Source organism: Ziziphus jujuba, chromosome 9, assembly GCF_031755915.1.
Source record: "Ziziphus jujuba cultivar Dongzao chromosome 9, ASM3175591v1".
Taxonomy (NCBI): domain Eukaryota; kingdom Viridiplantae; phylum Streptophyta; class Magnoliopsida; order Rosales; family Rhamnaceae; genus Ziziphus; species Ziziphus jujuba.
The window spans coordinates 9961678-10033766 of NC_083387.1; the positions used below are offsets into that span (position 1 = coordinate 9961678).

The following is a 72089-nucleotide window of genomic DNA, read 5'->3' on the forward strand; positions in this document are numbered from 1 at the left end:
TTACTTTCCTTTTCATAAAATATTAATCAATCTGATTTTTTTTCTTTAAAAACCAGTGAAAATATTTAAGAAAAATAACAAAGCTAGATTTTTATTTTTTTTTATCCCCACATTATTGATATTAGATGACGCATAATCAACACTATGCGTCACCTATTAACTTATTATTTTTTTTTGGATTTTTTGTCAATATTAATCAGTTGATTTTCTTTCAATTTTAAATAAAAAGAACAAATATTTAAGTAGCATCACAGAGCTTGTTTTAGTTTTTAATTTCAAAAATATGTATCAGGCGATGCATAGGCATATTTTGGGTCGCCTGATGCCCTTATATTTATTTATTTTTTTCATAAAATATTAATTAATCTGATTTTCTTTCAATTTTAAAAACCAGTAAAAATATTTAAGAAAAATAACAGAGTTGGATTTTTATTTTTTTGGTCCCTACATTATTGATATCAGGCGATGCATAATCAATACTATGCGTCGCCTGTTAACTTATTAGTTTTTTTTTTTTTGGTTTTTTGTAAATATTAATCAGTTGATTTTCTTTCAATTTTAAATAAAAAGAGAAAATATTTAAGCAGCACCATAAAGCTTGTTTTAGTTTTTTATTTCAAAAATATTTGTATCAGGCGACGCATATATATATTGTACATCGCCTGTTCACTTTCAATTTATTTATTTTTCTTTTTTATAAAATATTAATCAATCTGATTTTCTTTCAACTTTAAAAACAAGTAAAAATATCTAAGAAAAATAATAGAGCTGGATTTTTATTTTTTTGGAACCCACATTATTGATATCAGGCGATGCATAATCAACATTATGTGTTGCCTGTTAACTTATTAATTTTTTTTTTTGGTTTTTTGTAAATATTAATCAATTGATTTTCTTTCAACTTTAAATAACAAATGAAAATATTTAAGCAGTATCACAGAATTTTTTTTTTCAAAAAATATTTGTATCAGGCAACGCATAAGCATATTGTGCGTCGCCTAATGCCCTTATATCTTTTTATTTTTATTTTTCATAAAATATTAATCAATCTGATTTTCTTTCAACTTTAAAAACTAGTGAAAATATTTAAGAAAAATAACAGAGCTGGATTTTTATTTTTTTGGTCTGCATCGGGCGACGCATAATTAGCCCTATGCATCGCCTGTTAACTTATTAATTTGGTTTTTTTGGTTTTTTGTAAATATTAATCAGTTGATTTTCTTTCAACTTTAAATAAAAAGAGAAAATATTTAAGCAGCATAACAGAGCTTTTTTTGTTTTTTATTTCAAAAATATTTGTATCAGGCGACCTATATGCATATTGTGCATCGCCTGTTCACCTTCAATTTATTTATTTTCCTTTTTCATAAAATTTTAATCAATCTAATTTTCTTTCAACTTTCAAAACCAATGAAAATATTTAAGAAAAATAACAAAGCTGGATTGTTATTTTTTTGGTCCCCACATTATTGATATCAGAAGACGCATAACCAACTCTATGAGTCGCCTGTTAACAGCTTAAAGTTCATGCAAAACAAATATTACCTTATGAGCAATTTCTACAAATTGGTCTACGATATTTTATAAGTACAAACAAAAACTATTAACAAAAGCTAGCTATTTCACTACCATGCATAGATATTCATTGGTTTGAGATATTGTGATCATCGTTGTTGCCCATTCATCTCTAAATTTGTTGACATTTTCAGCTTGTAACCAAGTGACACCTTCATACTGAATATGAGAAACTTATGTTAATACATATACAAATAATCATAAATATTTATTATTACATAATAGAAATATGATGAAATCATTAAATTAATAATAATTTACTATTCCTCTTAAGTCCCAGGGAGGAACTTTGCGCCTAATGATATCTCGCCTAATGATATCTCGCATTATCATTATCATCTAAATTTACAAATAGTAAATTATGTATAATATTAGATACGAATATATACAAGTATTTAAATTAACTAACAACTAATAATGCTCGGTTTATATATGATAATTACCTTAGTATTTTGCCACCGAAGTTTCTTTTCAGATGTCTTCCCTTGGTTCCATGCAACGAAGGAACTATATAGAAATATAAATATTGTATAATATTATATTGTAGCTTCAAAAGTACATATCCAATATAAGAACAATTAATTAAAAAAATTAGAGTTATTAACGCACTTGTCGATCAAAGTTTTTAGATCCTTATCAATTATATTCTTATGAGTCTTCAAAGAATAAAAAAACCATGCTACTGCTTTGTATACATCAACAACACATAGCATCCAATAATTCCAAAAAACACCAATAAATATTTGAGTTAATATGATGTTTTTTGAAATTAATATTTTCACAACATAATTCAATTAAAACTAACACAGTATTACCTTGCACAGTAGGGAAAGAACCATAGTTGATTATTTCTTGCATCTTGCCATCTACTCAATATATTTATCATCTGTTCATGAGAGTTTGGATGACCAACCGAAGTAATAATATCCGGATGAACAAAGCAATAATTTCCTTTGAAGGAGCCCATCAATCCCTCACATAAATGCCTACATAATCCAATTACAAGTAATTATAGTGGTTATAATTAATTAAATTGAAGAATTAGTTATAAACACATCCAAATTTAGGTTACCTTATGTAGAAAAAGATGCATTCAGAAGATAATTCTTGCATGCAACAAAAATCGTTTATATCGTTCCTCGCTATGCCCAACTGTTGGTCTTCCCCAAAAATCTCTTTTTTCATATTAAAAAACCACAAATGATTGCTATCGACGTTTTTAATCCGATGTAGCAACTCTCGGATCATTGGGGCAATGACTAAGGGATCAACATTATCATCTTGATCATTCTCAACATTTGACCTGTTCGAGCCTCCCTACAAATATCAACAAACAACATTTAAAGTAGAACAAAAATGAAATTATTTTAAACTTCATTATTATATACAAAAATGAAATTATTTTAAACTTCATTATTATATATAGCTGCATCGAACAATACCTCCTTAGATGGAAAGATAACAAGATCTTTTGGCCATGCAACAAATGCACCTTCAGCATCACCGACACGTATGATGTCAAATGACGAAATAGGCAAAGGTGCAAATCCATCAATAACGTCATCAACAGTGACCTTATAATTTGCTGCACCTAGCTTCACACCATGGCACATATCCATTTGCAGCGAAAGTACCAAAGTGCCACGTGTTACTATATGGCCAACATTTCCTTGTGCAAGATTGCATTTTACACCCTGCAAAGTTTAAAAAAAAAATTTAATATATATTCACATGACAATATTCCTTCAACTTAAAGACTCGATCCCATGACCTCATGGCGGTAGGTAGGGCTTTTTAACCATGGGAGCTATATAGATAATAATAACCCACTTAAACATATATATATATATATATATATATAATGAAATAATTACATCTGAACATCTCATCGGTGATGGATAGATCGGAGGAGCACCAACCCTATATGTAGATTAGGTCCCATGAGTAGTAACATCATCGACTTGGGTCATAGGAGCATCAACATCATCGGTTGGGGGGGTCCCTTGAGCAACAACATCATCGACTTGGGTCCCAGGAGCAACAACATCATCGGCTGGATGAGTGAGTGATGGAATGTCAATAGCACATGCCGATATGAGCGCATCAACTGTGGCAGCACTGCTGCTGCTTGAATTTTTTATGATCGCCACCAGACCTTCGAGCAGCATCTCATAGACTGCATTGTTTCCACTTCCCTCCAACTTAGTCTTTTTTTGTGAACTCAGCTTAGGAGTATGGAAAAAGTTAGTCACCGTGTATCCTTTGCCTCGACCCCTAAACCTACCTCCATACTCCTCTTTTCCCAAAGCTTGTGTGAGGATATCCGCCGGAGGTGAAGGCCGAATTTCTCTTTCTATTGCCTTCTTCTTTATATTTTTTAAATGAGTAAATATATCAGTTTATATAGTAATGAACTAAATAATAATATATGCAACAAATATTCAAAAAAAATACAATACTCACAATTTTTTCCGCTACATGTTCAGTTTTTTCATTTGCATATTTTCCATCCTTCCTCATACGTGCTCGTATCCATAGGTCATCTCAGTCTACATAATCTTTAGTGCCTCTTTCAAGTTGCTTCAAAAGTTAAAAATAAATTAATTTTAATAATGCAAGTGAGTAACAATAACAAAATTAATATGGTTAAATGTAAATAAAAATAAATTGCCTACAATGGCTCTTTGTAATCTCGCTTAGCCCATTGCACCCATCCTATGCGGATACTTGTTTAATTGCCGTTTTTCCAAATATTTGTGACTTAATGCCTACAAAAGTTATAAACATACATATTAGAAAACCCAAATAATTTAAGTCACCATAACAAATTTTAATTTTTATATAAATAATGACAGCGCAATTTAATACAACATTAACGTGCATTAAATAAAACTATACCTAGAATTTATCCGACAACCTTTGTTGTACAAAATCATCCCACACCTCTTGGCTTATGAATTCATACATTGAGGGTCGATGCTTCAACTTTTCGGGTGTGTCAATATATGGTCGAACAAAATATCTATATAAGTAATTCTTGAATTTTCTCCATTTGTCACAATAATCTTTTAAAGTTACCTTCCTAAAACTATCATCTTTACCCGTATATTGCTGCAAAATTAAAATATATATATATATATATATATATATATATATTTAGTAACATTGATTGACAAGTAAATGCGGTAAGTTAGAAATGCGAGTAAAATGCATACAAGCTACAAATGCAAAAAAGGAATTATAAAATCTTCATCAATTAAATATGATTCATAATAAACAATATTTAACAATAATGCACTCCGTATCTTTATTGATGCCCATAGGTTATCCTTTAACCTATCTGACACATCTCTCCAATTAGGTATATTTAAAGACACAGAAAAAAGAAAAAAATAAAATACAAAAGAAAAAAAAAAGAAATTAGAACGGGCGACTCATAAAGAAGAAACTACGTCGCCTATCAAAAAATAAAAAGCATATAAATTTTAAGTGTTTTGAAAGTTTAAATAGAAAATAAAGTATACTTGAAAGAAAATCGGATTGATTAAAAAATAAAAAAATAGAAAACTCGTTTATGTTGTTTAAATATTTTCACTGGTGATTTGATGCTGAAAGAAAATCAAATTGTTTGGAAACAAAACACAAAAAAAAAAAATTGCTAACAGGCGATGCGGAAATATGATTATGTGTCGCCTATTAAAAATATGTAAAAAAATAATAATAATAATAATTTTTGTTGTTTAAATATTTTCACTGGTGATTTGATGCTGAAAGAAAATCAGATTGATTAATCAAAAAGAGCACCAAAAAAAAAATTTAATAAATTGCTAACAAGCGACGCGAAACTATGATTATGCGTTGCCTGTTACCATGCTTTTGTAAAAAACAAAAAAAAAAGTTCAGTTAATAAGTTGCTTAAATATTTTCATTGGATATTTGATGTTGAAAAGAAAATTAGATTGATTTAAAAAAAACCAAAAAAAAACATATTTGCTAACAGGCGATGCGGAAACATTATTATGCATCGGCTATTACCAATAATTTAAAAAAAAAAACACTCATTTATGTTGTTTAAATATTTTTACTGGTGATTTGATGCTGAAAGAAAATCAGATTGATTAAACAAAAAGAGCACAAAAAAAAAAAATGATAACGAGCGATGCGTAGCTATGGTTATGCGTCGCCTGTTACCATGCTTTTGTACCCAAAAAAAAAAAAGTTCAGTTAATAAATTGCTTAAATATTTTCACTGGATATTTGATGTTGAATAGAAAATCAGATTGATTTTTTAAAAAAAACCCAAAAAAAAAAATTTGCTAACAGGTGACGCGGAAATATGATTATGCGTTGCCTAGTAAAAATATGTAAAAAAATAAAAATAAAAATAAAAATTTTTGTTGTTTAAATATTTTCATTGGTGATTTGATCCTGAAAGAAAATTAGATTGATTAAAAAAATAGAGCACCCAAAAAAAAAAGTTTTGCTAACAAGCGATGCATAACCATAGTTATGCTTTTGTAAAAAAAAAAAAAAAAATGTTCAATTAATAATTGCTTAAAAATTTTCACTGGATATTTGATGTTGAAAGAATATCAGATTGATTAAAAAAAAAAAAACAAAAAAAAAAATATTTGCTAGCAGGCGACGCAGAAATATTATTATACATCGCCTATTACAAATAATTTAAAAAAAAAAAACACTCATTTATGTTGTTTAAATATTTTCCCTCGTGATTTGATCCTAAAAGAAAATCAGATTGATTAAACAAAAAGAGCACCCACAAAAAAAAAAAAAAAGATTTGCTAACAAGCGACACATAACCATAGTTATGCGTAGCCTGTTACCATGCTTTTGTAAAAAAAAAAAAAAAAAAGAAGAAATGTTTAGTTAATAAGTTGCTTAAATATTTTTACTGGATATTTGATGTTCAAAGAAAATCAGATTGATTGAAAAAAAAAACCAAAAAAAAATATTTGCTAACAGACGATGCGAAAATATTATTATACGTCGCCTATTACCAATAATTTTAAACACTCATTTATATTGTTTAAATATTTTCACTGGTGATTTGATGCTGAAAGAAAATCAGATTGATTAAAAAAAAAAAGAGCACCCAAAAAAAAAAGATTTACGAACAAGCGATGTGTAATTGTGGTTATGCATGGTAACCTGTTACCATGCTTTTGTGCCCCAAAAAAAAAGTTCAATTAATAAGTTGCTTAAATATTTTCATTAGTGATTTGATGCTGAAAGAAATCAGATTGATTGAAAAAAACAAACCAAAAAACATGAATAAATATCTAACAGGCGACTCTTAATTATGCTTATGTGTCGCCTATTACCAAAATTTTTTACAAATAAAAAAAGAAGAAAGACCATATCATTTATTTTGCTTTAATATGTTCACTGGTGGTTTAATGTTTAAAGAAAATTAGATTGATAAAAAAAATTAGGAAAACAAAAAAATTAATGCTTAACAGTCGACGCGTAATAATATTTATGCGTCGCCTATTGTCCTTTCGAAAGGGTCGCCTTAAATTATCTGGCGACCCATGTATCATTTAATGCGTCAATTGTTATTTCAAAAGAAGAAACAAATGTAATCTATTATTTTATTTGAGTTCAAATAAACTATCATTGATAGCCAAAAACATGAAAGTTCAACTTGTTGAACATGCTTACGTCGAGCAATTGGACTATGGGTCCTTGCTTTAGATCAATTTACAATTGTTATATCCTATCTCAAATTATGTCATGAGATGTGTTTTTGTGTTTGTGTATATACATATATGTGAATAATTGAAAAGAGCATTAATATAACTATTTTTTATTTTTAGATCAATTGAATTGATGTTCATTGGAATGCTACGTGAAAATATTTGTAGATGAAATTTTAAAAAAAAGTAACTAACATTAAAAAATAAATTTTAAATACTATTGGATAAGGCGATCTTTTATATGTAACTACGTTGCCTATTTATTTCAATGAGTCTCTAGTTCATCTAGTTTTTTAAACGAAAAATTACAATTTTAGAGTTATTGCCAAAAGTTTAAGAAGGAAATAAATAGTACTTAGAGAAAATTTTTTTTAAAAGAATTAAAAAAAAGGGCATCTATGAAACTGTTTATCCTTTAGCGACACAGTTTATTTCAATATGTCACCTATTTATCCACTTTCTTAAAATTTTTGGCTCGTTTTAAAATTTTACGCGGGATTTTGAATACTATTTTTTTTCACAAAATATATGTTAGTACACTTCATAATAGGTGTTAGAATTGGAAGCAATCTAAAAGAGACTTGAAGAGTGGGATATTTCATGTTTAAGTTTCCATTTGCCTGCGTTGCTATCTGGAAGTTGGATTTCTCTGTGTTGCCCTCGTGGTTAGCTTGGCTTCTTCTTTCCTTGTCTCCATGGTTTCGGTGAGTTTCTTTTCTCTTTATGATTGGTGGTGACATGTGGTGGGTTGGGTTATTTTTTATTTATTTATCATTTCATTATAACCGAAGGTTAGGTTCGCTGGGTTTTCTTAATCTTGCTTTTGTCTAGGTCTGCTGGGTTTTCTTAATCTTGCTTTTGTCGATAATTTGTTTACGATGGGTTTTCTTAATCTTGCTTTTGTCAATAATTTTTTTTGTGATATTGTTTGATATTGTTCTGCTTAGACTGGTAGGGAAATGGATAAATTGTGAATAACAAAGGATTGAACCTCAAGCGATTTTGCTAAGGGGGTCAATGAATTCTTGAAATTTAGCATCGAGAATGCCAATGATTGTAATGCCATACGGTGTCCTTGCATGCAATGTGGGAATATGAAAATCCATACTATTAGGGATATTAAAGGCCATATATATTGGAATGAGTTTGATATCAACTATCAACAATGGATTTGGCATGGTGAGTCATGTGCTGATGGCATTGGACCATCTTCTCATTTTGGGAATATTAATGTAGAATATAATGAAAATGATAATGGTAGTAAGGAAGACGTGGCTTTCAATAGCTTAGAAATGACCGGTGCTGCATTAGAAACTTTTGATAATGATCCTAATGAATTTGCTACCTTATTGGAGGATGCGGAGAAACCCTTGTACCCAGGTTGTGCCAAATTTACCAAGTTGTCGGCCTTGGTTAAATTGTACAACTTAAAGGTAAGATATGGATATTCTGATAAGAGCTTTGATGTACTGTTGCAATTGTTATCCGAGATGTTGCCAAATGACAATGTGTTGCCAACATCCATGTACAATGTTAAGAAGACTTTGAGTGCTTTAGGAATGGAGTACACCAAGATTCATGCATGTCCTAGAAGTTGTATTTTGTTTAGGAAGGAATATGTGGACCTTAATGAATGTCTTAAATGTGGATATGCTAGATGGAAAATTGATAAGAATGGAGTTATTAGCAATATTCCAAATAAAGTTTTATGGTACTTTCCTATTATTCCTCGTTTTAAACGAATGTTTCGTAGTGTTGAAACGGCTAAGAATTTGACATGGCATGCCAATGGGAGAAAGGTTAAGACAAGGGAAATGCAACACCCTGCGGATTGTCCATCTTGGAAGTTGGTTGATCGTTTATGGCCAAACTTTGCATTTAAAGATAGGAATTTAAGACTTGGGACTGCAGCCAACGGAGTTAATCCACATAATATGTTGAGTAGAAGGTATAGTTGTTAGACTGTGATGATGATTGTGTATAATCTTCCTCCTTGGTTGTGTATGAAGCGGAAATTTATGATGTTAAGCCTTCTAATTTCTGGACTGAAGCAATCCGAAAATCAAATTGATGTATCCATGGAGCCGTTAGTTGAAGACTTGCAGCGGTTGTAGAATGAGGGTGTTACGATCTTTGATGCTTACCGTCAATAGAAATTCACTTTGAAGGCAGTGTTGCTATGGACAATAAATGATTTCCTAGCTTATGGTAACTTGTCTGGTCATGCGATGAAGGGATATTATGCTTGTCCAATTTGTAGTGAAAATACTTTTGCTACAAGTTTAGCATGGAAAAAAAAAAGAGTTTTACCGGGCATAGAAGATTTCTTCCTCCAAATCATCACTATAGAAGGCAAAAGAAGGCTTTCAATGGATTTCAAGAATTTGGAGTGCCTCAAAAACCGTTGACTAGAGAAGAAATCTTAGATAAGCTTAATGCAATGAGTTTTGATAACTCAAACAAGAGGAAAAGGATTGTTGATTCTAAAGAATGTTGGAAGAGGAAGTCCATTTTTTTTTAATTGGAATATTGAAAATTTCTCCATGTACGACATAATTTAGATGCCATGCATATTGAGAAAAATGTTTGTTAGAGCATATATGGTACATTACTCAATATTCCTAGTAAGATGAAGGACAGAGTTAATGCTCGGTTAGATTTACAAGAAATGGGTTTACGAAAAGACTTAGCCCCTAAGCCGTAAGGAAATCAAACTTTCCTACCACCGGCATGCTATACATTATCAAAGCATGAGAAGAAATGGTTTTGTAAGTGTTTCGCGGACTTAAAGGTTCCAGATGGTTATTCTTCAAACTTTAGGAATCTTGTTTGAATGGAGGACTTAAAGATGGTAGGATTGAAATCTCATGATTATCATGCATTGATGCAATAACTCTTGCCTCTTGCAATTCGTGCAAATCCTTCCTAAACATGTGAGACATGCAATTGCAAGATTTTGTTTTTTCTTCAATGCAATTTGCAAGAAGTCTATCATTGTTGCTGAATTGGACAAAATTCAAAATGATCCTTTTACAACTTTATGCTTTCTAGAGAAATTCTTTCCACCATCGTTTTTTGATGTAATGGTTCATCTAACTGTATATTTGGTTCGAGAGGTAAGATTGTGTGGACCAATACATTTTAGGTGGATGTACCCATTTGAGAGGTGCATGAAAGTATTGAAAAGTTATGTTTGAAATAAAAATCGGCCAGAAGGTTGTATTGCCGAGGGTTACATATGTGAAGAAGTGATTCAGTTTTGGAGTGAATTTCAGAGAGGGTTAGATGCAGTTGGAAATCCAATTGGTAGATATCAAAAGTTAAATGATAAGGATGATGTTGGTGCCCCCATTAAAGGTGGAAAAAATCAATCAATTGATCAATAACTTTGGGAGCAAGTCCATAGATACGTACTTTCGAATACACCAGAAGTGGAACCATATGTCAGGTCTGTATATACATGTTAATGTATAAATTAGTTGATATTTCTAATATATATATATATATATCAACATGTATAATTTAGTTGATATTTTGAATATATTAATATGCATCAATAAGTTGATATGTTGGATATTTTTATTAATTACAACAACGTTTATTTGTTTTAGTATTCATTTTGAAGTCTTGAAGTCAAGCAAAAAAAATCGAGGAAAAAAAAACAAAATGGTTTCAAGACGAACACAAATGTACATTTATGTACTGGTTACGTGATAAGGTATGGGAAAGTTATATATTCAATATATAATATCATTGTTTTAGCTTTAATTTTTCATATTTTTTTCAATTGACTAGATTGCAGAGGACCGAAGTCAACCTAATCACACAGTTTCTGAAACATTAAGATGGTTAGCCCATAGTCCGTAATGGGTGGTAACGAAACATGAAGGATATGTCAGTAGGGGGGTTAGATTCAACACTTTAAATATAAATAATAAGAGGGTCACCCAGAATAGTGGTGTCAAAGTTATTGCCAAAAATGAGTATTTTGCTAGTGCTAAGGATAATAACCCAATTTTAGCTAAGATGGCATACTATAGGATCATAAGAGAGATTTGGGACGTCGATTACACTATTTTTCGAATTCCAATGTTCAAGTGTGATTGGTTTGACAGCGGTGGTGTGAAAGTTAATGAGATAGGATTTACATGTGTTAACTTTAGTAAAATTGGATATAAATCTGACCCATTCATCATGGCTTCACAAGTTCAAAAAATATTTTATGTTGAAGATCAACTTGATTCGAGATGGTCTGTTGTTTTAACTCCACCACGGCATTGTACTTTTGTTGAAAAAGAATTGGTTGAAGAAGATGTTTTTGGCGATACTACGATGGCTTACAATCCATTTGTCATACAATTGCCAAGTGTTGATGAAAATGATCATGAGGATGAATGTGAGAGTGGCTATGTTCGTAATGACTGTGAGGGGATATGGATAAACAATATTTTCTAAATAAGTTGGTACGTATATTTATTAACTTATGTTTTAAGTAATATTTATTTATTCATTAATTATTTTTTTCTTATGTGTTTTCCACTTCTAATTAGGAGAAATGTGCGACGCCAAATCTTAAGAATGTAATATTCATTAAATTTTCATTTACCAAATTACAAATTTATTAATTATTAAGTTTTTATTAATTTATTTTGCATAAGTGTTAGTAAATTTTTTTATTTTTCCATATGCAGTATGAGGGTGTAATATCGTTAACACGAGGACGTCAACTTCCATCTCAATGAGTATGCATATGTAAAAATATGTCAATAAGATGATATTTAATTATATTGATAATTGTTTTGTTATAAACAAGTATTTATTTTAAAGTTTTCTATTCTAATTATTTTGGACGAAGTTAGTTTGGATTTTTTTATATTTTAATTACTTTTATATTTTAAATATTTTAATAAATTTTTAAAAATTTTAAAAAAACTAAATTTTTTAAAAAAAGAAAACAAATGGCGACGCATTAAAATATTAAAAAGTCGCCTAAAATATATAACGATATATAATAAGATAATTTTAGCGACTCATAAATTTCATTGGCAAAGGTTTTTCCCAATTTTTTTTTTTTAAATTTTGCAACTTTTTGTGGTTCCGGCAAAGGTGAATACTATTCCCCCTTCCTCTAATAAACTGCGACAACATAAATACTTCATATCAAACACACTGGTAAGATATGAAAATTAACTTGAAAGACAAAACACCAAAGTTTGCAAAAAAGAGTAAGAATTCTACACAAAGATATGGGATTTATCAACTGTTGGACTAGTAGGTATAGTTTCTATTACAAGTGAAGACTCACATCAAACATCCAGTAGAGACATAGTATCCAAGAAATCTAGTAATGAATAGGCATGCTCCTATTTCCATCAAAGAAGTTACCATGTGTTTTGGGTTGCTGTGAAGGGCACAACTTTCTCCAAGTATACCATGTGCAGCTGCCATTCCAGCCAGCAAATGAAACCTTACTCTCAAACTATAAATTCTTGAAGAGACCTGAGAACTATATAGGCTTGAATTTCAAAACTACCTCATTGAAATAAGTTTTTTTAGACTATTGAGAAAAGGAAAGTAAACAATAAATTGACCATTTTTTTATACCTATTGACATTACATTAATCTTTAAGTTATAAAAATAGACAACCTCTAGTAAACTACCTTCAATCCATCCTCATGGAAGCCATAACCTGACAGAAAACATTCAATAATACTCAAGAGTTAGAAAATTTAAAGTCAATGTGAACAGTTAAAGAATTGGAGACCTATAACACTACTTATTCTGATTTTAATATTTTTAATAAGTTATTCCAAGATAGAGCTATGACTTAGCTAGGAAACATTTTGGTCTTATTTTTAGGATTTTAATGTTTGCTATCTTTAAGGAGCAGGAAAGCTCACCCTGATATGCTCCACAAAACCAAATTCCTCTCTTTCCTTGAATATGATGAAGTTCAAGTGAAGCTTTTGATGCAGCAACAGATGGAACGGGGTGGCCAGTAGACCACTTAAGCAAGGTTTGTTTTGGTTTATCTTTGGCTAGTAGATTGTAGGCTTTGGTCCTTCAATTTTTTAAAATTTTTTATTATTTTCTTTTTTTTTAATTCCTTTGCAATTTTTTTTTTTTATCTTTTTGTAAGCATCATTCAAAATAATAAAATTCAAACTTAACAAAAAAATTTGAGGACCAATTCAAAATTATAAAATTGAAAAAATAACAAAAATAAAATTGGGGGACCAAAGCCAATACTTTTAGGATGTCAAAGCTGTCAGGACCCGTCCAGAATTCCTTCCCCGGAACCCTAGACAACCCTGATCCCAGGGAAACCCTACCGAACCTTCCAACGGAAAATCCGGCAGAGCCTCCCCTAAGGGATTTACTTACCACAAAATTCCCTGCACTGAAAACACACTTCTAAAATTATCCCCTTATTCCTCCCACAGTACTACAAATCGATTCCACAAATTGCAGCACTTAAAAAAATAAATACAGTAATCCAGTGCAAAATAAATACAACAAGAGTGAAAGAAATATTACAACTGCAATAAAAGAATAACAGGGTACTGCCGAACTAAAACAGCGAGGAAGATCAAGTCCGCTCCGAGTGAACACCGACAACCTGGTACCTAGAGGAACGGAATTTAAGAGTGTGAGATGCTAATCATCTCAGTGAGCGACCCTACTACTATACCATATAATATCACAGTAATAAGTATAAATAATAATTATTTGGAAATAATATTTTCTCTCAAAACCCTTACAATTCTCTCAGTTGGAAAGGTTCCCCTTTTAAAACAATTTCACAAAACCCTTTATCCATATTCCCTGAAAACCAAGACATCAATTAAATACCAGAAGCGGTAACAATTATATTTTTAATTCCAATTCAGTTTCCAAACATTTTATTTTTAAAACACAGTTCTGAAAATCATTTGATGCACCCACTATATACCAGTGGCGCCAGAGTACCCAGCGTCCCGAGGTACTGCCAGACAGGAGGTTATAGAGAGAAACCGGCATACGGTCGCGTGGCGTCCCACTGCGCCGCTGCTAACCTGGTGTCCCGGCCAAAGGGGGGTGGCCGCCCTCTCCGATGGCATCCACAGGACACCCTCATAATATCAACCGCGCGCTACTCACACCCACCTGCGCGCTAATCACAACCGTGTGCACACTAACCATATCACATATACCATATCACATAATCAGAACACCAGTACGTGCACGGTGCATCTAAAAATTATAAAATCCATAAATTTAAATCATAAAACAAATTTCACATTTTTCATAAGCATAGCGGGCATAATCCATCCGCTTGAACCGGGAAATTCTCCACAATTTCCTTATAATTAATACCATAAATCCCATGATTTTCAAATCCACCAACTCCCAAATCCATCAATTCAAATATCCACATTTTTTCCAAGCATAAATAATTTCTCGAAATATCATAATCAAATCCCATAATATTTTATGGGCATATTTCATAAAAATTGAAATCACCAACATAACCAAATATTTTCCTTGAAATATTTGAAAATCAAATCGTGCCCAATTTACCATTAAAACCACACCAATTTCAAAATCCTCAAAACCATAAAATAATTCCACACGGCATAAATTTGTAGAATTCGCATTTTCTTAAATCCAATAAATTCATAAATAATTATATAATAAATCCAATAAATATTTGGCACATAGAAATTAAATTCCAAATATTTAATTCACACATAATATATTCATCAATTAAATTCCCCAAAATTAATTTGAAGGTGGGTCACTCACCTGGAGCACGCAATTAACCCATGATCCACTACGGGATCAATTCTACGACTCACCGGTGCTCCTAGAACAAAATTCACAGACAGTCAAATAAATTAATATTTTATTCGGGTAAATAATATCCGGTACCCGGGGGGGTCAAAACACAAACGATATCTAGAATTTACGAGTTATATACCGAATCGAAGCTCGAGTGATGCTAATCACAGATCCGGTCTTAATTTTCGATGATCGTACCCGACGGGGTTTGAATTTCGTCGGGAAGCTTTCCGGGTTTCGGCTCCGCAATTCTCCTAAACCGTCGCGAATTGGCGGAAACGGAAGTCGGATTTGGGTTTAGGAGGTCGAACACTGCGGACTGGAGCTGGCCGGAATTTTCGGGTACTCGCCGGAACAGTATTTTCCGGCGGGCCGCCACGGTCACCGGAACAGTATTTTCCGGCGGTGGCCGTTGGCTGTGAAATTTTGCAGATTTGTAGATCGTGAGGAGAGTAATCCAACGGGACCGACGGTGAGCAAAATGGAGGTCGGACGGCGGAGAAATCACCGTTTGAAGATTTCCGACCCCTCGCCGGAAAACGCTCCGATCCCGGCGCGTCAGTGGTCCGATGGCCGTGATTTTTGGTGGGTAGGCCGGACTTGAGGAGAGGATGATGGGTGTATGGCGCGTGTACTGTATATCAGCCGGAATAGTGCCGATTCGCAGTGGCCGGCGGTGGAGGGGGAAAAATCGCCGCCAAACTTCGGACGTCCGATCCGGGCGCGTCCGGTGGCCGTTCGCCGTGAAATTTGGAGGTTTTGCCGGAAATGAGGTGGGCAATCTGGCTGGCTGGCGCGTGTACAGTAACTAGGCCGGAAAACGTGAAAATGGCCGGCGGCCGGTGACTCTCTCTCTCTCTCTCCTCTCTCTTTCTCTCTCCTCTCTCTCTTCTCTCTCTTTCTCTCTCTTCCCCGAGTGTTTTAACAAATAAAAACCCTGCATGATACTGTTCATGCCACGTGGACCAATCAGAAGCTGACACGTGGCATTTCACTGTTCACCGACCCAAAAACATTAAAATAATATGGTATCCGGTAAACTTCAAACGTCCATAACTTTTTAACCGGATGTCCGTTTTGAGCGTGCCGCTAGTCTGTGAACTCGTATCGACGAGCACTTCACAACCATGCATGAGTCAAAGCTCAATTCCCCATAAACCAAAAGTCAACTCCGGCACCCCTTGGACAGTTTGGACCGCAACTTGTTTCGTCCATAACTTTCAAACCGTAGCTCCATTTTTGACGTGCTACCAGTCTACGAACTCGTGGCATCATGCACTTCGCCACGGTACCCTAGTCAACTCAAAATTCTCATCGAGTCAAAAAGTCAACTTTTGACCCCCTTCGGTCAACGGTCAACGGTCAACCTCGGTCAACGTGCACGGATTCCGGTGCGATTTGGGACGGGGTGTTACAAAAGCATTGGCTTTGGTCTCTAATTTTTTTAATTTTTTATTATTTTCTTTCTTGTAATTTTTTTGATGAAAATATGATAATGAATCCAAAAAAAAAAGGGAGGTTTTGTTTAAAATTGGACAAAAAAAAGAGGAAAAAAACTTTTGATGAAAATATGATAATGAAAAAAAAAAAAAAAAAAGAGGATATGTCTTCAAAATTGGACCCAAAAAAAGAGGAAAGTTTTTTTGATGAAAATATGATGATGAAAAAAAAAAGAGGGTTTGTGTTTAAAATTGGACTAGAAAAGAAGAAAAAATGGGAAGAAAAAAAAACTGTCACAAAAAGGAGCAAAGCCGATGCTATTTTCTTAACAAGTATAGGCTTTGTACAGGATTTAGCGACGTTATTTTAAAATTGTGATAAAACTAAGTATATACTTGGTTTTTAAAATTTATATACACAGTTTTTAGCGGCATAATTTTAAAATAGCGTTGCGAAAGCTTGTACAAAACCGACGTTTGTTAAGAAAATAGCGTTGGCTTTACTCCCTTTTATGACAGTTTTTTTTCTCTTCTCATTTTTTCTTCATTTCTAGTCTAATTTTAAACATAAACCCTCTTTTTTTTTTTTTTTCATTATCATATTTTTATCAAAAAAAGATTTCCTCTTTTTTTAGTCCAATTTTGAAGAGAAGCCATCTTTTTTTTTTTTGCCCTCTTTTTTTTTTTTCTTTTTTTGTTCATTAACCTATTTTCATCAAAAGTTTTTTCCTCTTTTTTTGGTCCAATTTTCATCAAAGGAAGTAAAAAAAGAAATAATAAAAAAATTTTAAAAATTGGTGGACCAAAGTTAAGGCTTTTAGGATGTAAAAGCGTTGGCTTTGGTTCCTATTTTTTTTTTTGGGTTATCTTTTCAATTTTGTAATTTTTAATTGATCCTCAATTTTTTTTTGTTAAATTTGAATTTTATTATTTTAAATAATACTTGTAAAAAATATAAAAAAAAATTACAAAGGAATTAAAAAGAATAAAAAAGAAAATAATAAAACCATTTAAAAAATTGGGGATCAAAGCCAACACTGCTGGGATGTTATAGCGTTGGCTTTGGTCCCCCAATTTTTTTTATTATCTTTTCAATTTTAGAATTTTCAATTGGTCTTCAATTTTTTTTGTTAAATTTGAATATTATTATTTTTAATGATATTTGCAAAAATATAAAAAAATTACAAAGAAATTAAAAAAATAAAAATAAAAAAGAAAATAGTAAAAATTTAGGGGACCAAAGCCAATACTGCTGGGATGTAATAGCATTGGCTTTGGTCCCCCAATTTTATTATTATCTTTTCAATTTTGTAATTTTCAATTAGTCTTCAATATTTATTGTTAAGTTTAAATTTTATTATTTGAATGATGCTTACAGAAATATAAAAAAAAAATTATAAAAGAATTAAAAAAATAATAAAAAAATTTAAAAATTGAGGGACCAAAGCCAACGCTGCTAGAATGTAATAACGCTGGCTTCGGTCCCCCAATTTTTTTTATTATCTTTTCAATTTGTCCTCAATTTTTTTTGTTAAGTTTGAATTTTATTATTTTGAATGATACTTACAAAAATATAAAAAAAATTATAAAGGAATTAAAAAATAAAAATGAAAGTAAAAAAAAATTTAAAAATTGAGGGACCAAAGCCAACACTGCTAGAATGTAATAGTGTTAGCTTTAGTCCTCCAATTTTTTTTATTATCTTTTCAATTTAGTAATTTTCAATTAGTTCTCAATTTTTTTTGGTTAAGTTTTAATTTTATTATTTTGAATGATACTTGCAAAAATATAAAAAAATTACAAAGGAATTAAAAAAAAAAATTCCAGAACTTTGCATCCTCAAACCTCCTTCTTTCCAATATTCAATTCAACCCACAACACCACCATTTCAATTCTTGTTCTCTGAAACCCCACCATTCTAACTCCTTTATGATCGCCTGCTCATCCTCACAGCTCAATCGAAACTCTCAAAGTAGGAACTCCTTAATCTCATATATGATCAAGATCGGGGCCTCAAAACTCAAAAGAACCCAACCAAACGAGACTCGATTATCAAGGCCGTGTCCTTTCTGCTCTGGGATGCGATACAGTCAGCACCGGGACTTCGCTCTCGACCACGTCAAGACTACTCTAGACCACCAAAAAAGAGCAGCCCTTAATCTAGAGGAAAATGACCACTTATTTGGTACCTAAGCTAGTGACGTTTTACAGGTCATCGATGTCATTGTTTTTTTTTTTTTTTTTTTACTTCTTGTTCACACTTAGAAAACAAAAAAAAAAAGGCTTAAAAAAAAATAATGGCTCACAAATATTAACCTTTAACCGAAGCTCTAAATGGATTTAAAATTGTCGAGAAGAAGGCCCAAGCGGTGGAAGCAATAAAAAAATATATGGGACTGGAGTAGTGGATTTTATTTGGGAATTTTGAAACGGTGATAGATGGAGAATTTTATTTGGGAGTTTTGAAATGATGAGAGATGGAGGATTTTATTTGGAAATTTTGAAATTGTAAAGTTTGTGTGAAACAGTGGTGCTAACGGGAAAGAAAATGATATTTTGAAGCGGAAAGGTTTGAAAGAAATTTTTTTGAAGCTGCAATCTTTTCACGTGTGATAAGAAAATATCTGAATTGTTCACTGGATAAATTGAAATCTAATGATTGATTATTTTTTCATGTTTTTGGACCACACCATTTTCATCAGATCGGTCCTGACCATAAAAAAACTCTATATATATATATATATATACACACACACATATATTATAAGGCATTTGGAAAATAAAAAAAAAAAATCCAATGGAATTGTCTCCATTATGAATCCTTATATAGAAGTGGTCCTTATTCATCCAAAAAAAAAAAAAAAAAAAAAAAAAGCTATACAGGATTCCCTTTTTCGTTTTTTAGGTGGAAGTCTGTGAGAGTTCCCATAATACTATGTGAGGGTTCCATAATATTATGTTTCAAACATTATTTTAAATACCAATATATTCTAATTTTAAATGGAACGGTCGCGACGGCTGGAGTATTATTTTATCTTCTTGGATAAATAAATGTGCTTAATTATTTTACTATCACCAATAATTTTCCCTCAATCACTGCAACACAAAAATAATCCTGTTGTTTTCTTTTAACTGCTATTTATTGGATGTCGACATTTCCCAATTTTTGTATAATAAATCAAAAACTTCCAAAATTGCAACTAATAATAAAAAATAAAAATAAAAACAAGACTCGACCCCTCCATATGTACATATAAGGTAAATTTTCTTTTGTCGTGTTTATAAATTGATAAATATATATTAGTTTTAACTTTATTAAACAACTTATAATATTATTTTAAAAATCTAATATATTATCTCTTTCATTTTCTTTTTTTGGGAAATAAAAGTTATATGGAAAAATTAAAATAATTGCAAGAATCAAGAGATAAATATCACATTATCTCTCTTATATGGTTTATACAATAATGCAGTAAACTTTTTCTTTTCTAATAAAGAGGCAACTAACTTGGTGGAAGTATTAGTGGTCTCTACTCACATTGCGCCTACAGTGACTGGGGCATCCTAAAGGACTACTTTGCCATGTGTAGTAACCACCGACAGTTTAAAATCTTACAAAATTTGGATAGGAGATAATTTTGGCAGAATAAACTATTTAACCATTATATTTGTGGATTTTAAAGTTATTATAAAATGATTTTTAATATTAATATATGGAATACTATTTATGATTATTAATTAGTTATATATATATATTAAAACTTAAATTTTGAAGGAAGTTTTATAGTGTTTGAAATGTTTATTTTTTCCTCACCACATCAGTTTGATAGTTGTTTATTTTTTCGATGTTGTAAAAAAAAAATTAATAAATAGAATTATTGAAAATGTTTATATCATAAGACTGGATATGTGATAGATTTTGGTTTTTATACTAACCCTTCTAAAATCTAATATAATCTATTATTTTATAAAATTCTTTTAAATCAATGATTTTTCATATACTTTTAAATTTTGATAAATTATTAAAAAATTCTAATTGAACACTTATAAAATTTATATAATCTAAATTAAATATAGAGTCCTATAGATTATATGTAAATATAAATTGAATATTTTTATATTTTAAAACTCTTTTAAAAATATTAATTAAAATATAAACATTTTTCATATTTTGTAATTAATTAATTATTTAACTGCTTTTAGGCCAAAAATTATTGCGAAAAGATATAGCAAATTATCAATCGGAGGTATGAATTAAAATAACTATATCCATTAACATAATCAAATTGATCCAGTGGTCACGAACGCCCTTTTAAAATTAGAATATATTGGTATTTAAAGTAATATTCCAAACATAATATTATGGAACCCTCGCAGTCCCCCATCTAAAAAAGGGAAAAGGCAATCCTGACAGACAAATAAATAAAAAAACTGACATGGCACTTCTTAACATTTTTCTTTTGGCTTTGACATGATTGAAGTATTATTTTATTTTATCATTATTATTATCTTTTTGAATAAATAAACGCGCCCAATTGTTTGTCACATCAATAATAATTTTCCGTCAATCATTACTACAAGACAAATAATCCTGTTGTTTTCTTTTAACTGCTGTTTTATTGGATGTCTACATTTCCCAATTTTTATATAATCAATCAAAACTTCCAAAATTGGAAAAAAAACAGTCGGCCCCTGCATATGTACGTATAAGGTGGATATCTCTTTTATCGTGATTCTGAATATATAAATATATATTAGTTTTAATAAATCGATATATGATATATTATATTATGATTTATCATATCATTTCTTTTTTTTTTTTTTTTTTTGAGAAATAGAAGTTATAAAAACCGAAAAAATAAAATGGTTGCGAGAATCAAAAGATATATATCGTATTATCTTTCTTTCATCTTTCATACAGTAGCGTAATTAACTTTCTTTCTTTTTTCTTTTTTTCCCTAATAAAGAGCGCAAATAGTTTGGTAAAAATTTTAGAGGACCTCATATGTGAGTGGGGCATCCTATAGGACGATTCCACTAAGTTTTTTTTCATAGTTTAAAATCATACAAAATTTGAATTATAGGTAACCACTAAAAGTGATAACTTGAGAAAAACAAAACACTAAATTATTATATATATGGATTTGAAAATTATGGTTTGAACATTTGACAAGCTCTGTTATTATATTGAATGATTTTGACTACTATATTGCATAATTTTAACCTAATACTTATAATACTATTAGGATGTATCTTTAACATACTAACAAATAATAAAAATAATTGTAGGTAAAATTATAATAATAAATAAATAAAAATAAAACAAATTTATTAATGTTTAACATTGTTTTAAACAATTCTAACAAATCGATATTTTCTTTAAATTTAGCAAATTATCTGTTCGCAAGCAAACTGGCAATGTTAATTAATCTTCAAAATTATTATATATATATATATATATATATATATGGTAAATTTCACTTTAACCCTCTTTGTTTTATATATATATATATATTTCCTGAAATAAATCTCTATTTTAATATATATATATATATATATATATATGTTGTGAAAAACAATTTATTACTGGCTAAATAAATAAAGTTATAACTGTTATTTCTTGTATGTATTATATTGAAAAAAAAAAGTTTTTTTTTTTTTGGTTGATAAAAAAGAGAAGGTTTGAGAAATGTCATCTTGAGTAAAGTGGATAAGCGAACTAATAATTTGACTAAATAGGGTGCTAGAGTGAAACAGAAATAAAATCTAGTGGAGGCTATAGTAAAATTTTTCAAAGTAGGATTCAACATATATATATATATAATTTCTCTCATTGAAACATAATTATTATTATTATTATTATTATATATATACACTAGCAAAGTGCTCAATCATTTGGTAATCTATTTTAATATCTTATAGTATATGGTGTAAATGACCTAAATCAAGTCGAGTTTTTGTATTTTCAAACTCAACTCATATCATTTTAAAAGTGTTTAAGCTCGGCTTGGTTTGAAAAACTCGAGCTTAGATCTACTCAAATTATTATATTATAAAAATTTTAAAACTTGAATATTTATTTTTTTAAAATATTTTAACATTAATAGATATGAATTTCAAATATTCAATTATTCAATTAATTTTATTATAAAATTAATTTAATTTTTAAAAAGTTTACAAATTTAAAATATGAAAAAAATACTATTTATGCATTATAAATACTCAATGTACTTAAATTCATAATATAATTTTTATAAGTTTAAGTTACTCACAAACTTAATTTATTGCTCAAGATTGGCTCACAAGCTTCAATTTTTGTTCGAACTTGGTTTATTTTCTTTACGAATCGAATTCGAGCAAGGTAAAACTGAACCGAGCTCGAGCCGGTCAACAGATGGTTGAGCTTTTTTAGTTAATACTTCAGTAATATATACCATTAATATATATATATATATATATAGATTGAATTTCAAATAACCTTTCACTTTAAATAAATAAATTTAAAAAAGGAAAGAGAGAGAGAGAGAGAGAGAGAGAGAGAGAGAGAGAGAGGGCAAATAATATTTGACAGCAGGCCCTTCTCTAAAAGTCTAATTTTTGTTTTATATCCTCTTTCATATACTCCCTTATCTAAAAAGAAAAACGAGAGAGAAAGTGTGAGGACAGCGAAGAAAATTAGAAAAATGGCAAAGGAAATTGCTTCTTGTATTCTTCTCATCGTGTACCTTTCCCTGTTGATGGTAATAATTTAAATTTCATTTTTATTAATGTTTTTGGTTTGAATATAGTTAGTACATATATGTATCTATATATATATATATATATATATATATATATATATATATCTAATTAATTTACAATATTTTTCCATGTTGAATTAATTCGATTATGCAGTTGTGCAGCACTGGAAATGGTCATCCTCAGCACCACCAGCAGCAGCAGTACGGCGGTGATGATCCTCTGGATATGGCTAGAAGAGTAGGATTCTTCACTGTGGATGATCTCTATGTGGGAAAAGCAGTGGGCATTCAGTTTTACACCAGAGACCCTTCTTCGTTACCTCCGTTTCTGTCCAAAGAAGTTGCGGATCGCATTCCATTTTCAGTGAAAGAACTTCCGCTTCTTCTTCAACTCTTCGGGATGGCTCCAGGATCTCCAGAGGCCCAATTAGCGGAGAGGACTCTGAAAACCTGCGCAGAGGAACCCATAAAGGGGGAGCAAAAGACTTGTGCAACTTCCATAGAATCCTTCATCGAATTCGCGAGCTCTATGTTGGGAGGAGGACAATACGGGGTCGATTTCAGAGCTATAAAAACTACCCATTTGGGAAAACCAGTCAGCGTTTATCAGAACTACACTTTCCTCGACATCAAAGAGGTGCATAGCCCAATAATGGTGGCCTGCCATATTATGGACTACCCTTATATAGTATATATGTGCCACAGCCAAACCAGTAGGGTGTACCAGATCAAGATCGTTGGTCAAGAGGTCGGAGATGCACTTAATGCTATTGCGGTTTGTCACATCGATACATCTCAATGGGCACCCGATCACGTTTCTTTCAAACTCCTCGGCGTCAAGCCTGGAACAGTTTCGATATGCCATTTCTTCGGCCCTCATAACCCTGTTTGGGTTAAAACTTAACGATAATGTGTAGTTTGTTTGTTTGCTTGTTTGAGTATGTGGTTTATGCATGCATGTACCTGGATACTTCTTTTGTTGTAGTGTTTAAAATCGTCCTTAATAATGTTATCTAATTAAGTCCACAGGAAAATTTTAAATAAAAAAAAAAAAAATGGTTGGTCTATGTGCTTTTCTATATTATAAACGCCTACTATAACGAATAATGACACCGGAAGGTTTCGAGTCTGTACGTAGCATGAGGCTATCGACTTGCCAAAGGGCTGATTGTGTGCGTCGTCGACGTCTATCTGTACGAGTAATGTTTAATGTAATGTCCAAATCAATATAATATGCATTATTAATAAGTATTGCAGATTTGTTATGGGGTGTATATGTATATATATATATTTTTTACTATTTATTTATTTATTTATATATAATATGCGATATTAAAAATTAACTTCAATAATTATGCAAGCAAAATTCTTAATTGTTTTGTTATTCTTCTAGTAAAAATTATATTGTTCAAAAAAAAAAAATAATCCCTAAGAAACATTCGAGTAACAATCTCATTGTTTCTACCAAGTACATTACCCTAAGAGAACAACGCTTTTGGCCATCTCGAAGACAACAATAATCATTTAATAATAATAATAAAAAACGTAATGACAAATTCTACTTTTAGTTTAAAGTTTTTTCAAATACATTTTTTGTTAAAAAAATATTGCATATATTCTCTTAAAATTTTCTGTAACATATTTTTTTATTTTTCTCGGTAACTTTAAAATATGGTGATCAATAAGGTTCAATTTTTTATAATGACAAAAACACATTTATTGTAAACTATTAAAGTAAAAATATAAAGGGAGTTTATGTAAATTACCTTGAATTAACATATACAAATAAATAAATATTTAAAATAAACAAATTCAAATATCATTTTCGTCAAAGAGTATCATTTTTCTTTTTTTTAACACAGAAACAGGGACCTGCAAGCCCAGGAGGGCCATGACCTCCGCACCTCAAACTTTTGTTATCATTTATATATTCATAGTTTTTATTAATAATAAAAAATAAGGTATTAGTCACCCCAAAATAACTATTAAATTAATTTCAAATAGAACATATAAAAATTATTTTAACTAATTATAGTTTACAATTCAAAAGTAAATTGAATTTAATTTCCATCTTAATAATCAATTAATATATTTTTTTCATTGGAATAATATTTTATATATTTCTTGTATAAATAATGAATAAAAATTTATTTACCATGATGTGGCAGATATGACAATATTTAATTAATTTATTTATTTAAGTATAACAACTATGCATTTGGGTTTTTTTTTTTTTATAGCCACATATATATATATATATATATATCATCAGAAATTTTATGTTGAGAACGGTACACATGAAGACCATAATATTAGTGATGGTTTTTCATAATATTAATGATAATTTTTTAAAAAATCGTCACTAATACTATAAAAAATCATCATTAATACTGTAATCCGTATGAAAATCGTCCGTATTATAGACAAACTGTATAGAAGGTCTTTTAGCTTAATTTATATTTTAGGGAGTGGGAACTTTGGCTTTTTATGTTTTGTGAGCACTTTATTGAAAATTGAAATTATATTAAATATTCTACTGATGCCATGTTTTTATTGTGTCAGTTTTCTTTTTCTTTTTAAAATTTGGATAACGTCCTTTTCTTTAACGTGTCTTGCTTCGGGATACTTTCTGTTGCTAGTATTCAAGGCTGTCACATCTTGTTAGATGTGGATATATAATTATGTTCTTTTTCGTGAGTGATGTGTAATTATATTTTATCTCGAGATTGAACGTTACCATTACTATTATATTTCCTTTTTTGAAGTATCTTAATTAAGAATTCATACATTTTATCTTGTTATTTCGGTTAGAGAACGGTGGATGTATAAAATTATAAAAAATATTATTTATTATTATTGATAAATAATTATCAATAAAATTTGTATGTAAAATAATTATTTAAATAGTTATCAATAAATCATATACCCTCAGAATTTTTGCTTAATTTATAGATATTTTCTTTCTGCCCACTGTCACCTTTATTCACGGTTGTGTCATTACCAAAATAAAAATTATCCGTGATTGTATCAATTATGCTAATTAGGTACAATAATATTCGTGATTATGATCTTAAAAGAATAATAAACATTAATATCTTTTTATATATAGAACGTCATTTAGCTAGCTGGCATGTAGAGGGACTGGAACAATTTTGTCTCTACCAGGCCCACAAACCCCATTATAATTTTATCCCTCTCCCGAATCGAGCTTTCTTTTTGTCAATTGTACATTTTCCGACGTGAGTTACATCCACCTGCATCATTTTTGTGGTGCATGACTTTTGAATATATATATATATATACACACTTTTGAATATATATGTATCTATACATATATAATAAAGCTCCTATTCAGAATTTTTGAATTTTTTTAAATTTAGAAATTTAATTTTGGCCTTTGGTTTTTTCAAGGGGTGAAGCTGTATTGTGGCCTAAGGGGCAATGGCCAACACCCTTTGCAATTGTTTTGAATATTTTTGTTAATTTCAACTTTTTTTTATTAACTTACCTTATGTGGCCTCCCAAAATGAAATTGATTTCCTTTTTTTTATCCATTTTTTAATGTTAAATTTCCTTTTTTGATATCTATTTTCACTATGCAAAATTCGCTGATTAGCGATGCAATTAAATACGTTAAATGCAATAAACAGAGACGCATTTCACAAAGTCGCCAAATGTCCAGTCACTAAAAACATTATACCAACAACGATGCAGAAATAAAAGTCACCTGATGTGGACTAAACAGCGACACAGTACAAAAAAACGTCGCTAAATGTAAAGAGACTTGCGACACTAAACATAGAGGAATCCGCAACTCTAACTCTCTACGTTGCTAATTTTTACGTCTATATTGCATCGCTGTTTTATGTAAATTCATACATCACTAATATGGAAGAAATAGCGACTTTACATTTTATGTATTGCTAATTGTTAGAAATTTTAGCAAATTATTATAATTCATCGCTGTTTTATGTAAACATATGTGTCGCTAAATTGTAGAATTTTTAGCGACTTGTGCAGTTATACATCGCTGTTTACTTACAACTATGTGTCGCTAATTTCATATATGTTTAACCTTTAGCAACTCGTTGTTTTGCGTCACTATATAATTAAATACAAGCGTCACTAGAAATGGGGATGCAAGTCTAGAGCGTCGCTAAAGGTCGAAAATGGCAACCATGTTGTTATTATGCGTTGCTAAAGGTCGCAAATGGTGACAATGTTGTTATTATGTGTCGCTAAAGGATGAAAATGGCGGCCATGTTTTTCTTATGCGTTGCTACAAGTATTTTTAGCAACAATTTTCTTCTTGTATGTTGCTGTTGCTTTTTTTTTAATTGTTAAAATTTATTAAAAAATAATAAATACAAAACAATTAAAATTAGCTTCATTCAAAATAATTAGAATAAAAAAATTAAAAGTAAACATTTTCATAACAAAATAATTATCAAATAAATTAAATAGTATCTCATGAAATATTTTTACAATTCGGTAAACTATTGTATATGCAAAAGCAAAAGCAATATTAACTAAATCTCCATGAAATGCATATTCATTGAGATGGAAGTTGTCATTCCCTTGTTGATGATATTACACATCCTCCCCCGATAGACTCGAAGCTCTTCATAGTCAGGGGGGGTAGAAAATCTTCTCTCAAAAAGAGACAGACCAGAGATGACAGAGGAAGGTATTCGGTTAAAAAAAAATACGGCAGTCAGAACAGACAGCTTCAGCCCAAAATGGACACCCTCATACTGCATATGAAAAAATTAATAAATTTATAAACACTTAGGCAAAATAAATATATATTAATTATTAAAAAGTAATAATTTAGTAGATGAAAATTTAAAGAACATTATCGTTGTTCTTATGAAAGCGAATAAAAAAATTAATTAGATGGATAATAATAAATGTCATAAATATTACTTAAAACATATAAATAAATCTACGTACCAATTTATTTAGAAGGTATTTGTTATCCATATCCCCTCATAATCGTTACGAACATAGCCGCTCTCACATTCATCCTTATTATGATTTTCATCAACACTTGGCAATTGTATGATAAATGGATTGTGAGCCATTGTAGTATCGCCAAGGACATCTTCTTCAACAAAAGTACGATGTTGTGGTGGAGTTGAAACAACAGACCATCTTGAAGATCTTCAACATAAAATATTTGTTGAACTTAACAAAACAATGTCAAGCAATATCACAAACAAAATATCTACAAAAGCAACATTAAGAGAACCCAACAAACCTAACCTATGGTTAAAATGAAAGAAAAAAAACAAAAAAAACCCAACCCACCACATGTCACTGCAAACCACAAAGAAAAACGAAACTCACCTAAATGATGGAGATGAAGAAACAAGAAACCCAACTAACCACGAGGGTGAAACAGAGAAACCCAGCTTCCCGACGGAAACGTAGGCAAATGAAAAATGAAACCCGAAATATCCCACTCTTCATGTCTCTCTTAGATTGCTTCCAAATATAACATTTATTAGGTAGTGTACTTGATGTAGTTTTATAAAAAAAAAAAAAAGGGATTCAAAGGAGCGCATAAAAAATTTAAAAGACGTCAAATATTTTTAGAACAGACACGTAAAATTTTAAAATCCTTTTTAAGATGTTTTTTTCTTTTTAAAATTAAGAGAACAAGCGACGCATTTACATCCTAAAGCGTCGCATGTTCTATCAATGTCATTATTTTTTTTTTTGTTTTTTAATTAGTTTTTTATTCTTCATCTAAAAATAAATACTGAAAATATTTCTTATATATGTGAAACAAAATTACCAAAGTAGTAGTTTAATTATTTTATTTTCCAAGTACAGTTTATTTACTTTAAAATCTTGTTCTAAGTTTTATTTTTTGCTCCTTCATTTGATGGAACAGTCAATGCATAAAAAGCAAAAAAATTCACCATATGCTTTTTACTTTTATTTTTTGTTTTTTAATAGTTATTAATTTGTTTTTGAAGTATAGTTTATTTGCTTTTAAAAGTTATAAATATAAATTTTTTTTTTTAATTAAGAGAACAAGCAACGCGTTTACAATTAAAAGCGACGCCTTTTCTCTCAATTTTATTTTTTTTCTTTGGTTATTTTTTTATTTTTCATCTACAAATAAACATTGAAAATAGTTAAAGAATAAAAGTATAAAAAAAAAACAGTTAAAGAATAAAAGTCATAAAAAAAAAATGGAACAGGCGACGCATTCGTAAAATATTGCGTCTCCTATTCTTCTTTTTTAAATAACAAAAATACTATTTAAAATACTTGAAAATTTAATAAGAAAATAATCTGTACTTGAAAAGCAAAAAAATTAATATATTTAATTAATATTTTATTATATTTGATTCATATTTTTATTAACTCTCTATTAAAATTTTAAAAATAATTAAATTTATCACAATATTTTTATTTTCTATCTATTAAATATGTATTAACTATTTATGAAATTATTAATTTTAAAATAATAAAATTATTATATGAGTTAATATTTCATTTATTTGAAATATTAGATTCTTATGCCAATATTTATTTGAATTTTATTGTTTATAAATTATTTTGTAGGAATTTATCTATCAAATAATCCTAATTTGACAAAATTAAAAGTAAATTTAAAATTGAAAAAAAAATGTCGCTAAAGGCTGGAATAGGTGATGTTTTTATGAGGTTATAATTTCCAGATTCGTCATTAAATGTAAGAATAAACGATGCATTTTGAAAAAAAAATCGCTAAATACGATAAAAGACGACGCATTGTTAAAAAAAGTCTTTTATTAGTTTTTAAACATAAAAAATGTTTTTTAAATAATTTTGCATTACCTTTTTAACATAAAAAAGCTTTTTAAATAATTTTTGAAGTCTTGAATGACATAATTATTGAGAAAAAATCTCTTAAAAATAATTTTTATTTATAAAATTATTTTTATAAGCATAAATAATTGATATATTATTAATTTATACATTATATTATAGAAGTATAACAAGTAACTGATAATAAAAACACAAATAAATTAAAGGAATTGCTTAATAATTTTGCTCATATTTCTAGCTATTAAAATTTTCAAAATAATTAAATTTATTATATTTTTATTTCCTACCTATTAAATATGTATTAACTATTTATGAAATTATTAATTTTAAAATAATAAAATTATTATATGAGTTAATATTTCATTTATTTGAATTTTATTGTCAAATTAGGATTATTTGATAGATAAAATCATACTGTAGGGGAGGTCCTGCGGAAAAATAGCTCGACGCCAGGATGATAAAAAGCTTAACACCTCTCATTCTTATTACTTTATTTTTTCAATATGAAAAAAAAAGCGATGCTTTTTTGAGATTATAATTTTCAGATCATCGCTAAATATAGGAATAGGCAACGCGTTTTGAAAAAAGAGTTGCTAAATTAGATAAAAGGCGACGCATTGTTAAAAAAAATCTCTTATTAGTTTTTAAACATAAAAAAAGTTTTTTAAATAATTTTTCATTACCTTCTTATCATACAAAAGCTTTTTAAATAATTTTTGAAGTCTTGAATGACATAATTATTGAGAAGAAATCTCTTAAAAATAATTTTTATTTATAAAATTATTTTTATAAGCATTATTAATTTATACATTATGTCGTAGAAGCATAATAAGTAACTTATCATAGAAACACAAATAAATTAAAAGAATTGGTTAATAATTTTGCCTCATATTTCTATCTATTAAAATTTTCAAAATAATTAAATTTATCACATTTTTATTTCCTACCTATTAAATATGTATTAATTATTTATGAAATTATTAATTTTGAAATAATAAAATTATTATATGAGGAAACAAACGACGCAATGAAGGGGAATTGCGTCACCTGTTCCAATTTTTTTTTTTAATTTGTTCCCCTTTTTAAAAAAATACAATTTAAAGAATTGAAAATTTAAATAGAAAATAAACTACAATTGAGAAACAAAATAATTAGAGAATAACACTAAAAATAATCATATCAAGCAATAGGCGACGCAATAAAGGGGAATTGGGTAGCCTGTTCCATTTTTTTTTTTAATTTGTTCCCTTTTTTTAAAAAAAAAAAATTTAACAAATATAAATTTAAACAGAAAATAAAATGTACTTGAGAAACAATATAATTAGGGAACAACAATAAAAATAAGCATAAAAGTCAATAGGCTAAGTAATCAATGGGAATTGCTTCGCCTGTTCCAGTTTTTTGTTAATTTGTTTCCTTTTTTAAAGAAAATAAAAATACAATTTAAAGACTTAGAAATTTACATAGAAAATAAACTTTACTTGGGAAACAAAAAAATTAGAGAGTGATAATAAAAATAATTATAAAAGGGAACATGCGACGCAATCAAGGGGAATTGCATTGCTTGTTCCATTTTTTTAAATTTGTTCCTCCTTTTTTATTAAAAACAAAAATACAATTTAAAGATTTGCAAATTTAAACAGAAAATAAACTGTACTTGAGAAATAAAATAATTAGAGAATTATAATAAAAATAATCATATCAAGCAATAGGCGACGCAATAAGGGGGAATTGCGTCGCCTGTTCCCATTTTTTTTTTTAATTTGTTCCTTTTTTTAAAAAAAACAAAAATATAATTTAAAGACTTGCAAATTTAAACAGAAAATAAACTGTACTTACCAAACAAAATAATTAGAGAACAACAATAAAAATAATCATAAAACACAATAGGTGATGCAATCAATGGGAATTACGTCGCATGTTCCAATTTTTTTTAATTTGTTTCTTTTTAAAAAAAAATACAATTTAAAGACTTGTAAATTTACACAGAAAATAAACTTTACTTAGGAAACAAAAAAAATTAGAGAGCCACAATAAAAATAATTTATAAAAGGGAACAGGCAACGCAATCAGGGGTAATTGCATCACCTGTTTCATTTTTTTTTTTAATTTGTTCCCCTTTTTTTAAAAATAAAAATACAATTTAAAAACTTGCAAATTTAAATAGAAAATAAACTGTACTTGAGAAACAAAATAATTAGAAAATAACAATAAAAATAATCATAAAAGTCAACCGGCGATGCAATCAGGGGTAGTTGCATAGCCTATTCCCATTTTTTTTTTTTTAATTTGTTCCCTTTTTTTGAAAAAACAAAAATAAAATTTAAAGACTTGCAAATTATTTAAGAAAAAATAATATTCCTTCATATATTAAGAAATATTTTCAGTAATTATTTGTAGATAAATTAAATATATAAAATAATTAAATGACAAATGGAAATGATGTAATAGGCGACATTGTTTTGATTAAATGCATCGCTGTTAACAAAAAATGTTTATAAGATTGGCAATGTAAAGTAAAGATATGGCGACTCTTTTTTAGTAAATGCGTCACCTGAAAATCTGGCGACTCTTTATGTATTAATGCGTCGCCTGTTCCCTCAAAATAAAAGAAAAATATACTTTATTTGGATTGCAACTTGCAATATCAAATAAACCATCATTGAAACATAATCAAATAACTAATAAAATAAAATAAAAACAATGGATAAAACAATAAAAGCCGAAGCTATTGAGTCATCTATTCAGCAACGCTGAAAATAAAGGTTGCTGATTTTTATTTTTAGCGACCTTCAATTCATTTTGTTTCTTAGCGTCGCTAATTTTATATCGCCAGATCTCAATTTTCTTGTATTTAGCGACACCGTGGAAAGTGCGTCACTTATTGTCTTATTAAGCGACGTTTTATTGTGCATTTTTTTATTACGTCGCAAACTTGGTGTCGCCAAATCACTATTTTCGCGTAGTGTTTTTAAGTTTTTTGAATATTTGTTATAATGATAATTTATTTTACTAAGGTTATATTAATTTTTTTTTTCTATATGTATATCTCATTTATCTTGTTAATTTAAGATTTTCTTTAAAGGAGTAGTATTCTTTACAAATCTATTAACTTAACATAAACAAATCTTTTAATAATCTAAAACCTAAAATAAGGGCCTGTTTAATAAAGAGGATATAACTTAATTGAGATTTAGAATTAGGTAAATGACTAGGATGGGATGGGATAAGAATTAATACAGTCTTATGTTTGGTGCAATAGAAATAATTTATTTATACAATTAATATTAAAGTGAATATAAATTATCATATAACTTATTGATTTTTGAATTAAACAAAAAGATTTAAATTACATAAGTTCAATATGAATAAATAGATAAGTCCTTTTGTCTAATTATTTTCTGAAAAGTTTATCTAATTAATTTATAATATCATTAAAATTCAAAAAATTGCACATACTAATCTAGACATCCATAGAAATAGGAAAAAAAAAAGGAATAAATAAATAAAGAAACAAAATTGATACAATAAAAAAAAAGAAACAAACAAACGTTAACAAAAAGAAAAAAGAGAACGTTAACAAAAAGTAAAAAAGAACAAAGATTAAAAAAAAAAAAAAGATAAACAAAGATTAGAAGAGAAAAACAAGAAAATTGTTTTCTATCCTTGTTCTTGATCATATGGGTTTCATAATTTTTAAATTAAAAATAGTAGTTTATTTTTTTAATTAAATGCAATTAATCCTTTTGTTGTAGTGTTTAAATAGTCCTTAATAAAGTTTTCTATATAAGTCCATGGAAAAAAAAAATGCATGGTCTATGTGTTCTGTGCGTGTGTGTATATATATATATATATGCCTACTATAATGAAAAACGACACTGGAAGGTTTCGAGTCTAGATGAAGCATGAGGTTGTCGACTTGCCAAAGAATATAGCGTTGATTGTGTGTTGTTGGACGTCCATCTGTACAAGTAATGTTTAATATAATGTGCAAATCAATATAAGATGCATAATTAATATAATAATAATAACAATAATAATTAATAAGTATTCTCGACCACAACAAAAGGGCATTGGCCCAACAAACCGTGAGCAAACAATGCTGCATGCGAAAACAACAGAATCATCGGTGTTCCAATTCAAAAAGATAACGTGAATCCGGGATGATGTGATTCCTGTTAACAATATTTCTTGTTTCTTGATGTCTTTTCATGATAACCTATTTGAATTTCTTTTCCCCTAATAATAATTTTATAAAAATACAATTTTGATATTTTACTATTGAATTAAACTGATAAAAAAGCTGACAAATAAACCTATTTTGTTAGAATTAAAAAATCAAGCGGACATAAATAATGATTTTCAAAAAGTGTGAATCCACTGAATTATAGGAAAATTAAAAACGTATAAATGAAATTTTCTATAATAATATAGGTAGTTACATAAATTCTACTCTTATTTGAAAGTGTTTTTTTTCATATAATATATTTTTATAATTTTAATTTTTTTTTTTACATATTCATTTTCTGTCTGTCAAACTTTGAAACTTAATGATGAATAAGGTTTAAATTTTTATTACCTTTAATGTAAAATATTAAAGTAAAAATATGAGGTTGAGGTTTGTGTAATTAATCCTTAAATTATCATATACAAATAAATATGTTTGTAAAATAAACAAATTTAAATGTTATTTTTGTCAAAGAGGTATTTTTTTTTCTTTCCCTTTGATCATAGATTTTTATTAATAACAAAAAAAAGTATTTGCTCTCCAAAATAAATATGAATTGTAACATCCCATCCCAAATACATCGGAAATTTCTCAAGTTGACCAAAGTTGACCAGGTTTGATCGGATTTGACTATCATTGACCGAGAAATGTCAAACTTTGACTTTTTGACTCGGCAAGAATTCTAAGTTGACCGAGACACCTCGCAAAGTACGTATCGACCCGAGTTCGTAGACTAGTAGCACGATGAAAACGGAGTTACGGTTTGAAAGTTATGGGCAAAATAAATTGAGGTTCAAATTGTCCGAAAGTGCCGAGTTGACTTTTTTATTGTTGTAAAAATGAGCTTTGACTCATGTACGGTTATGAAGTACTCATTAATATGAGTCCATAGACTAGCAGCACGCCTGATTTGGATATTTCGATGAAAAGTTATGGACCTGCAAATGTTTTCAAATACTGTATTATTTTAATATTATTTTTAAATATAAGAACAGTTTGCATCACGTGTAACATTATGAAATATGCCATGCATCATGAAAAGAAAATGCCACATGTCAGCCATGATTCAATACTACTTTATTTTATATTATATTATTATTTTAATATTATTTTCTATATATTTATTATTTTCTTTTTTTTTTTCTCCCCCACGTGGGGAAATGCCCCACGGGCTCTTTCTTCGTTCTTCTTCTTCCTTCTTCTTCTTCCTTCTCTCCTCCCTCTCAGCCTCACCTTGGTTTCTCCATTTCTGACTGCCAAAAGGCCACATGCACCAGCCACCATCGAAGCCCAGTCGTCGGTGAGCTTGACTGCGAAGTTTGGTGGCTGGCCGACCGACGACGTGCCCAGATCGGCGGGTAAAGCCGGCAGCGGCACAAATTCTATTTTCGATGATTTTACCATTTTCCGACGTACCCAGCCCAAATTTATACTCTATCCCCCCTATTTTGGGTCCTCTAATCTTGAAAATGGTCTCAATTTGTTCAATTTCGAAGCGGATTGTGAGACAGGTGGAAGAGGAGCTCGGCCGAAGCTTTCCGGTCAAATTCCGGCTACCACCGACGGGTTTGTGGTCAATGGAGGTTAGAAATGTATTCCTCATCTTATTAGCTTTCTATAGGCACTTCATTTGTGAATTTTGGTTAACGTTTGTGTTAAATCTTCCGGATAACTGTGTATAATTTATCCGATTAAAATATTATTTTAATCGATTTGTATATTGTTGATGCTTTAAGAGCACGTGTGAATTGTGAAATTGATCCTATGGAGAATCTTGGTATAATTGCGTGCTCGAGGTGAGTGACCCACCTTCAAAATTATTTTGCGTTGATAAATTGTATATATTTTGTGTTGATTATATATTTGGACTTTATATTTCATATGTTAAATATTCAGTAAATTTATATTTGGAATTTTGATACCAAAATTGACTGGAATTGAATATTTGTGTGTTATAAAATAGTTTGGTTTTAAGGATTTTATGAATTTGGGATTTTGTTAATTATTATTAAATTTTATTGTTGGAGTATTTCATAATTAAATATTTGAGAAATAGGTTTTATGTATTTGATATTAAGAGAATTTCTATCTAGAATTATATTGTCAATTTATGATAATTTTTTAATATGTGTTTTGGTGCAAAAATATATTTTGGGACTTAAAGATTCATGGTTTAAAGTTTTATTTAAATTATTGTTAAGTTTAATGTTGGCGTTATGATGGTGATTTATATGAATTTAATTGCATTTGGATTTGATATAGTTTTTAATATTATTTTTGGTAAAGCTTGATTTTAAGAATTTGAAGAAAAATATTTGTTTTAAAAGTATTATGCTTCAAAAATATTTTTATGCATTTAAATATTATGGGATTGATTTATTTATGGTGAAATTGATGGAATTTATGCGATGGATTTATGATGAGGATTTAAGAGAATATCAGTTTAAAAAATGGTATAATTTCCACAGTGAATTTTGGAGAACTTGGTATTTTAATAATAAATTTAGTAATTGATTTTAGACGCACTCATACAGTATTAGTGTTCTGTACTATATATGTGGATAAGTGCGCAGGTTGTAATATCTTCCGTGAGTTGCCATCGGATCGAAGGCAGACAAGTTTGATATTAGCCATAGCCGCCCCCCTCTATGGTTGGCATGACGGTTTAAGTAACGGCGCTGTCGGGACGCCGAAGCGACCGTATTAAAGTTTATTTCTTTAACCTCTCGCTAGACGGTGCTTGGGACGCTGGGTATCGTAGGCTATCACTGGTATATAGTGTGGTGCATCAAGTATTTTTCAGATATAAATTTCAAATCCCAAAGTTTTAAAATCGTATTTAAATTAAATATATTTAATTTGTTTTATCACCTATTTCCAATTAGTATTTTTCTAAAATGTGTTTTTTCATATTTTATGCCAATTATTTTAAAGCAATATTTCTAAAATGCATTTTACCTTGATTTTTGGTGTTTTAAAATAAATTCTTTTATATTTTCATCCTTTATTTCAAATAGATGATTAATTTGATTTAAGTATTTTCTTTATTTATTAAATGATTTATTCTACTAATCTTAGATTGATTGTTTAAATGTATTTTACCATGTTTTTATTATTTGTTTTAATTCGAGATTTTAACACGAATTTTATTTATATTTCATAATCCATTTCTAGTTGAAGTTTAAAATTAATTAAAAGGTTTCTTTGATTATTCCATGGATTTAACTACTAAATTTTATAATGTATATTTTGAGTTTATTTTTGTTTTATGCCAAATTCCTTCAATCCAAGTTTATTTATGATTTTATTTATTTTATCTAATGATATCTTATTCTAAATTTAATAATTGGTTTTTGAAGTGTTTTCAATGTATATATTGAGTTCTAAATTAGTATTTGTATTTTATGTGCATTCTAAATTATTGCATTCCATTTAATTTAATATTTCCTTGATTATTTTTAGTGTAAATTTATTATGATTTTGCTTATTTTATTTATGACACTTTGTGTACAAATTAATAATTGTTATTAAAGTTATTCTTGTTTCTTGTTATATATTCTAGATCTTTAATTTAATGTATTTTATTTATAATTTATTTAATTAATTATTCCTTAATTTTTGGGATACAATTATTGGGTTTTGTGAAAATGTTTTAAAAGGAGAACTTTTCCAATTGAGTGAACTATGAGGATTTTGAGAGATGACATTATTTTAACTTGTTATTATTTAATTATTTATTTAGTATTGATTTATTAAGTTTCTTTTATTGATATATTATTATTATTATAATTGTGTAGTAGATTGGATCACTCACTGAGATGATTAGCATTTTATATTTTTAAATTCAGTTCTCCTAGATTCAGGTTAGTAGACGTTGATCGTCCGGAGGCGAGTTCGATGTTTTGTTCGTTGCTGAAGTTCAAGGAGCCCTACTTACTTTTTTTCACTATCTTGTATTATTTCTTTTAACCTTTGTTGTATTAAATTTCATATTTAATTGTATCTTGATAAAGCTCTGTATACTATTTTGGATGTTTATATATTTAATTATGCACTGATTGTCTACTATTCATTTGAAATGCTGCAAATTTGTGGGATTAAATTGTAGTAAGGTAAGAGGAATAAGGTGGTGTATATAGAAGTGTGTTTTCAGTGCAAGGAATTTGTTGTAAGTCCAACCCTTAGGGGAGGTTTTGCTGGATTTTCCATTGGAAGATTTGGTAGGGTTTCTTTGGGATCAAGGCTTATCTAGGGTTCCAGTGAGGAATCTTGGACGGATCCTGACATGAATTGAATTTCAGATAGAACATATAAAAATTATCATAACTAAATATAGTTTACGATTCAAAAGTAGATTGAATTTAATTTTCATCTTAACAGTTAATTAATAATATTTTATATGTTTCATTTATAACCAAGTTATAAATCAAGGAAAATAAGTTTACTTGGATAGCTTTTAGTTAATGTTTATCAAAGTTTAGAATTTCATTTATTAGTTTTATTACCCATGCTCAAAATTTGGTTTTAATTTGTCCTATTTTGTTTATTTTAGTATTATATTGTTTGTAAATATTGCTAGAACATATCTATTATAATAATAACAATTAAATAAATATTCTATACAATAGTAATGCATATTGATAATTACTTGAAAAATTAAAATTTTCTTTAAATAATTTTATAGAATAGTCAAAAGAATAATGTATTACATTTAATTATATTATTCTTTTCAAGGTTTAGGATTTTTTATTATTATTATCATAATAAATTACTTTTCACAAGTAAAAGAAACTGATATATATATATATATATATATTTCTATAAATGTTTTACATGAATAAGATCTCTGATTATATATCATCTATTCAAATACAATTATGATGTAGCTAACTAACTAACTTTCCTTATGATGTATAATATTGACATACTACAATATTAAAGGTGACCCAAAAAAAAAAAAAAAAAGAAATGTAAAAAAAAAATTATTTTGCTTAAGGAAAAATCCAATTTCATTTACAAACCCATATGACAAATTAATTGATCATCAATAAAAGGGTTAACTCTCTCTTATTAGGCTTTTAGCATTAAAATATAAAAATGAAAATAAAAATAAATCTTATAAATTAATATCATCAAATATTATTTGCCAATCTTACCTCTAATAAGTAATCATAAAATAAGGTATGTAATCCACTAAATTATTGCTATATACAAATATATATATATATATATATGCATATGATGCATACAATATGCACCATAATGTACACTCTTAACATCAAGCAATATGTTGCATGATACGAATCTCAGATAACATGTTGCTTAATGTTAGGTACACACATTATAATATATACTTTGTTTGCACCATAATAGAACTACATGTGTGTATATATATATATATATATATATATTTATACGTGTATATACAATATCTTTTTTTTTCTGGTTTACATTTTGGCCACCCAAACAATGAATTATGACTCCTCCCTCCAAATAAACCAATTTATAAAATAACTCCTAAAATGATCGAATAATTATTATATTGTTAATATTTTACACTGAGAGTATTTTTCGTTATATAAAGAATTTTTTTTTATTTTTTTTATTTTTTTATTTTTTATATATCATTACAGCAAATTCCATGTAACCTTATGAGTGTAAATGCAAGAATGGAGGATATAAACTAAATCGACCTCATCTGATAAAAATAAATTATATTTGACCATCAAATTTCAAAATTTGACTTAGAGAAGGATACCATGTAAAAGAAAATTCAAACTACAAAGGGGAGATATGTGCAGTTTTTCAAAATCAATGTGTATATAGAAAAAACCTTGAAATTAGAGGGAAATTAAAGGATACTTTGTGTAATATATCCTAATAATTATAAAACAATAATTCCATCTAGCTATTTGTTTTTTGTTTTTTTTTTTTTTAAATAGCTTGTGAGCTATGTCAGTTCACTAAGCTGGGTAATTGAATACTTATTAATCTTGAATCACATAATTAATCGTGAAATGAGTTTTTTTTTTTTTTTCAATAACATAATTGTGACATGAGTTGTTGATAAGATTATAACAATTTTTTTTTTTTTTTTAAATTATCCGCCATTTGAACGTATAACTAGCTATGACATTTGAAGAAATATGAAGATTTTAATATTTCTATCATCCTCCCAATAAAGATAATTTAGTAAGAAGCCTATATTTTCTCTGATAAATATCAAGAAAAGTATAATGTTAAAAAATATTTTAAAAAAAGGTATATAATATTCATATTAGGTCGGTTAAACTTCATTAGCTAATAAACACCTAATGCTTTACTTTTTGTTACCTAGAATATGATTGTAGACATTGCATCCAACTTCCATTAGAAAATATAGGGAATGACGATCGACTATCTAATTGATGTTAATTTTTTATTTTTAATTTACAAAGTCATGTTTAAGTTATTTAATATTATCACTTACATCATTGCTTGAATAATTAAATATTATGTCCCTTTTGAATGGTCGCGTTGTTGGAAATAATTTGATCGTGCTGGAGCTAAAATCCTCCGAGTCACCGTTTAATAAGCTGAAAAAAAAAAAAAGTTTTTGCACGTGGTTTGTAAAATCCAGTGCTTTAATAATGTTATGGAGATCATGATCAAAGAACAATGATATAATATTATTTACCAAAAAATATATATAAAGTTCCATTTCATAAACAAATTCAATTTATGTTTTCTTCTTCCTTTTTATTTTTTAAAATTATATGTAATTTGTTTATTTTAAAAATTTGTAAATATTAGTTGATGGTAGTTAAATTTTGCTAGACAGATCTATTGATTACAAATAAAAAGAAGAAAATAACAAAAAAATAAAAAACAACACGATTTTATGTGCAATTTTATATGGTATTTCATTTTCTATTTATATCCTTTTAATTCCATTTATAATTAAATTAATAGAAATATTTAACTATGATTTATTAATTTTAACGAATCATTAAAATAAACAAACAGAAAATTATTTTAAAAAAAAACAAAAAATAAAAGTTATATTGTTATCGACCGGGCCTATTCTCTTTTAGCAATGCCACTCAATTATTTGCGTACAAAAACGGTGGTATATAAAATTATATCCTCTTCTTCTTGACAAATCTTGCTTTCCAGATCTTCATGAAAATAATAATAATAATAATAATAATAATAATGATAATAATAATCTTGTGTTCCAGATCATTTCCTGTCTCCACGTTATCATCGTTATTGAAGGTTGTGCCAATTATGCTATGGAGGAAGAATTGTGCTTTTTGGTAAATAATATGGGGGTACAATTATTTGGAGTATTTATTTTATCAGATTTTTCAGGCTGGAGTTGTCGGACATGATCTACTTTTACATCAAGGAATCTTGCATTTGTTTTTTTCAATCATCAAGTCTTTATTTTGTTTTTTTACTTTTCTTTTTTTTTCACTACCCCTCATCAATATATTTAATAACATTTAATTTTCTATGTTTCCTGTATATCGAAAGACATTTAGCTTAATTATTAATTTGTGTTTCCAATTTAGGGACACTACCCCCAAAAAAAAAAAAAAAAAACAAAAAAGGGCATGGTCCTTGTAGCCACTATTTATGATTGTAGCTAAAGTACTTCTAGTTAAAAAGAAGAGCTTTTAGTTGTAGCAACAAATTGTAGTTTTGTTGCTTAAAGTATGGTCAAAATTTGGGGTAAAATTTTAATTTTTAATACTACATTCATATTGCAAAAAATATCAGATTTTCATGTTTCACTTTTGTTTTAATATAGCACTGTTTTCTTAACTCTTAAAAATAAAATAAAAAACCAATCCATTTAATGTAATAGTCTAGACCATCCGCATACGATATTGTTCACTTTGCAAGCTAGGTGGTGAGACCAATCCTACCCCTCATGATTTTACTTTCCATCATGGGAACGCGTCGCAAAGGAAAGGTATCCACACCCACTTATAAGGAGTGTTTCATTCTCTTTTCCAACCGATGTGGGACTTCACAATCCTTCCATCTTGGGGCCCAACGTCCTCGCTGGCACACCAATCTAGGTACTGGTTCTGATACCAACTGTAAAAGTCCAAACCACCCACATGCGATATTATCTGCTTTGGGCCCAACTCGCACGATTTTCCAAATATAAATTTAGTAAATATATAACACATTGAAATATAATTTTCAAATATATAATCAACATGAAATATATACAATTTACCAACCCAAAATAATTTTGAAGTTGGATCACTCACCTCGAGCATGCAATCCAACCAAGATCCTCTATAGGATCAATCCTACAACTCACATGTGCTCCTAGAATAACAATATTACACAAGATCAAATAATTAATATTTTATTTGGATAAATAATACCCAGTAGTATTTATAAGATTTTGAGATTTGAAAATAAATATATTGATTTTATGATTTTTAAATGTACCATATACCTACTGGTGTTCTATATACATGGATATGATTAGCGCGCAGATGGATGTGGTTAGTGCGCAGGTGGATGTGAGTAGCGCACAGGTGATTCATGGGGTTGTCCTATGGTTGCCATTGGATGAGGGTAGGCCACCCCTCTATGACCGGGACGTCTGTTTGCAATAGCGCGGTGGGACGGCACGCGACCGTATGCCGGTTTATTTCTTTAACCTCCTATCTGGTGGTACTAGGGACTTTAGGTACCGTTGGCGCCACTGGTATATAGTGGGTGCATCATATGGTTTTCACGACATGATTTTAGTTATACAATATTTTAGAATTTTATTTAAATTAAAATGGTTTTAATAGTGTGTTATAAAATAAATTGTTTTGATATTCTAAATTGAGTTCTACTTTTAATTATTTAGTTATATTTTATTTATTTAAATATTTCTTGGATCATTTTTGTTAATGTAAATTTTATTGTGTTTTCATATTAATTGTTTACAATACTTTATTCCCAATTTAATATTTTATAAGTATAATTTTTTATAATTATTTCTCACTAAAATTTTTGGATTATTAATTTATTACTTTTTATTTGCAAATTATTAATTAAATATTTTCTGAATTTTTGGGGCATAAAATGTTGGGTTTTGCAAAAATGTTTTAAAAATGAAACTTTTCCAACTGAATGGATTGTGAGGGTTTTGAGAGAAAGTATTATTTTCAAATACTTAATAATTAATTACTTACTTATTTATTATGTACTAATCAAGTTTATAATATTGTTATATTATTATTATTTATTTCTCTGATTAGTAAATTGAGTCACTCACTGAGATGATTAGCATCTTATATTTTTAAATTTCGTTCCCTTAAGCTCAGGTGGTAGACATTGTTCGATTAGGGCGAGCTCAACAGTTTGATCGTTCCTGGAAATCCAAGAAGTCTTTTTTTCTTCATTTCTTATTATGTAATTTTCTTTCTACTCTATTGTATTAATTATCAAACTTAGAACTTTATTAATGCTCTGTATATTTTGATGGATGTATTATTTAATTGATTATGCACTGATTCCCTGTTATTTATTTGAAGTGCTGCAAATTTGTGGAATTAAATTATAGTAAGGTGGGAGGAATAACCCTTTCCAACCGATGAAGGATTTCACAATCCTCTTAATTATGCACTGATTTCCTGTTATTCATTTGAAGTACTGCAAATTTGTGGAATTAAATTGTAGTAAGGTGGGAGGAATAACCCTTTCCAACCGATGTAGTACTTCACAATCTTCTCCGTTGGGGCCGAGCGTCCTTGTTGGCACACCGATCCAGGTACCGATCTAGTTACTGGTTCTGATACCAACTGTAACAGCCCTGACCACCCACATGCGATATTGTCAGCTTTGGAAGCTAGGTGGTAAGTCCAATCCTACCCCTTACGATTTTACTTTCCTTCATGGGAATGCGTTGCAAAGGAAAGGTATCCACACCCACTTATAAGGAGTGTTTCGTTCCCCTTTCCAACCGATGTGGGACTTCACATTTACCCTTCATTTAATAATCTTTTAATCTATCTTAAAGATAAAAAAACAATGAAAATTAATGAATAAAAATAATGTAATCAAACTTATAATTCAAATATATTTAATGTGGATAAATTTAATTTTTCAAATTGTGTTTAAGACAATCATATTTATCATATATAACTCATTATTTTTTTATTTTGATAAATTGAAAAGGGGATTTTAACATAACTATATTAAAGATATAGCAATTTTAAAAGAAGTGTGCATATATATTGGTGTTTGCTTTTTTTTTTTTTTTTAAAGATTTTATAAATTATAACAAAAAAGAAAAAAAAACTATAGAAGTGAAAAACAAAAAAAATCAAAAGAATGGCAAATGAGGCAAATTCTAACCCCATTAGTAAGAGTTAAAAAAAAATGATATTATGTTATAAAAAGATATAAAATGTGAGGACACTATACTAATATTCTTAATAATAGAAATATAATATTGAAAAAATAATAAATTAAGGATGTTAAAGTGATATTTATCCTATTTTAACTCCAATACAACGTGATTAAAAATTTTTAGCCATAGCAATTTTTGTTGCCGTTAAAAATATTTAGTCATAATATGTTAACTTTCAGCTATTTTTTTTGTTGTGACTATTTTTTTCTCGTAGTGAGACTAGAAACTTTGGCCTTTTATGTTTTTTAACCACTTTGATGCCTTTTTAAAATAATATGAAATAAATAAAAATCCACTTGGATACCTTCTGTCTCTATCAGTCGCATATGGATGTATAAATTTTTTTTTTTTTTTGGGTCTTAACAACTAAAATATAAAAAATTATTATTGTCTTCGGATTTGACATGACATTTCCTTTTTAGGTATCTTAATCAGATTCTCTTAAAAAAAATAAAAATTATCTTAATTAGAAATAGGTCTGGCAATGTGTCCTGTCAAACCGTGTTCATGTCGTGTTGTCAGGACCCGTCCAAGATCCTTTACTAGAACCCTAGACAAGCCTCGATCCTAGGGAAACCCTACCAGACCCTCCAATGGAAAATCTGGCAGAACCTCCCCTAAGGGTTGGACTTACCACAAATTCTCTGCATTGAAAACACACTTCTATATCCACCACCTTATTCCTCCCACCTTACTACAATTTAATTCCATAAATTTGCAGCACTTCAAATGAACAACAGGAAATCAGTGCATAATTAATAATAAACATCCAAGACAGTATACAGAACTTTACCATGATACGAATAAATATGAAAGTTATACAACAAAGGATGGAAAGAAATATTACAAATAGAAATAAATGAAAAGAAGGAGAACTCCTTGAAACATGACAGTAACGAATGTCAAGCTCGTTCTGGACGAACATCTACTAATTCTTATACCTAGGGGAACGAATTTAAAAATATGAGATTCTAATCATCTCAGTGAGTGACTCTATCTAATATATGATGAATTAATAATAATAATAAAATATAACCAAACTTGTTTAATTTATATTAAGTAAGCATAAATATAATTAATAGTAATAATTCAAAATAATTTTCTCTCAAAACCCTCACACTTCGTGCCATTGGAAAAATTCTCCTTTTTAAAATATTTTCACAAAACCCATTATTGTAACCCCAAAATCGAGAAATTAATTCAATAAGTAATTAAATAATCCAAATACGAATAAAATACAATGAAATAAATTTAAAATACTTGTATTAGAGAAATATAATATAAAATTAAAATTCAATATATAATTCATAAAATTTGATTTAATAATCCAATATAAACAGAGTTAATAACATAATTTAAATAATTACAACAAACCATGTAAAATAAGTGGTAAAAATATTATAAAATATTATAAAATTCATTTTGAAATATTCAACCAATCTGTATAATAAAAATATGGCAAGATGCATTTTAAAAACATTGATTTTAAAATAATTGACATAAAATACGAATAAATACATTTTCGAAAAATATTAATTGGAAGTAGGTGATAAAACAAATTAAATACACTTAAGTTAAATATGACTTTAAAACTTTGGAATTTCAAATTTATATTTGAAAAATACTTGACGTACCACACTATATACTAGTGATGCCCTATGATACCCAGTGTCCCGAGCACCATTCGGTGGGAGGTTAAAGAGAGAAACATGCATACGTTCACTTCGGCGTTCCGACAGCGCTGCTGCTTAAACCGTCATCTCGGTCATGGAAAGGGGCAACTTATTTGCACTATCAAACTCGCCTGCCATAGGTCCGATGGCAACTCATGGGAGACATTACAACTTACGTGCTCATCCATATACACAGCACTGAACACTAGTACTGTATGAGTGCGTCTAAAACAAATAACCAAATTATTTTTAAAGTAACAAGTTTTTCCAAAACTCACCGTGGGAATTATATCACCTTTCAAATTCACAATCCACATTTTTCTTTAATATCACCAGCATAAATCCATCAATAATATATATATATATATATATATATATATATATATAATTTTTTCCAAATCATAAAATCAATCAAATAATATTTCAAGTGCATAAATATATATTTTGAAGCACCATAACTTAACCTAACATTTTTCTTGAAATCTTTAAAATCAAACCATACCAAAAATAATATTAAAATTCAAGTACAATTAGTTTAATGAAACACCTTGCTTGTGCATAATAAATTCAATTAAATCACAATAATAATAATAATAATCAAGAATTTCTCCAATAATCCAAACCTTAATTTAGCCTCAATAGGCATATATATATAAAAGAAATCACCAAAATTAAGAATACAAATTTACTACAATTATAAATAAATTCCACCACATGAAGATATTTTCTAAATATTAAATTAACACAAAATAAATAGGACTAATTACCCAAAAATAGTTTTAAAGGTGGATCACTCACTTCAAGCACGTGTATCAATTGAAATCTTCTGTAGGATCAACTCCACTATCCACACGTGCACCTAAAATATCCACAATACACAAAACTAATTATATTAATATTTTAGTCCAGTAACTGCCAAATGGATACTCGGGAGAGAACACAAACGACAACCAAAATTTACAAATGATATACCGAATCGAAGCTTGTGAAACGAGGATTATGGATCTGGTCTTACTTTTTGGAGATCGAACCCGTGGTGGCCGGAATCTCATCGGAAAGCTCTTAGATTTTAGTCCCTCGATTCTCATAATCCATTAAGAATTGAGAAAATTGGACACCGGATTTAGGTTCAGTGAGTCAGAATTAGTGGGAAAAAATAGGCGGTGCAACTGGAAACTTGTCGAAAATCGGTTTCCCGACGAGCCGCTGTGGTCATTGGAACCCATCACTGCTGACGGCACGTCCGGTGGCCACTGGTTGTGATTTTTGGAGGAAAGGTAGATCGAAGAACGGGTGAACGGATGGGACCAACGGTGAGGCAAGCAGAGGTTTGGTTTGGGAGGAATCTACGGTGGAAGGTAGTGGCATCGCGGCAGGAAATTGGCCCAATCCGAGCGCGTCGGTGGTCAGTTGGCGTTAAAATTTTGGAGGTTGACTAGTTATCAGGTGGGCTTGAAGGTGGTCTAGCGCGTGTATTGTTCTGGTGGTCGGAAGGTGGTCGAACGGCAATCGAATGGTGGTGGCTTCTCTTACCTCACTCTCTCTACTCTTTCACTCTTTTCCATCCCATGCCCCACCACCCATTTTGGCCAATTAAAATGCCACTTATGGGTGCCACTCTACACTCATGGGATTGGCTGAAAACTTGACACGTGGTGACATTGTTTACATCCACACAAATCAATGAATAGTAACCACTGTCTTGGAGAAACTTTGCGGGTCCGTAACTTTCAAACCACATGTCCAAATTAGGCGTGCCTTTAGTCTACGAACTCGTATCGACGAGTACTTCACAATCATACATGAATCAAAGCTCAATTCTACAGGAATAAAAGGTCAACTCCGATACCTTTGGATAGTTTGGACCTTAACTTATTTTGCTCATAACTTTCAAATCGTAGATCTGTTTTTGATGTGCTACTAGTCTACGGACTCATGTCGATGTGTACTTCACAACGGTGCATCGGTCAACCTGGAATTTTATCTGAATCAAAAAGTCAAAATGAGAAAGTATTGGATAGCGAATATTGATCCAACACTTTACCACCGATACTAAATGCAGATTCAGAGGCAATTGTTGAAATTGGCATGGCTAATACATCACGGGCCAAATGAGAAAGTATTGGATAGCGAAAATGCTCTACTTTCCACCAACTAAGAACATCTAAATCTTGCTTTCTGTCTAGCCTTTCTTCATCAAAATATTTATCAAGTTCAATTTTTCTACTTGAAGAAGCACCATCCTTGTAAGAAATATCAAAATCCTACATAATACGATATACTATAATTAATACTTTTAATGAATGTAAAAAAATAAAAATAAAAAACTTTTATTTTTACATATAATAAATAAAATAAAATCAAAATTTACCTAAAAAATAAGGTCTTTGCTATCCATCTGCTTAGAAGTTTCATTCATTGTGGTATTTATATTAAGAACATGAGATAACCTCTCCATATACACCTCAAATAAAGACATTATTGTGCAACGGACATGTTGAAACTCACAAGAATTCTTACCATGAAGCTTTGTATAAGCACAATCAACAAAATGAATTTTGTACCGGGGATCTAAAATAATGGCAATTGCAAGAATCAAGCTATATTCTGACCAATATTTTTCAAACTTCAAGTTCATACAAGTTCCCATCTTTCTCAAAAAGCTATCACTTACTTTCATGGCTAATTTGATGTGTACTGCATTATGAACACTTTGGGGAAAAATAGATTTGATATGGGATATTTTGTTCCAGAAAATAAACAAGTAACTTCATAAAAATATTCCAAAATCTTAGAAATCTTTTCTATTTTATCCCACGCTACTGGAGATGGATACCAATTGAAATTTGAATCAGACAATCCTAAATTGATTAATGCACGACGATAGAAAATAGCACTGTCAAGCATGATATGGGTGGAGTTCCATCTAGTTGGCATATCTTGTTTTAAGCCTTTCTTAGTACGTACTATTCCTGCTTGTGCAACACAATCATAAAATTTGTGCTTCCTACTGGAAGAACCTTTAATATATTTGATGCATTCTCTAATTTTTGAAACTGAATCATCAATCTCCTTTAGTCCATCTTGGACTATCAAATTTAAAATATGAGCACAACAACGAACATGAAAGAATTGACCACTCATCAAAAGTACATCTCTAAAGTTTAACTGATTTTTTAAAGTCTCAACAAAGCAATCATTAACAGAAGCATTGTCCAATGTGATAGAAAATATTTTTTTCTCAATTCCCCAGTCAGTTAACAGTGAACTAATTTTAACAAACAGTGAAACACTATTGTGAGGTGGGGGCATATAACAAAAATTTAAAATCTTTTTTTACAATTTCCATTCTTGATCAATAAAGTGGGCTGTAAGAGTAAGATAACCATCAGTTGATACAGAGGTCCATAAATCTGATGTCAAACTTATCCTACCTTGAATTGAATCGAACAAATTATGAAGCTTTTGTTTTTCAGTTTTCAACATCCTTAACATGCATGCCTTAACTATGTTCCTACAAGGCAACTTAAGGTCAGCAAAAATATATGAAAAGATAGCTCTTATGCCTTCATATTCAACAAAGTTAAAAGGCAAATCATGCTTGATAATTGCCTCTATGACCAAATTGCGAAAAGTTTCATAATCAAAATTTGGAGATTTCATCAAAACGTGCTGCTGAGAATCAGATAAAAGCATTTGTTTAACATCATCATCTCGTTTTTTAGGACAAATTGGAATATGATGCAACATATTTCCTATTCCATGAGAACTACTTTAGGACAAATTGGAATATGATGCAATATATTTCCTATTCCATGAGAACTATCACATAAATATATTATTCCACATTGCTTACACTTAGCACGTTTCTTTTTGTCCTCAGCAAGTGGTAATAACTCAAATAAATTCCAAGAAGGTGATCTCAATTTTCGTTTTGCACCTTTACCTACATGTAAGCCCTTAGTCTTCTTTTTTGTATTAGTTTTTCCAATGCTCTATGTATTGTCTGTGGTAGCACCTACTTTAGTTGGAGCATTGATAGAGTCTTCATTAACATTGATTGAATCCATTTGCATATATTTGAAAAATCAAATATATTATTAATTTAATATAAATTAATGTTAACACATGATGTTGATTCAAAAAATATATTATTATTATTATTATTTACTTTTTTTTTTTTTGGTGTATGAAAGTATGATAAAAAATTTTGAAATCAGTGAAAAAATAGATCTAGCCATGGTCATTGATCATTTATCTTATATTCAACTCTTATAATATGTGTTTATATATTTAATTCATATAGGACCAATAATTTAGAAAAACAAATACTATAGACTTATATAAATATAAATTTCCATATTACATGCGGTGTTGTTCTTTTCTGTGTGGTTGTCACTATATATTTATATTTATATTTATATATATGTATATATATATATATACATGTAAGTGAATTGGCTGTCACTTATGTAAGAAAATAAATTTACAATAAAATATTAGTCTCAAATTCATATATAATCTATCTTCTAGTCAATTTTACTTTTCAGGAAAAAAAAAAAAAGGCATATAATTTGATTGGATTTTGAAATCTGGAGCTTCACCTGGGTTACGGGACTTTCACAAAAAAAAAAAAAAAAAAAGAATCAATGAATGAATAAAAAAATTAGGCTCTGAACTGTGAATAGTTGAAGGGAGGTTTCAATCAGAGGCAAAATAATTAACTAAAAGAATAAACCAATTAAGAATATAACTAAAATTTTTTGGACATCATGGGAACATTTATTTGTAACTTTCCAATGATTTTTCCAGTAAATTTTAATGTAATGTGATAAAATTAACACAAAATCAAGATTGAAGAATTGAAAAATAAGAATAGAATCTTACTTTGTTATCTTTAAACAATTATTTTTTTAAATCTGCGAACTTCTAAGTTCCAACGATGTTAAAATAACTTCCCAAATCAGATGAATTTTGTTGAATTTTTTATTATAAAATTAAGAGATGAGAGAATAATAATATATTTAGGAAAAAGGCTAAAGAGGCAGCAAATGTAACACCCCGTCCCGAACCATGTCGGAATTTTTGCACATTGACCGAGGTTGACCGTTGACCGTTGACCGAAAGGGTCAAAAGTTGATTTTTTGATCCGATTGGAATTTTAGGTTGACTGAGGTATCGTTACGAAGTACACGTTGGCACGAGTTCGTAGACTAGTAGCATGTCGAAAACGGAACTACGGTTTGAAAGTTATGAGCAAAACAAGTTGCGGTCCAAACTGTCCAAGGGGTGCCAGAGTTGACTTTTTATTTATGGGGAAATGAACTTTGACTCGTGCATGGTTGTGAAATGCTCGTCGATACAAGTTCACAGACTAGCGGCACGCTTAAAACGGACATCCTGTTAAAAAGTTATGTACGCGTGAAGTTTGCCGGATAGCATAATATTTTAATGTTTTTAAGTTGATGAACAGTGAAATACCACGTGTCAGCTTCTGATTGGTCCACGTGGCATGAACAGTGTCACACAGTGGCATTTATTTGACAAAATTCTCGGGGAAGAGAGAGAAAGAGAGGGAGGAGAGAGAAAGAGAGACAGAGAGTCCGATCGGCGCCGGAATTTTTCAAATTTTCCTGCTGAATTACTGTACATGCACCGGCCAGTAAGATTCCCCTCCCCATTTCAGGCAAAACCTCAAATTTTCACGGCGATCGGCCGCCGGACGCGACCGGATCGGACGTTCGAAGATCTGCGGCGAGTTTTTCCATCCACCGCCGGCCACCGACGATCGACCCACTTCCGGCCATTTTCCAGCCACACGCGCCTGACACCCTTCATCCTCTCCTCAATTCCGACCGACCCACCAAATTTCACGGCCATCGGACCACCGACGCGCCGGGATCGGAGCGTTTTCCGGCAAGAGGCCGAAAATCTTCAAACCGTGATTTCTCCGCCGTCCGGCCTCCGTTTGCCTCACCGCCGGTCCCGTTAGATTGCTCTCCCCACGATCTACAAATTTGAAAAAAATCACAGCCAACGGCCACCGCACGCGCCGCCGCCGGCGACGATTGCCGATGACCGCGGCGGCTCGCCGGAAGTTATTGTTCCGGCGAGTACCTAGTTTCCCGGTCGGCCCTAGTCCACTGTGTTCGATCTCCTGAACCTGAATCCGGCATCCGTTTCCACCAATTCACGACGGTTTGGGAGAATTGCGGAGCCGAAACCCAAAAAGCTTTCCGGCGAGATTCCGACCCCGTCGGATCCGATCACCGTAAAGTAAGACTGAATCCGTGATCCTCATCATGCGAGCTTCGATTCGGTATATAACTCATAACTTTTAGATATCGTTTGGTGTTCGCTACCCGGGTACCCATTTGAGAATTATCCGAATAAAATATTAATATTTTTTTGGTTGGTACACTGTGGTTGTTTAGGTGCGCGTAGGAGTGGTAGAGTTGATCCCGAGGAGGATCTTAGTTTATTTACGCGCTCAAGGTGAGTGACCCACCTTCAAAAATTATTTTGGGCAATTAATTATGTTTAATTGGTATTTAAATTGGTATTTAAATTTGACTCATGTGGTATGATTTAATTATGATTTTATTGTGGTTTAATTTATTTATTATGCATGAGCAAAGTATGTTTCGGTATTAATTGTACGTGGTTTTAAGTAATATTATTTTTCGGGCATAATTGGGTTAAATATTTTACGAAAATATTTGTTTAAATTTTATAAATTATCCCGCGGTATTTTTATGGTTGCATCCCGTATTTCGAGAAAATTGTGGTTTGTTGTTATCAATGTTTAGTACCGGTATATTAAATAAAAATATGTGGGATGGTAAGTGTGAGAATTTAATGTATTTCCCACGGTAATTTTGGAAAACAGTACGGTTGGTTATTAATGTTTATTTTTAGACGCACTCATACAATATTGGTGTTCTGGTGTATGGACACGTGGTAGCGCGCAGGTATTATGTGGTTTAGCGCGCGGTTATTATTTCTCCCGTTGTTGCCATTAGACCGTGGGCAGGCAAGTTTGTTTGCGCACAGCCGCCCCCTTCCTTGGCCGGGAGATGGTTTCAGCAGCGATACTGTCGGGACGCCGAAGTGCCGTTGCAGGTTTTTCTCTTTAACCCCCCCGCCAGTCGGTGCTCGGGACGCTGGGTATCGGAGGGCATAACCGGTATATGGTGTGGTGCGTCAAGTGTAATTTGCAAATAATGTTTAAACCCCAAAGGTGTTCAAAAAATTAATTACTATAATTTATTACATTTTAATTATATATTGGGGTATGTACTTATTTATTCATTGTTTATCAAATGGTTTAATCCCTTGGTTTTCAGGAGGTGTGTATATTGGGTTTTGTGAAATTGTTTTAAAAAGGGAACATTTCAAACAGAGTGATTGGTGAGAGTTTTGAGGGAAATTATTATTTTCAACAGTTATTATTTATTATTATTTATTTATTAATTGTTGGTATTTATTCAATTCCCTTAATTGTTATTATTATTATTATTTTATTATTATTAAAAGTGTTTAGTAGTTAGGGTCACTCATTGAGATGATTAGCATCTCACGTTTTTAAGTTCCGTTCCCTTAGGTGCAAGTGGTGGTAGACGTTCTTCCGGAGCGAACAAATTTCCCGCTGCTGTTGTGTTCGAGAAATACTTCTGTACTCTTTCATTTCAGTGTATTATTTCTTTCATCCTTGTTGTATTTCTGTTGATTAGCACTTCTTAAAGCTCTGTATACTATTAGGATACTTATGGTTTATTTATGCACTGGACTGTTGTTGTTTTTGAGAAGTGCTGAAATTTGTGGAACAACTTGTAGTTTGTGGGAGGAATAAGGGGATGATTATAGAAGTGTGTTTTCAGTGCAGGTAAAATTTGTGGTTAGTCCATCCCTTAGGGGAAGCTCTGCCGGATTTTCCGTTGGAGGGTCCGGTAGGGTTTCCCTGGGATCAGGGCTTGTCTAGGGTTCCGGGAAGGAATTCTGGACGGGTCCTGACAGCAAACATTTTATTATCTTAGTTTTAGGGTAAAATTATTATATCCTATAAAATTACAAAAATATCCCATATAAATGGGTTTGATGGGTTTCACCCATTAACACCCATTTTCTTAACGTATTTTATTGGGTGGTACTAATACGAACCCAATCCAATATCGTGGATCCAAATCCATAAATTATTGTGTGGGTTCGTATTGTGTTAATTGATCGTGTGGCATTTTGCTAGGCTAATCAGAAATCTTATCTTTCAATTTCAAATCCTCACATAACTTAGTTACTATTTGTAATTTTGTCCCTTTGGAATCTAGCTCCCTTTTCATCAATTGGACATTTTTTAAAATTCAACATCAACGAAAATATGAAAATTTTAAAATATAAAAATATTTAAAAAATATCAAAAATTATTAAATATTGATAAAAATTTATTAAAAATATAAAATTGATAGAAATTTATTTAAGTAAATAGAAATTTTTATTGAAACATTAAATTTAATTAATTAATTATTAATTTAACTATAAAAATTACAAAAATATTGGATGGATTTGATATTTCTCTAGTAATAATATATTATAAACGTTGATAGTTATAAGTATATTATTATAAATAAAAATGCAAAAAATACATATTTAATAATTAAAATATATAAAATAATTATTGCAGTTATATTATATATTAGAAAATATTATCTCAATCAATAATACTTAGATTTTTTATGTAGTTGAAAATTATTAGTCTTTTTTTTTTCATTTTGATATGTAAAATAATAAGAAGTAATTATTAAAAATTGTATTTCCTTGATAATTTTACTTGTAGTTGTTAATATGCCAACTATACAAATTTGTATTAAATGGGACTATCCTTGTTGATAATTATTACATAATATTGCATCTAATGGTTCAATTTGAAATGGTGCTCATGATTTATTGCTTGACAACATTTTATAAAAAATTATCATTTCATTTAGCAATATTTGCAGAGAATATATTTCTTACATACCTTTATAATATTGATCTACTCTACAATATTTATTATTTCTTCCACATATATATTCGTATTTTTGTCCATGTTATAATTTATATCTACTTTATAATATTTATTGAACTATTAAATTTATTATGGTAAAAAAAATTAAGTAGATAATTTAACATCCATAATATTTAAATTTTTTTAATAAAAAATTTAAGGAAATTAAGTTTAATAGAGACTTTAACAGAAATTTCATACAAAATTTCAAAAATTTCCATGAAAATTATGAATTTTTGATAAAAAAAATTGTGAGGAATTGATGTGGATATTTAATAAAAATTTTAACGGAAATCTTGTGAAAATATCAATGAAAATTTTTGAAATTTCATTCATTTCAATTTAGAATCAAAATTTCCTTTTACCCTTTGAAAAATAGAAATTTCGAAGAAATTTTCATAGAAAATTTGATTTTTTAAACCTTACATTTTCCCAAGTTGCTATTTTGTTAAACTAAACTGGATCATGATTGTGTTGCATGACTTTTGAATATATTATATATATGATCATGCTTGTGTTGCATGACTTTTTAATATATTTTATATATTATAAAAATCTCTTGTCATAAGGTGTTTTGTTACAAAAAGTTGTTTGATTTACTTTTTTATTTTGGATGCAGGAAACTGGGATTTACTTAAGTTTATTTAATTGAATGACATCTATGATTTGATTTTGTAGGCCATAGTAAATTATTATCCTAGATATAAGCATGATATACGAACAAATATATACATATATAGATTTTTATAATGTGTGTTTCACCCTCATCATATTTTTACGTGTATCACGTTAGACAATATGCTACCAGACAAAAACATTAAATAATATATTATCTTATGTAAGGTTATGCAGAATATGAGAAGGATAAAGTGAATTTTTTTGCAAAATTATATACATAATGTATAATAATTATCTATTGGGCATCGTTACCTAATTACTTATGTTGAATGAGACCTGGATTTCATGTAATCAAGAGTTAGATGCCCAATAGAATAAATATTGCCAAACTCACTTATCTTTGATCATAGACAATCGATTTCTAAAGAGAGATAGCTAATTTTCACAATGATTACATATAATTATTGTCAAACTGTGTCTGTAATGATCAAATGTGGACAAGTGCGGGACATTGGTAGGTTATTTGGTATTCAATCCCACATTGTCCAAATGTATATAAAGGGATTATTCAAATATACTAATAATTACTTTTATAATGATGAGGTCTTTTTAATGTGGTTGGCTTCAGAATTCGAAATAACTCCAAAATTAAGCATGCTCAGACAAGACTAATCATAGGATTAGTGACCTCTCGGAGAGCTTTGAATAAAAAAAAACTCGTATCGAGTGTGTTGGCTGAATTGGAGATAATATCGGCAGAGAGTGACAATCCTCCCAAAAAGGACGAGATTGTTACAAATGCTATTAAAACTTGTATTTAGCCAAAAATGAACCAATGAGAACGATGGGCCTCAAAAGGGGTGGATTGCAATGACCAAGGCAGGTTCGGAATACTAACAAGCTACTTGGTGTCCAATCACACATTGTCTGAGTGTCAGGACCCATCTAAGATCCATTAACGGAATCCTAGATAGGCTCTTATCCTAGGGAAAACCCTACCAAACCATCTTACGGAAAATCCAACAGCATCTCTCCTAAGAGTTGAGCATGCCCAAAAATTTTTTGCACAAGAAATACTCCACTATCGTATTACTTTATTCCTCCCATGTTATTACAAAGTTTTTCACAAAGTGTAACACTTCGATAGTAAAGTATAAGAATAAATATACTAGAAATAATTTAATAAATAAAGGATACCTTTAAATGTTCATGTTCACCCACAACACCCACTTAGTACAATTCTACATTTTTGTACCATTTTATAAACACACCAAAATAAATATAGATAGAAAGTTTATGTATATATATATATATTCATATAATAGTAATAATAATAATAATAATAATAACTCTTTCAGAGTTTAGGTAATCTGCCCAAAAGCTATCATACTTATTCGAAGACTATAATACTTATATGCATGCTTCAATACTTGCCCAAAAACTATGATACTTGCCCATTTAGATAAGTACAATGAGTATGCAGTTGACACTAATGATGCTAATAATAACAATAATAAATAATAGTCTTAATATTGATAATAACAATAACCATAATAGTGTTCACAAGTAATAATAGTAGCAACAATAAATAATAATAATAACAACAGTTGTAACAACAACAACAACAATAATAATAATAATACCAATAATAATTAATAATAGTAATAGTAATAATAACAATAATAATTACAATAAGAAATAATAATAATAATCGAAAGTCATAATCATGAATAGAGAAAATAAAATAAAGTAAAATAAAATTTAAAATTTATAAGTATACTATGAAATGTGCACACTCATAGTAAAGATACATCCAATACCATATAACATACTGATATACGATCTCATTATATCAGCTATTGCCAGTACACTGCTACCAATACTGGTCTAGGATGGTTGTCTATAATGGACGTCCGACCCACTGGTCTTTTAGGCAGCAGAGTTATGAAGCTAAGCTATTTATGGACTGAATTAGATCATTGTCCCCGTACAGTATGGTATATACAAACATAACATAATATATATATATATATATATACATATACATAAAAAAAAAAAGATACTTGATGCACCATACGATATAATAATGATGTCACACAGTACTCGATGTCCTAAGCACTACCTGACGGGGAGGTTAAATAGTAAAACCTACAATCGACCAGCTTGGTGTCCTACAGTGCTGATTGCTAATAATTTGTCATGGCTAAAACAATCATCCTTCGACCAAGAATAGGGTGGTGGATGCTCACTGTGCATTATACTTGTCAATCATCAAGTCCATAGCTCCCATAAAATGGCCATGCATACGTGTACTCACATATGATAAACAACTATTATGCGGCCAAGGGAAGAAGGTTGATGCTCACTTAGCATTATACTTGCCTGCCCTCTCATGCAACAGATCACAACGGTCAATCATGAGTATAACTTGCACCTAATCCATAACATAATAATAAGCTATCCTACAGCTAAAGAAGGGATGATTGACGCTCACTATACAAATGTACTTGCCAACATTTAGGTTCATGGCTTCTACAAGATGAGCATAATATAATAACCAATCATCTTACAGACAAAGAGAATGGCGAGTAATGCTTACTCTGCATTATACTTGCCTACCCTCAGGTCCATGGCTCCCATAATGTGAAGTCCCACATCGGTTGGAAAGGGGAACGAAGCATGGCTTATAAGCGTGTGGATACTTTTCCCTTGCAGACGCGTTTTAAACCCTTGAGGGCTGGTTGTAAGAGGATTCCCCAGGTCCAAAGAGGACGATATCTGCATGCGGGTGGTTTGGACTGGGCTGTCACAGATGGTATCAGAGCCAGTACCTGGATCGGTGTGCCAACGAGGACACTGGGCCCTAAGGGGGGAGGATTGTGAAGTCCCACATAGGTTAGAAAGGGGAACGAAGCATGACTTATAAGCGTGTGGATACCTTTCCTTTGTAGACGCATTTTAAACCATTGAGGGCTGGGTTGTAAGAGGATTCCCCAGGTCTAAAGAGGATAATATCTGCATGCGGGTGCTCTGTGCTGGGCTGTCACACATAAGATGACCATATATACTTGCACACTAATCAATAATACAGTACAGAACACCGATACTGCATAGTGCATTTAAAAACTATAATAATTTACAATATCATAAATGCTAAAATTTGATAAAATACAATCATGTTTATACACTTTTACTAAATCCATAAAATTCCATATTTCCATATAAACAACTACATGAATCTAATTATTTTATAAAATTAATTACTTTTACAATAATTTCAATTTCACAATTATTCTAATAAACAAATATATTTTTATACACTAAAAAGTATTATCTTTCTTAAATCCCTAAATTAATTTATGAAAAATCATTTAAAATCACATGAAATTTCTCACAAAAATAAACACACATAAATATATTTTATTTTGCATAATAAATTGAAAATAGGATATAACAATATATTTCACCATAACTTAGCAAAATAATTTCTTTAAAACCATAAATATAATTTTATGCAAAAAATACATTTAAATCCCATAAATTCTACACAATAAAATTAAATAACATTTTCTTAAATTTTAAAACACACATAATAGTTATTTATCTTTTAAAAAAAAAATTTCCAATAACACACACATATATATATATATATATATATATATATTCATCTATATACATTCATATATATTCATAGGCGTATATATAAAGTCATATACATATAAAAACAAACTTTTCAGCAAACATATACATGCTCACATACATATTTATACAAAAATATCTATATATATAATGTATATTCATATATACTCAGATATACATATACATAATCACATATGTTCACACACACACATGGGTATTCATATATATACAATTCTTTTAACAGGCATATACATATACACACATATATATATATACACACACACACACACACATATAGATATATATATATATATATATATATTTATTTATTTATATACTCAAATATATATATATATATATATATATGCAACTACACACATGCCAAAGAAGTACTCATATATACTTATGCATTTATGTATATATAAACAAGAATATGCATTTGCAAACATATGTCACATATATGTACATAAATGGGTACATACATACACAATTTAACACAATTATCATATTAAATACAAAATCTACTTAAAAATAGCAAATGTTAAAATAGACTCATATATTCACAAACAAGGTACCAATAGAGCTAAAGAGACAAGAAATATGTTAGTAACCTCCATTTACCTGTTAAAACAAGAGTACACAAAAGTTGAAACCAGGTTTATAAGTAATTCAAACTCCGATCTTATTTTGTAGTTCATCCATGGTGTGAAAGCTATTGATGGAAAAAGTACTATATATATATATAGCTAAGAACGTAGTTTTACAATGAAAAAACAATTAATATTCACTTTACTATTATAAGAAGAAATGAAAATAACATATCATCAAGGAAAACATATTCTCTCTGGGCTTCCAAGTGCAAGAGTAGAGTCACTAGGCCGCTTGGGCCCTCTGAAAGATTTCTTTTCGATTCTTGAAAATTAGGCCTCCAAAAACCTAAAGCTATCAGCAGTCCTTGCCGTCCGAATATATGAAGCTTATATCAATAATAAAAAATTGAATAATAATTGAAGCTTATATCAAAGATTATAATAATAATAAAAAATTGAATATACAAACATAGCCATTATTACGCTCGCACATAGACATATCCTTTGTCTATATTATAAACGCAAAGAGATGCGGTTTTTGGTCATTTTCTCCTATTCATTTTCGTCAAAAAACGACACTCTTTCATGCGTTTTGCCAACCTTTTTTCCATGTGTCAGGAGAAGATTGCACACCCGCCACATAATCTAAACAACTGGTTTTGTAAACAACTAGTTTTCCTGCAACTTGACAGCCTTTCTTGTACTTACAATTAATGCACAAATGTGTTTCCACAATTGCAGCCTCATGTATCTCATTTAGAAGACTGTTGCTTCCTTCATCACCATGATCTGCTATAGGTACCTTTTTTGAAGCACCAACCTGATTCGTTTCTACATCATTCCCATAAAAACCTACTTCGATCAACCCAATCTGCGACGATTTGTCAACCATATTACTTATATCACTTACCACATCATTATAAACAGAATGTAGCAATAAGTATCTCATTTTCACTGCCATCCACCCTCTAATTAACACATAAAAATACATTTACTAAAATAAGCTTTGCAGAGATAATTGAATAAGATTTACACGTGGTTGTGATATTACATAACAAGGACATTTTTCACTTTTACCAAGGCCCAACAACCAAAAAAAAAAAAAAAAAAACACCATGAATTTGAGCTGTTATTATAGGGGCTTGGATGGAAACTATTGTAATTAGGCCGAAAAAGTCAACGAAGTGAATACCCATTTGGTTATTCATAAACTAAGAAGCTCCACAGAAAAAAAAAATCTATATATATATATATAGAAATGGGTATTTAAAGCGAAAGAGAATGAAGAAATGGGTGATTTTTACCTGCTGATTTGCATATGTTAAGAGAACGCCGGGAAAATCAATCAGCGATTTTTTAAGAAGAAGAAAGTGGGGAAAAAAAACAAAAAAGAAAGATAGAAAGGAAAGATAAAAACCAGAGATTAAAGATAGTAAATGAAGGACATTTGATTAGAAGGAGCGTAGCATCTGACGACGTTCGCTGAATCTGGTTGAGCTTATGGTTGTGATTGAGACAATGGAGGTGTAGGGTTTTCTAGCATCTCTCTCTCTCTCTCTCTCTCTCTCTCTCTCTCTCTCTCTTTCTCTCTCTCACTCTCTGGATTTCCTCAATGGGTCTTTGTGTGAATTAGAGTATTCCACTCTACCCACCAAAGACCTCGAATTCACCTGAAATGAAAAACCTTTGCTTTTTTATTTTTCCCCATTTTTATTTCTTCAAGTTCGGATTTTTAATTTTATTTTTGACTTAAAAAAACATATTTAATTCTTTCACTTTAAACCGGAGTTAAGTTTTCTATTTATTTTAATTTATTTGGAAAAATCTGAATTTTTTTAAAATTTTTTTTGTTAAAGGGTAGCCATGACTTTTCTACAAACAAAAAAAAGTAGCCGAGGGTTGACCACATATGCTATGCTATGACCTTTCCATTTCATTTTCTGTCCTATTCTTCACCCAAACAAAAGAACTCATTATTTAAGGTCCACTCAAGCATGCACTTTCTTTCCTTGAAGAAGAAAACAGTTGTGCCATTTTTGTGAATTATTCATTGATAACTTCTTGTTTAGCTTTGATCCTCTTATTAGAATTTGTTTGCAAACTAAAAAATCAGGAGAGGATAATATTAGGAATAATAATAATAATAATAATAATAATGCTTTTTATTGGTTCAAAAGAAATGATAAAGACCTATCAATTGATGACACTCAATTAGTAGGCAAAAATTTTTGCATAAAAAAACAGCAAATAAAGATTTAATAACAACAACAAATGAAAATAATTTTTTATGTGGTCTAGATTTTGTTATATTGTTTTTGCTTAAATTTTTGTCAGATATTAGAACTTTATTATTATTTTTTGCACAAAAAAAATGGCAACTGTAGATTTTTTTTTACCTCCTTTTTTTTATAATTACAATATTTATTAATGTTTCTCTATAAACAATTTTTTTTAGGTGTTTGTTGCTTTTATAACATAAATTTGGCATGCCTTTTGTTTGTAGTGAAGCTTGGTAAGCTCATATATATGTTTGTTTCTTTACTCAATGTCTTTTCAATTTTTTTTAAAGAATTTATATGGTTTAAATTTTATTGAGTTGTTTTGTTAGTATATTATTATTGATTGATAGAGATGATTAGAATGTAAATATTTTCATATTAATATTATTGACAACTTTTCACTATTTTTTCAGTTTAGAGTAATTAATATTAGTTGGTTTCCTTCTTTTCAATCGAAAAGTAAAATAGATTATAATTGTTAATAATGAAATATTCATTAATATTTTTATATGTTTAAGTTCTTTTACCTCATTTAATTTTGTACTTAGTAAAAGATGTCCTATTTTCTATAAAAAAAAAAAAAATAAATCACCCTTCATGAAACGCTTTATATAATTATTCTATTCAAACAAACTTCCTCCTTCCTATTAATATAACATTGAAAAGATGATTAGTCGATAGACGCTTTTTCAAATTATTGTGTCATAACAATCATAAGATTATTTTAATTAAAAATATTCCAAACAAAAAGTGAACTATTAGATATCTAAATTTCACATTAAACCACGTGTGTAGCACATGCCCACACCTAGTATATATATAAATGTGGAGTCAACATAATTTGGTCTCCATGGCGTTGCTCACAAGAATATTATTATTTTATACATACTCATTCTCTTAATAAATGTTTTAATGAGAAATTCATAAGGATTTTTATTGTTAACTATTAGATTAATTTAAGAATTATGATTTGAAAATGTAATATTAGATTATATAAATTTGAGGGCATACTAAAATTCTAGAAGGTCAGGACCCATTCGAAATTCTTTTTCGGAATCCTAGATAAGCTCTTATCCTAAGAAAAAACTCTATCAGGCCGTCCTACGAAAAATCTAATAGCATCTTCCTTAAGGATTGAGCATGTCCCAAAAATTAACCGCATAAAAAAAACACACTTCTATACAGCTTCACCTTATCCTTCCCATGTTACTAAAATAGATTCTACAAATTTACAGGACTTCTATAAAAAAAAAAGTACAAGTATATAGTCGAGATGAATAATTTAATAAAACACACTTACCTTCATATTTCGTGTCAGCCCACATCACCTACTTAGTATAGTTTTATATCTCTATATTGCTTTTATGAACACATCAAATGCATAAATATAGAAAGAAGGGTAACAAAACAATAACTATAATAACAAAATAATAAGTATTACATTAAAGATAATAATGATAATATTGGCATTAGTACAATTTGCCCGAGGGCTACTATATCTGTCCAAAGACTACCTCTTACCCAAGGGCTATCACATAACCATACCTATCTGAGAGGTATCGTACCTGCCCAAAGGCTACCACTTGTCCAAGGGCTATTATACTTGTCCGATGACTATTGTTTTTGTCTGTAAGCTGTGATACTTATCCAAATATTACCGTATAATAATAATAAATGATAGTAATAATAAAATAATAATGATACAATAATAATAATAATAATAAATAAATAAATAATAAAAACAGTAATAATAATAGTAATAATATTAATAACAATAATAATAATTACAATAATTAATAATAATGACTACGATAATTATTAACAACAATATCAATGATAAATAATAATAATAATAATAATAACAACAAACTTAATCATAATAAATACAATAATAATGATAATAATAACAATAACGATATTAATAATAATGATAATAATAATAACCAATAATAATGATAATAATAATAAATAAATAATAATAATAACAATAATAATACTAACAATATCAATAACAACAACAACAACAACAATAATAATAATAATAATAATAATAATAATGGCAAATAAGGGTAATATTAGAAAATTATAATCATAAATAGATCACATAAAATAAAATTTCAAAATTCATAAATATACTACGAAATATGCACACTTGTATGAAGTAAATACGATACCATATAATATGCTAATACACGATCTAATGATATCAGTTGTCACAGGTTGTAACACCCTGTCTCGAAGTACGTTGGAAATTTCTCAAGTTGACCGAAGTTGATTAGGTTTGATCGTCATTGACCGAAAAGGGTCAAACTTTGATTTTTTGATTCTGCAAGAATTCTAGATTGATCAAGGCACCGTTGCGAAGTACGCATCAACCCAAGTTCGTAGACTCATAGCACGATGAAAACGAAGCTATGGTTTTAAAGTTATGGGCAAGACAAGTTGAGGTCCGAACTGCCCGAGGGTGCCCGAGTTGACTTTTTATTTTTGTAAAATTGAGCTTTGAATCATGCATGATTGTGAAAGTACACATCGATATGAGTTCATAGACTAGTGGCACGCCTGCAAAATTTATAGACCTTCAAAATTTTTCGAATACTGTAATATTTTAATATATTTTTTAATTGAGTAAACAGTGTATCCCATATATCGTGTTCTCAGCCAATCCCGTGAGTGAACAGTTTCACCCATGGGTGGCTTTTATTTTGGCCAAAACACTTGTGGGTCGAGGGAAGAGAGAGAATGAGGGGAGGAGAGAGAGAGAGGAAAGACCACCAGCACTGGCCACCGTCGATTTGCCATTTTCCAGCCACCCCCAATCTACACGCACCGGACCACTATGAAGCCAACCTAAAAACAGGTCGGCCAGCCAAAAATCATGGCCAACCAATCACCGACGAGCCAGGATTGACGTGATTTCTAACAGCGGTGTTGATTCTTTCTCCAGTCGATTTCTCCCAAACAAGACATCTATTTGCCTCACCGCTGATCCCGTTGAGCCACCTGTTCCCTGATCTACCATCCCACAAAAAATTACGGGCCAATGGCCACCGGACGTGCCACCGGCGATGATGGTTTTCGATGACCACGGCGGCTCATCGGAAAACTTGATTCCGGCGAGTTCCCGATCACAGCGCCCACCTTTTCTCACTAATCCAAACCCCCTAAACCCAAATCTGAGGTCAGTTTTGTCCAATTCACGGCGGTTTTTGAGATCCGAGGACCTAAAGAACGAAACATGCCCCGCGAGAATCCGACCACCTCAGGTCCGATCTCCAGAAGATAAGGGTCAATCCTTAATCCTCATATTGTAAGCTTCATTTTGATATATTGTTTGTGAATTTTGGTTAACGTCTGTATTAAATCTTCCAGGTAATCGTGTATAATTTACCCAATTAAAATATTAATTTGATCATTTTGTGTATTGTCAATGTACTAGGAACATGTGTGAATTGTAAAATCGATCCTATGAAGGATCTTGGTTGAATTGCATGCTCGAGGTGAGTGACCCACTTTCAAAATTATTTTGGGTTGATAAATTGTATATATTTTTGTGTTGATTATATATTTGGAAATTATATTTCATGTGTTAAATATTTAGTAAAATTATATTTGAAATTTTGATGTCAAAATTGAATGAATTATAATTATTTGTACATTAAGAAATATTTTGATTTCAAGAATTTTATGGATATGGGATTTTGTTAATAATTGTTAAATTTTATTGTTGGAATATTGTGTAATTAGAAATGTTTCCATGTGAATTTTAATATACATTTAATATCTTAAGGAATTTCCATTTAATTTTACAATGCCAATTTATGATGATTTTAATATATGTGTTGCTACCAAAAATATATTTAAGATTTTAAAGGAATTATAGTTTAAGGTTTTTAATAAATTATTGTTGAGTTTGATGTTGATTTTATGATGCATGATAAATGCGTTTACATAATTTTAAGGACATATGAATTTTATGTGGTTTTAATATTATTTTTGACATAGTGGTTTTAATGATTCAAGAAAAATATTTGTTCAAGTTGGTGCTTCCAAAAAATATTTTATATATATATATATATATATATATTTATGCGCTGAAATTATTAGTTGATTGATTTTATAGTATTGGAAAAATTGTATAATTATATCGATGGATTTATGATGAGGATTTAAGAGAATGTGGGTTTGAAAAATGGTATAATTTCCATGGTGAATTTTGGAAAACTTGATATTTTAATAATAAATTTAGTAATTAATTTTAGACGCACTCATATAGTACTGGTCTTCTGTACTATATATGTGGATAAGTGCATAGGTCGTAATGTCTCCCGTGAGTTGCCATTGGACTGAGGATAGGTAAGTTTGATATTGGCCATAGCCGCTCCCCTCCATGGCCGGGATGACGGTTTAAGCAGCGACATTATCGGGATGCCGAAGCGACCGTATGCAAGTTTCTCTTTTTAAACTCCCACCAGACGGTGCTCGTGATGCTGGGTATCGTAGGATATCACTGATACATAGTGTGGTGCGTCAAGTATTTTTCAGATATAAATTTCAAATCCCAAAGTTTTAAAGTTGTATTTAAATTAAATGTAATAAATTTGTTTTATCACCTATTTCCAATTAGTATTTTTAAAAATATGTTTATTCATATTTTATCTCAATTATTTTAAATCAATGTTTCTAAAATACATCATGCCATATTTTTATTATATAAATTGATTTAATATTTCAAAATGAATTTATAATATTTTTACTACTTCTTTTACATGGTTGTTTGTAGCTTATTAAATTATTTTTTTTTGACACTGTTTATATGATTTATTAAATCAAATTTTATGAATTATATATTGAATTTCACTTTTATGTTACATTTCTCTAGTGTAAGTATTTTAAATTTATTTTATTATATTTTATTCGTATTTTGATTATTGAATTACTTATTTATTTAAATTCTTGATTTTTGGGACATACAAATATCGGGTTTTGTGAAAAGGTTTTAAAAAGATGAACTTTTCTAACTTAGTAAATTGTGAGGGTTTTGAGAGAAGAATTATTTTCAATTATTATTCCTAAACCACTTATTTATTATTAAGTAACAAAGTTCTTTTTTTTTTTTTTTTGGTTATATTATTATATTATACTTTTCGTGTAGTAGATTGGATCACTCACTGAGATGGCTAGCATCTCACAAAACCCAATAATTGTACCCCAAAAATCAAGGAATAATTAATTAAATAAATTGCAAATAAAATACAACTATTTAAAGATCTAAACTTATAATGAAAACAAAAATTAATTTAAATAACAATTATTAAATTGTCACACATTGTCATAAACACAAATAATTTTAGAATCTAAAATTAACATTTTGAGATTAATAACAACAAATAATTAAATCTATAATAATTATCATAAGATAAAATACAATCACAAATAAATTAAACAAGCCAACATTTAATTCAACATATAATCATGACATTTAATAATCAAGCCAATTGAATAATCAATGAATATTGATAAATAAAATGCAAATAATATGCAACAAGTCATTTTAGTAATAAAGAAATTTAACGTAAAACAAAATTGATTTCAATAATTAATTTATAAAAATTATACTCAATAATTTAATAAAATAATACGAGATACCATAGAAAATCTTTTTGATAATCTTAGATTTATGTAAGCCTTGAAAACATGGTAAAATATATTTTTGGACACAATGTTAATAAATAATAAAATCACAATTAAATACTTTTAATTTCAAATATAATTTTGAAAACATTACATTTTGAAAACCGGATTGACAAAATAACATATCATATCATACTATATATCAGTGATGGCCTAAGATACCCAGTGTCTCGAGCACCGTCTGGCGGGAGGTTAAAAAGAGAAACTTGCATACGCTCGCTTCAACGTCCCGGCAGCGCCGCTGCTTAAACCGTCATCCCGACCATAGAGGGGGGCGGCTTATGTGCATTAAATAAAACTTGCTTGCCCTAAGGTCCATAGCAATTCACGGGAGACATTAAAACCTGCACGCTTATCCACTCCACCTGCGCGGTAATCACATCCACAACTACAGAACACCGTTATTATATGGGTGCATCTAAAACCAATAAAATCATATATATATATATATATAAAATATACCATTTCTAGTTTTCATGAAACAGAGGCTAACACCCATCAATTCCAATTCATCAATTAATTCATCATCTCAAAACCCAACGGTATATATATATATATATATAACCCAAATTTTCCAACACCATAAAATAATTTACGAAATTCATCTCAATGCATAATAAATTTAAATAATTATTTTCCTTCAAATCTGAAAAAATCAATCCATACCAAAAATAATATTTAAACGTCATGAAAATCATACAATTATGCATAATAAACATAACAATAATTAAAAGAAATTAAAACTACAATTTCTTTAAATTCCCAAATATATTTTTGACACCACGACATATATTAAAATTGTCACGAATTGACAACATATATTTAGATAAAAATTCTCTTAATATCAAATACATAAAACATATTTCTCAAATATTTAATTATGCAATATTCCAATAATAAAATCTAATAATTATTAATAAAATTTCAAATCCATAAAATTCTTAAAATTCAAAATATTTAATTCCCGAAATATACATTTGAGGGTGGGTCACTCACCTCGACCATGCCATTAAATTAAGATCCTCCATAGGATCGATTCCACAATTTACACGTGTTCCTAGAACATTGACAATACACAAACCGATTAAATTGATATTTTAATCAGATAAATTATATATGGTTACCCAGAGGTTTTAACACAAACATTAACCAAAGTTCGCAATTAATATATCAAAACAAAGTTTACAACACGAGGATTAAGGATTGACCTTTACCTTCCGGAGATCGGACCCGAGGTGGCTGGAATCTCACTGGAAAGGCTTCGATCTTTAGATCCTCGGATCTCACAAACTGCTGTGAATTGGAGAAAACTAACCTCAAATTTGGGTTCAGGGGGTTTGGATTAGTGGGAAATGGTGGGCAATGTGATCAGTAACTTGCTGAAATCAAGTTTTCTGATGAGCTTCCGTGGTCATCAAAAACCATCACCGTCGGCGGCATGTCCAGTGGCCATTGGATGTGATTTTTGGTGGGAAGGTTGATCGGGAGACATGTGACTCAACGGAGTCGGCAGTGAGGCAAACAGAGGTTTGGTTTGGGAGAAATCGACCGTAGAAGGAATCGATGCCGGAAATCACCTCGATCTGGGCGTGTTGAGGTCGGTTGGCCATGATTTTTTGCTGGCCAGCCGGTTTTTAGGTTGGCTTCACAGTGGTCCGGCACATGTAGATTGGGGATGGCTGGAAAAGGATGGATCTATGGTGGCCGGTGGTGACTCTCTCTCATCTCTTACTCCCTCCTCTTTCTCTCTCCTCCACCTCACTCCTCCCATGCCCCCACACAACCATTTGCCCAATCAAAATGCCTCCCGTGGGTGTCACTGTGCACTCATGGGTTGGCTAGATTTTGACACGTGGCACACACTGTTTACATATTCAAAAATAATATTACAATATTACGGTATTCGAAAAATTTTGCAAATCCATAACTTTTCAACAAAATGTCCAAATTACATGTGCCACTAGTCTATGAACTCATATCGATGAGTACTTTACAACCATGCATGGGTCAAAGCTCAATTTTACACAAATAAAAAGTCAACTCCGACACCCTCAGACAGTTCAAATCTCAACTTGTTTTGCCCATAACTTTCAAACCATAGCTTCGTTTTCATCGTGTTACTAGTCTACGAACTTGGATCGATGTGTACTTTGCAACGGTATCTCGGTCAAATCTAGAATTCTCACAAAGTCAAAAAGTCAAAGTTTGACCCCTTCTCGGTCAACGATGATCAAACCCGGTCCACTTGAGAAATTTTCAGCGTCCTTTGGGACAGGGTGTTACACATTAGCTGGAATAGAAGCCCATGATTGGTCAACGCCAACGACTGAGTCTCTAGCCATTTGGCCCACAGAAGCGACTGGATCGATGCTCCATCGTGGGTGACCGGTGACCTCCCGTTCGTTGGTGTTTCAAGGGTTTCCGGCCACAAGCTGGGTCCCTCCCCCTAGTTTTTGAAAATGGCTTCTATTTGTTCAAATTCTAAATCATTTGAGGGATATATTAAATGGAAATTTGGCCAAAACTTTTTGGCTGTTTTCTGGCCACCGACAATGGGATTGGGGTATTTGAGCTAAGTATCTTTAATCTTTGTCTTATAAGCTTTCATTTGATATATAGTTTACTAATTATGGTTGTGTATTTAATATTGCATCATTTTTTAGCTAATTTAGAAATTATTGTAAAAATTGGACTATATTGAAAGTTTTTCCTAAGAAAACTTGTCACATGTATGTTCTCAATGGGTAGTAGATGCTAATGGAATATTCAATTTCATAGTAGTATACTGTGTAGCCTAGCTCCATTAGAGTCCAACATTGGAAACCTGAGTTAGCGAAAGTGAGTTTTAAAATATTTAAAGTATTCCAATATTATGGGAAAATATATGTGTTAATTGGATAATATTTTTGGAGTATATTAGGCATTGGTGGGACTTGCGGCAAATGTGGCGATAGAGCAAGGATAGACAAGATCATTAAAGTAAGTGGCCCATTTTCAAAATCTATTTTCGGATTGGTATAATTATTTATTTGAGTTGTTTAAAATATTCCAAAATTTTGTTTGTGTTTAAATTTTAGAAAAATTATTATTTAATTTTATTGTGCCAATCTATGCAAATTTAAACATATTGTTGTATAAGAATAATTTTATGGCTTAACGAAATTATTGCGTTAAATTTATTATTGAATTTATTGCTAAATTTATTATGCATGATAAAATATATTTATGTATGTAAAATTTTGTGTAAATAGTACTTATTGGAAATAATTAATTTTAATAAGATCTGATGGATTTAAAGAATCCGATTTAGGAAATTGAGGAACTTCATTATGCATTTAGATCTTTATGTTGAATTAAGAATAAATTAATATTGTGCTTATCTGCTTACTTAATTATGTAGTTAATTTATATATTTATTCATTTAATTATTCATCCACTAATTTTTTATTTATTTGTTTACTTATTCATTTGTTTAAAACAATTAAATTATGCTTTTAAAAGTATAATTATGAGGAGTTGACACTTTTGGTAACTAAATATATATATACACACACACACATATTTTATATATTTATTTTATGTACGGTTAGTAGTTTGTAGATGCATCATACAGTATTGGTATTTTGTACTTTATTTGTGCTTAGCGTGCAAGTATTTATGGCTATCCTGCAGGAGTTATGAGCATAAGGGTTGGCAAGTGTTTTACACAGTGAGCATCAGTTGTCCCCTTTGGCTGTAGGATGACTAGTTATTATATTATGGATTAGTACGTAGGTTGTATGTATATGGTCATCTT

General features: G+C 29.9%; 2 protein-coding genes across 2 annotated transcripts; one reads left to right on the forward strand and one right to left on the reverse strand.

Annotated features, from left to right (window-relative positions):
- Positions 1 to 12389: 12389 nt before the first annotated feature.
- On the reverse strand, positions 12390 to 18769 carry LOC107426818 (uncharacterized). The gene is made up of 4 exons (XM_016037114.3): positions 18763 to 18769; positions 13194 to 13331; positions 12954 to 12982; positions 12390 to 12791 (listed from the first exon to the last, which is right to left on the reverse strand). Exons 1-4 carry the CDS (start codon positions 18767 to 18769, stop codon positions 12594 to 12596), a joined length of 372 nt encoding a protein of 123 aa, XP_015892600.3. The 3' UTR covers positions 12390 to 12593.
- Positions 18770 to 23076: 4307 nt separating this feature from the next.
- Positions 23077 to 24558, forward strand: LOC132799471 (BURP domain protein USPL1-like). The gene is made up of 2 exons (XM_060811389.1): positions 23077 to 23293; positions 23448 to 24558. The coding sequence occupies exons 1-2, from the start codon at positions 23237 to 23239 to the stop codon at positions 24195 to 24197; spliced, it is 807 nt and encodes a 268-aa protein (XP_060667372.1). The 5' UTR covers positions 23077 to 23236; the 3' UTR covers positions 24198 to 24558.
- The last annotated feature ends 47531 nt before the right edge of the window (positions 24559 to 72089 follow it).

Bases quoted from the DNA above. Each gene is read 5' to 3' on its own strand.
- LOC107426818 (XM_016037114.3), bottom strand. The intron at 12,983-13,193 runs GTGAGCTTTCCT...GTTTTCTGTCAG, and splicing joins GTTTTGTGGAGCATATCAGG to GTTATGGCTTCCATGAGGAT. The intron at 12,792-12,953 runs GTAGTTTACTAG...TATAGTTCTCAG, and splicing joins TCCATGAGGATGGATTGAAG to GTCTCTTCAAGAATTTATAG.
- LOC132799471 (XM_060811389.1), top strand. From the start codon at position 23,237: ATGGCAAAGGAAATTGCTTCTTGTATTCTTCTCATCGTGTACCTTTCC. The intron at 23,294-23,447 runs GTAATAATTTAA...TCGATTATGCAG, and splicing joins TGTACCTTTCCCTGTTGATG to TTGTGCAGCACTGGAAATGG.